This window comes from Lycorma delicatula, chromosome 4, assembly GCF_047948215.1.
Source record: "Lycorma delicatula isolate Av1 chromosome 4, ASM4794821v1, whole genome shotgun sequence".
NCBI lineage: Eukaryota > Metazoa > Arthropoda > Insecta > Hemiptera > Fulgoridae > Lycorma > Lycorma delicatula.
In genome coordinates this window covers 45,039,658-45,111,746 of record NC_134458.1, presented here as the reverse complement: position 1 = coordinate 45,111,746, position 72,089 = coordinate 45,039,658, and the positions used below count along the sequence as shown (strand labels likewise).

The 72,089-nt window shown below is 31.0% G+C and overlaps 2 protein-coding genes across 2 annotated transcripts; both read right to left on the bottom strand.

Moving 5' to 3' along the window:
• Positions 1-5,465: 5,465 nt before the first annotated feature.
• Positions 5,466-6,143, bottom strand: LOC142322603 (uncharacterized). Its single transcript, XM_075361679.1, has one exon. It carries the CDS (start codon positions 6,141-6,143, stop codon positions 5,466-5,468), a length of 678 nt encoding a protein of 225 aa, XP_075217794.1.
• Positions 6,144-30,269: 24,126 nt separating this feature from the next.
• Positions 30,270-68,561, bottom strand: Tbc1d22 (TBC1 domain family member 22). The gene is made up of 11 exons (XM_075362828.1): positions 68,341-68,561; positions 64,191-64,481; positions 60,190-60,320; positions 58,038-58,160; positions 56,741-56,854; positions 54,154-54,299; positions 50,458-50,589; positions 42,571-42,757; positions 40,974-41,156; positions 40,067-40,290; positions 30,270-31,743 (listed from the first exon to the last, which is right to left on the bottom strand). Exons 2-11 carry the CDS (start codon positions 64,271-64,273, stop codon positions 31,603-31,605), a joined length of 1,464 nt encoding a protein of 487 aa, XP_075218943.1. The 5' UTR covers positions 64,274-64,481; positions 68,341-68,561; the 3' UTR covers positions 30,270-31,602.
• Positions 68,562-72,089: the final 3,528 nt, after the last annotated feature.

The following is a 72,089-nucleotide window of genomic DNA, read 5'->3' as shown; positions in this document are numbered from 1 at the left end:
TAGAAAGAAATATTTCAGCTTCGTTGATTTTATTTCTTAGGCATTGAATTTTTATGTGGGCAATCTTAATGTTAGTTTATTTTTTAAGGGAAGAGGAATCAGAGTTAATGTTTTAAGAAAATTAGGATCAATTTGACTGCCAACATATGCATGTTATTATTATTATTATTATTATAATTTATTGTATTTTCAGGGAAAGACTTGTTAATATTAATTATTATATTTGTTGTAGTAGGAATTTTGACATGGGAGGTATATAAAGACTTTATAAGGGAATCATTTCAGGTAGGAAAAGGATCTCTTGTATTATTTATAAAAAAATCTTTTCTCAGAATTTCTGACAACCTAAAACTGCTTTGCCTCCAAATTTAAATATAACCCGTAAACACGTACATTCGGTGTATGAAATCCATGAATAGGTCACATTCGGATCCATAAAGGAACAAAGTAGGAACAGTGTGACATATCAATATTTCAAACACTGAAATGTTGAACTGATAAAGGATGTCTATGTACAACACCCTTGTATGGTTCAACCAATATTCTTTGTCGTTGGATCTGTGCCAGCAGTCTATCAATGGCATTCATACCATTGATAATGTTAACATTATAATCTCAAAAGATAACTTGAGAATCCAATATACAAGATAATAAATAATTGAACATATGACTTACAATTACAAAAACAGGTTCTGGTTTCTTATCTTTCTTGGTTCAGTGTTGACTGTCCCCTCCACCTCTGTTTAGTTATATAAATGGCTTTGCTTTCCTTTTAATCTTTAATAAATTCTTCAGTATAAAAATTTAATTTTTCATTAAACCATATGGTGTGATCTTTGAAATCTCAAAAAAGAACAGTAAAACTATTTATTTCTGTAAATAATATAAGCTCAGTTGCTAAAACAATATACACATATAGAAATATTAATAAAGTAGAGAGAAAACAAAACACATCCCCTCTCTGTGAACACTATATTGATACTCCCATTACAAAGCACTTGGTGGTACAATTTTAATTGTTTTTTTCCTTTTACTGTTTCTGAACCATGGGTTGCAGAAAAATACAGCAAAGAAAATTAACTTGAGTAACTTACCTTTTATTTGTAAAAAAAAATTATACATGTACTGTATATGCGAGAGCTGTTTTTTTATTAACCTCTGATGGGCTATAAAAAAGACACATTGACTTAAAAAAATTATTTTGTTACTAAAAGTTCAGTAGTATCTAATTTATTTTTCTACATAATTGCCAAAACAATTTAGGCATTGTCATATCGTGACACCAGCTTTCCGATGACCTCTTCAAAGAAGTTTGCCATCGGTGAGGTAGGGTACGTCTTGACGGCCTCCTGAATTTCTTTGTTGATACTGAAGTGTTGTCCGCCCAACCTTGCCTTCAATTCTTGAAAGAGGTGAAAATCGCTAGGTGCTAGGACTAGACTCTACGGTGGATGGACAAAAACTTCGCACTTGAATTGTTAGAGAAAGTCTTGCGTCAAGTTGGCACACTACAGTAGTGCATTGTCATAGATCAAAACTATGCCAGACAAGAGCATTCCTCTTTGTTCTGGATTGCTCTGTGGAGGCAATGTAAAGATTCACAATAAACTTCCTTTGTTATTGTTGTCCTCTGCTCCATAAAGTCCACCAACAAACACCTTTATGGTGCCAAAAAACTGTAGCTGTTGGGTAAAGTTAACAAAAAACACACAGCTAGTATTTGCCAAAAGAAATTGGACTTTATTGAAAGTGTAACAAATGAACTTATGTTAATCATAATCTTAAAACATAACAGGAAATTATGAAATTAACATAACTTAATAATACTTAACATATCAGCTGAATCAACAAAGGAATAATGCTGTTAACTACAAAAATACATGAATAGACCTTTTTTAAAATACACAATGTAACAGAGCCTGAAAATAAGAGAACGTAAAACACCTTAATTTCAAATTAAATACTTAAGACATAAACTCAACAGAAAGTGGAACTGGAAAACAGTTGCACTACTAACATGTACTGTACTATGAAGATTAGCAATGAACAGATTTCATTAGGTTAGGAAACATTAATTACAATAATTTCAGTATAGAAGGCGTTAAATCACAATATAATCACATTAAAATAAATAATAATATAAATAGAATTTATTCTAATAGTAAGCTTTCTTGAAAATATTAAGTTACAAAGAAGTACAAAAACATAACTTCATATCAGGAGTATTTTTCTTTAGATTAATTTAAGAGAATATGAATTCAGTGCATGAATAGATAAGAATTAATCTCGGCGATTAACAAGTTATATTAGATTAAATGATAGAGTTGATTGCAATAAACATTTCAAGTAAAAGTAATTTGCTCTGAGTAACTGACGTTTGAACATGAACTTTTGATGAACAACACGAAATATAATAATAGTTATCAATAATAATATATGAAATATATCGCACATAAGTTTTATAATTATGAAGTAGTGTTTAAATTAAAAGTAGATTTGATAAGAACGATAGTTTGCATTTAATAACCCATAAAATGGGCTACACATGAACGAGGATAACATAAACGTTTAATATGAATAATAATGAATAATTTGCACTTGCCTGTATCACACACAAATATTAGCAAGAGATGAACTCGTAAAGGCAAGTACCTATGAATACATATGTAATTCTGGGCGTAGTCCGCACTGGTGTATCAGGAATACAGAGGTGTGATGTGGTTTAGTGGTAGAATGATGCGTAGGATCTCAGATGTGTAGTGACGAGTTTTGAGATTCTGCTTGAATGAGAATATTACCACAAAGTTTGCAGGAGAGTATGGCCATAGGCGACTGCACTGGTGAGATGTTGGATCTACTCTGGCGAAAGAAAAAAGGGGGAAACCAGATCCAGGTAGTGGACAGGAGAGAGTGTGTGTAAAAGACAAGAGATGTGTGCATGTATTACTAAGGGAACGAAAGAATAACGGGTGTATGAAAAGGGTAGTCAAAAATAATTCGATAGAAGAATGGACGCGGTCACTAAGGATGACGGAGGGAGTGTCGAACACGAGAACAAATAATAAAACAGGTATAAAAGACAAGCCCAGAAATACGAAACAAAGTGAAATTTAACATTCCTGTAACAAAACAACGGGACCCACGCTAGCTTGGAATTCATTGAAAATAACGGAAACTTTACGCCAAACGGCGTAAACATACTGGGGGGCGAGCGAGCAGAATCATGAAGAGAAGACCAGAGGATGAATCTTATTTACAGGACGAGTGATGAAACCAGAAGAGAGTTTGATACGGATGACACGGCAGTTACCATCCTTACCAGGAAATGTTTCCGAGATGACACCAATGGGCCAACGCAGAGGAAGAGTATTGGAGGATTCCAACATGACGAGGTCACCAACAGCAAGGTTGAGTTGGGATTTGTTCCATTTGGAACGAGAGGTGAGCTCATGAAGGTACTCCTTGGACCATCGATTCCAGAAATGTTGAATTTTTGGCTGTAGATGAGTCCAGCGAACATGAAGAGAGGGGTTCGAATCAATGGGTTTTTCGGTAAGAAGATGCGGAGTTGAAAGAACGGATTTGAGAAGTAGTTTTCTTGGGCTTAGAAAGAGGTATGCGAAGGATAGGAACGTGGAAGGCTGGTGGATCATTCCACCAGGAATCGCAAGAAGGAAGCTGTGAGGCAGATGTTCCTTGAGACGCGAAGTCAGAAGCTTTACTTGAAGATTTTACAGAATGAGGTGAAGTAGTTTCCAAAGTTTGTTTAACACGGTTAGCCTTGTAGGTCCGTAACCTGTATGATCTGTTGCGGTTGTTAACCACGGTCGTAGCATCTGAAGCAAGAGTTGAAGCGACAGCGTATTGTTCTTCAGGACTTCGAGCGGTTTTAGAGTGAAATGGATGCTCATATCGTTGATCATCCGGATTGGGAGGCTGGGCATACATAACTTCCTCGGTTTCCCTACATTTATGAAAAGTGTCGCCAACAGAGTCTTCTTGTGAAATTACAGTGTTAAAGAAGGAAGTAGATTCTTCAGACGGCGAATCGAACAATTCGGAGGTGTTGCCGATGATTATCCATCCAAAGACAGTGTAGAGCGCGGAAGGAAATCTGGATTCTTGAATGTTGCCAGAAGGCGCCAAAACATGGCAGAACAGGTCACTACCAATAAGAAGGTCAATAGGCGAGGATGAGCAAAACGTCGGGTCAGCGAGATGGAGATGTTGAAATTTGTGGGCGACTGAAGGGGACAAGGAACGCGATGGAAGGTTACCAGAAATATTAGGAAGAACAAGTGCCTTAGATTGAAAGGTCTTTTTGAATTGAGGTAAGGAGTGAATTTTAATGTTGGCGGTGCCAAGGACAGAAGCATGGGTAGAGGAAATACCGGAAAGGCGTATTTGAGAATTTTCCAAAGGAAGAGCGAGACGGGAAAGACAATTTTTGGTAATTAAGGTGCATTGCGAACCGGAGTCCAAAACAGCACGGACCGTGTGCAGTTTACCGAAGGAGTCTTCTAAAGAGACGATGGCAGTACCAAGCAGCACAGTCGAAGACTGTTCACAAGAGGAATGACTGGAAAAACACGTGGTGGGGTTAGAGTGCGGTGAAATTGGAGTAGAACTGATATGAGCGTAATAAGTGACGGGTGAATTATTCGAGAGAAAATTAGGGGCTAGAGTGACGGAAGGTGTCGTGGGAGCGGGTGTGGTTACAGAGGGTGAGGGGCAAGCGTTATGAGCAGAATGACAACCGGATAGAGTGGGGGTATGTGGGCGTAGAGACGAGTGATGGGAAGATTGAAAATTACTGGAAGACTGAGAGGGACAATTTTGTGTAATATTTTGCCGGGAAAAAGTAGGAGATGGAGGAGTGGTACAACGACCTGAAGATGAAAAGCGTTTCAAAGTGCTGTCATTTGAAATTCCGAAGAGAGCGATGTTACTCTTTTGACACAGTAAAGTATGATGCGAAGAGTTATTACATTTTCTGCAGTTAAATTTTGACATACAAGTTTTCGGCGAATGAGAGCCCAAACAGCGGAAGCAACGATCATTTTTTCGTAACCAGGCGATTTTTTGTTCATGTGACAAAGTTTGAAATTGCTCACAGCCATAAATGCGATGAGAGTCCGCACATACCGGACAGCTGCCGGACGGAGCATGATTTTGAACAAAGAAGGATTTTATCGGTTTGGAGAATTTTGGTGTTTGAGGATTAGAGTTATTAAAGTACGTAGGATTTTTAGGTGAACTCGAGGGAAATTTTTCAGAAAAGGTGACATCGGCGTCAAGGCTTTCGGAAATTTTTTCCTCAACAGTGAGGAATTCAATCAACTCTTCGTATGTGGGTACGCTTGACGAGGCGATACGATTTTCGAAACGCGTTTGAACATTGGAGGTGAGTTTTTCTAAACCAAGCTGCAGAAGAAGAAAATTTTCTAAGTTTATGTTGAGACTTTTCAACGCATTAATAAAGAAATGTATGTTGCCTTAAAATTAGAGAGATAATTTTTACGATCATCGGACTGAAAACATTTAATACGACTGTAAAAGCTATTTAGAAGAGAATGTTTATTGTCATATCTAGAAATCAAAATGTCATAAGCGACTTGATAATTTTCCGCAGAAATGGGAAGAGATTCAATTAATAGGAGCGCATTACCAGATAAGTGTGTCCTTAGAATTTGCAGTTTTTGTTCAGAAGATAACTGTGAATTTTCATGGACGGAACCTTTGAACAGATTGTGAAAATTTATCCAGTCGTGGAAATTGCCAGAAAAAATAGGAATTTTAAATTTCGGAGTCTCTAATAATGATTGATAAACTGGTTTAATATTATGTTTGAAATCGGGAGTTTCTGGTTTGGCAAGTTTAATTGGACAGAACAATGAATTCCATTCAGTGCTGACAGAATTTATATCACAAATTTCAGACTGGTCTTTTATTTCTGAGTTATTAATAAGAATTTGGTCAATGATATCATAAAACTGTTGATGGAGAGCTTTAATAGCTTCAAATTGTTCGATAGGTACAGAAGTTCCGTGAGAACTGACTTTATAATTAATTAAACAGTAGTCATTGTTTTCCTGTTGCTCAGTATCTCTGAACTTTTTTGGCTTGTTTGGAGGAGTGTGCATCCACTGCTTAGACTGTTCTTTGGTTTTGGATTGTCATACTAGATCCAAGTCTCATTGCCAGTAACGATAGACTTTAAAAACTCTTTCCTCTCATTATTGTAATGTATGAGAAAAACATTAAGGCTGACACCATTCGCTCCATTTTGTGATTGCCACTCAACATTTTTGGCACCGAACATGCACACAGTTTCCAGTATCCTAGGTCTTTAGTCACAATTGTGTACAGAGAAGACCTTAAAATTTCTGGGATTTTTGCAGAAAGTTCAGTTATTGTAAACCTCTGTTTGTTGTGGAAAAAATCATCAACACGCTCAGCTAGGTGTACAGTAGCAACAGACTTGTGTCCTTGCCCACCTTCATCATGGATGTCCATTTGTCCTTTAAATCTCCTACACCATTCCTGTACTCTACATCACTTTTAAAGTTTTCACCATACACTAGGCTCATTCTGCGATGGATTTCAGCAGCGCTACATCCTTTTGCTTGCAGAAAACATATCACACTTGGTGGGAGCATCGATCTTAGTGGCCATGTTCAATTGCCCGTAGCTCAGCTCAGACTGATGCAATAGAGCTGACAAAGGCAGAGGTTCTGGTTGGGGTGGGGGGGGGGGTGCAATCGCTTGATGCGCAGACCTGGCTCTACCTATCTCTTGTATATTTAGATGCATGATCAGAGGTTGAAAAAACAAAACAGCCGTCATATTAAGTCAGTCATATGAAGCTTTGAACATTGTAATTCTTTTGTATTAAGTTTACAAGAAGGCTAGTCTAATCTGGAAGAGTTAAGGCAGAATATCTGAAAATAGATTCTGAATGTCTGAATTAGTTTTAAATTCTATTGTTGAATTTTAAATTAAAGCATACAGTTTTATACACTGAAAAATGAAGGGGTTTGACCCTTATAGCTATATTCAACTGACTCAGCCAATTTAATAGATTTCAGATATAAAAAACTCATTTTTGAAATAGATGGAGTTCGTTAGGTTTGATATTGAACCCCTCACTTTTTTCTTGTTTTATGTTTTGTAAGAGTTGCATAATTTATTCATATATTTTTGTGGTTTTTTCCTTAAATTTATTTAAAATATAAATTCAATTTTATTTAATAATTGTTACTTGCCTTGAAAATTAAGTTTTTATTAAGATTTTCATGATTTGACAACTGTGTTATTTTTTGGGGTATTAAAATAATAATGTTGAAAAGGATCCTATCATTTGTGATTGTTACTGCAATCTGATTAAAAAATTAGAAGACTGATTTAATAATAATTCATGTTTGCCTTATAAATAGTTCTAATTAGTGTTTGTTATGTTGTTTGAAGTTTTGTTTTATGCATTTCTTTTTTCACTGATAATGAGGTTTTTAAGTTGAAAATAGGTATTATTTATTATCTTGATTACTCTTTAATTTTTTATGTTTTATATAGTAACAGGATTATTCACTTCTTAAAGTTATGAGTACAAAAAATTGATAAAAGCTTTTATATGTATTTGTCTTTTTCCCATTAAAATTAATTTAATCTGATTTCAAAATTTAATTATATTTCTTTTAATTTAAATTGATACAAGTAGAAATATTTCTTAAAAATGATAAAGAATTAAAATTAATAAATATTTAGAGGTAAACAGTAATAATATATATATATATATATATATATATATATGATAAACAATTTAGAATCATGCCAGTTAGTATCAAGCTACTTGTGTAATAATTTAATTAAACCATTTGGGATAATTTTACAATTTTTTTTGTAAAATTCAGTGAATTATTCCAGTATTTATTGCTTCTTCAGTGATGTTAAAATGATGGAATTGTTGATATATTGATTTTTAAAATTTATATGTTTCATGCACTCTTTACACATTTTTTCAGTTTATTTTAATTTCTAATACTTATTTGATAAAACATAAAAATTATATAATGCACTAGTCTCTGAAAGCAATAAAGTTATATAGGACAATGTTACATAGGACAATAATGTGTACAACATTTTATTAAAAATAAGAATTAATTTTATTGTTTGAAAAATTCAGTCTGTCTTTGCTTATATATTTAATAATAATAATAATTGAACTGTAAATACATTACAAACAGATGTAGCAAGATGAGAGACATCTTTTGGTCATTAGATCATCCTCTGTCATTCATGGCTTTTATTATAATATACCGTGTGTCCTACGAAGAGGTATATGCTTTTGATTTCAAATAAAAACATCAATTTCAGATAGATCGTATAGACTCTGCTAGATTGTCAAATGCAAGGCCCATGCACAACATTTAACTTTTTGTTCAGTTGTAAAACCCATTTTAATAATTAAATGTTTACACAGGAAAGTGAAACAAGGTTATGACTACTTATTAACTTGTTTATTCAGTTTTAACAGTTGTTTAACAATATATCATCTGGTTTTAATGATTTTCACCAGCTATTTTGTAATGAATAAAAAGTGCGGTTATCCGAAATTGATGTTTTTTGTTTGAAAGCCACCATTTTGTTTCTTTAAATACTAGAAGGTTGAAATTTTCACAGAACATTTTTAGAATCTTCGTTAAAAGGTCTGTAGTTTCAATAGAATCGGTGGGGGAATGGGTGAGTGATACTAAATCTAAAGTGTATACCTCTTTGTGAGACATACAGTGCATTTAAATTGTTGATGTATCTACTTTATTATGGAAAAAAAATAACTTTTTTGTTAAGCCATGATCTCATTGAGTTGAAATAAATTTCAGTAAATTTTATATTTCAAATGAAATGAAATCAAATCATGATCAATTTTTATTTACAAAAGTAAATAATAATCTAAATAAATATTTATTGTAGTAATTTAAAAATTGTTATAAATAATCAAAACTGAAGATGATTTAAGAGTTAAAAGATGCCTCCAATTGGTAAGTTGAGTTTTATTAAACTATTACTTGGTGGCTCAATTATTAATATTGGTATTGAGGTCAATGAAGACCAGTTGAATAAAAAAAATGGAACATTTTATTTTTATCTTGTTATTAAGTAACATGTAATTTTTGAAAAATTTCAAAGTAACAGGAAAATTTGAAAAATTTTCATTTCTTATGAAGATATTTCCACGTTTGAAAATTAGCACAAGAACATATCCTAAAGAAAATTCATTTAATAATGATTTATAAACTGTAATTTTCTTCACCATATAAAAAATTAGTTGTTTGATATAGGCAAGAAAATCAAATTTTGTAACTCGTTATAAATATTTCATTTTTTGATACAGTTCAACTGTGTACACTATAAACCATTTCTTATTGACTAGCAGATATATTTCTTTAAAAAAATGTATTTACAAGAATATATACATATAATTAGGTAGTAGTATTTTTATTGAACTTTAACTAAACTTGTGCACCTGTGTATCTTGTTGCTGGAAAGTCAAAAAATGATATAGCAAATAATATCTCTTATTAATTTTGGCATTTATTTATAATTTAGAAAAAATTTTTGAGTAATAACACTTATGTGAGGTGAATATTTTCATATGAGCAACCTTAAATAACTCTGTATTATATCATGTAGGTAAATTATATTTAAAACAGTTAATGGTAGGGTAAATATGTTAAATTTTTTAATGGTTAATTCTAAGTATAATAAAATTTTCATTTTGATCAGCTATATAGTATTGTAATTATTTATGATCAGTAGGTAATTCTGTTATTAATCTTTTTTTATGATTCATTTAAAATATGCGCAGTAATTGGTACTGTTGTTAAATTTGTTGTAATGATGAATAATCCTCTGCATTATTTTACCTAGTTTTGTGAGATTGTATCACGCTTTAATTACAGATTTCTTTGTAATGTGTAATTTGTGTGATTTTTTTTTTGAAGTAGAATTTACTGAATGCCTTTTTGTAATGTAACTGATTAATGTAAATGTTAACTATTAATAGTGCCTTTCAAAACTCTTTTACAAAGAGAAATAAACATAATTGTTAAATGGCTAGGGAAATAGAACAGTTTTCTGTGAACAGTAATAGAGTAAAAGATTGTTAAAGTTATTCAATACCTGTACAAAAAATCAAAGCTGCCAGATTTAATAGCCTTACTTTTGAGGCATTCACTCATATTTCCATTTCCTTATTGTTACAGGATTACACCTTAGTAATAATAATTGTTGAAAAAATAATGTATTGTGCAAGATGTATGTACATTTTATTTGTATATGAAGCTAGATCATTAAATTAAAAATTTCCCATTGCTGCTGTCATGTAATTCAACATATTTTTGAAGTTAAAGATTTATGTTAATTAGGTTTCATTTTTAAGATAACCTATTGTTCATGTACTTAGCTTCTGATAAAAAAAGGATCTGAAATGTCTCATCTGAATACAATTGTGTGTAACTTACATTTAGCTTCATCTATTTTAAGTTAATCTAAGATGGCTTAGATAAATCTAGGTTTAATGTAATATAATAATCTTATTCTTTTCCTTTGTACTGGGTAATTCCTTACCTAGTAAGTGTAGTTTCAAAACATGTTTGAAGCTTTATATTAAATAAAGACTGTTATTCTTGAGTGTAACTTAGATTGTTTAACCTGTCAAGTTGTTCCAACCATGATATTTGAGCGAGAGAATTCTTAACCTCATTTCAAAAACATAAGAATCATAGTTTAATGAATAGTGGAGTAGTTCCTTTTTCTTTGCTAAAAGTATTTTAATTTATTACATATTGCACCTTAGATATACAGATTCACATGAAGAAGGAAAGGTTTTTGCAAGTATCCACGTATGATTATAATGGATGCTTTTATTACATGGTATGACATATAATACTGTTGTAAGTACGGGTATATTTTACTTGCACTGTATCACTTGTTCAATGCAGGTAATCACTGAGAATGAAAACCTGCTTTAAAACTGTGATTTACATAAATGTTAATCTATTTTTTTTTCAGAATAAAAGATTTAAGTTTTTTTTATTATTTAATTGAGCAAATAAATCTTTACATCAGTTTTGTTTAGTATTTTAGCATCTGAACGGTACCTTCAACAATTTCTTTTAGTACAGAATTTCTGTAAATGACAATAACAAAAAATCTTTAAACATTATCTACGCCACATTAAATGATTTAACATTTGGAAATTACCAATAATTCTAAAAGGATTTATTTTGGTTGTTGCCATCTCTTTGATACACTCTGTAGCACAATTTTCACATATCAGTGTAATTTTTTAAAATTTTAACCATGAAGTTAGTTCATTTGGTGAATGTATACTCACAAATGAAGTAGTGATTCACAAGCATTATGGTGTAGTGTAAATAAAATAATTTGCTTTGATGAAAAAGTTGATTTGTGGTTTTACTTTAAAGAAGTGTTTTTTAATTTATTAAATTGCATTTATTTTATTATACTTTGTTGAACTAAATTTTTAAGTATTAATATTAGTGATGTTTCTTTATACTTTTAAATGTCTGATTTTTGTTATTATCCTATTTTTTTTTAAATAAAGTAAGTAAGAAAAAAATTATTGCAATTTTCTTATGAACTGTTAAAAAACAATTTAAAATTAAATAACAAAAAAATGTTGTTTTCATAGGTACCATTTTTTAAGCATTAACAGACATTTCATTAAAAAAAATTATTAACACTAATTTGTACCTGCTTTCACACATTATGTATTTTATTCACAAAAATATTAATAGTGAAACCAAAGTATATAAATCAGTGTTTACAAATTAAACAATGGAGTGTATTATGTATTTATTATTTTGCAGCTATACTAATGCAGAAGGTTGTACAAATTTTATACACAATTAGGCAAAAATGTTACATCCCATTTTAACATTAGTTGTGTTAGACAGAGTGTAAAAATTTATTTATTTTATGGGTCAACTATTTTAATATTCAAGATGGAATTGTGCTCTCTTTAGGGGGGCAATTCAAAATTTTAATAAGCAGGTCTGAATAAAAATCAATAATATAGAGATTAGGAAATGGAAAAAATATAAAGAAATTATACAAATAAAAAAGAACACAACTACAAAAAAAAAGAAAACAAGTTATGGAAATAAAGGACTAAACATCATCACACAGTATTTAATTAAATAAAACAATATGTGACCAATTAACTTTCAAACAGTTTTAATTTGTTTAAATATATTTTTCATGTTGTTGAATTAGCAGGCACGTAAGGTTGTCTAATCATATGGTTCTCACCAAGTCTTAACATCGATAAGAAAATTTTGTCCTTTGATGAAAATTTTTAAATGCAGTCAGGTGCTCTTTAATGTAGAATAATTGCTATTCAGACCCCCCAACTGCATTCAAATATGGTTGTTGAAGACAAAATTTTCTTATCAATGTTAAAGCTGGTGAGAACAATCATTAGAAACTTTAAATCCCTGCTATTTCTACATGAAAAATATATTTAAACAAATTAGAATTGTCTAAAAGTTGATTGGTCACCCATGATTTAATTTAATTACATACTGCGTAATGCCTCCTCTATGAATCATGAGACCTTGCCATTGGTGAGGGGGCTTGAGTGCTCAGTGATCAGAGTAGCTGGACCGAAGGTGCAACCATATCGGAGAGGTATCTGTTGAGAGCCAGACTAAGGAATGATTCCTGAAAGATGGCAGCAGCTCTTTCAGTAGTTGTTAGGGGCGTGAGTCAGGACGACTTAAACGGCCATATCAACATCACTCAGTCCTCTGAGTACTGCGCAGCTGAAAGCAATGGAAAACTACAGCTGCTTTTTTTCCAAGAAAATGTGGCTCTGCATTTTAATATAGCAATGATGGAGGCGCCTTCCTTGGTAAAATATTCCGAAGGTAAACTAGTCCCCCGTTCGGATCTCCGGGTGGGGACTACTAAAGAAGGGGTCACCAGAACATTAAAAAATAACATTCTACGAGTCGAAGCGTGGAATGTTAGAAGTTTAAAAAAGGTTGGTAGGCTTCAAAATTTAAAAAGGGAAAAGGACAGGACAAATGTAGATGTAGTAGGAATTAGTGAGGTTCGGTGGAAAGAGGAAGGCGACTTTTGGTCAGGTGATTTTACATAATTAACTCAGCTTCAAATAATGGGCAGGCAGGAGTAGGTTTCATAATGAACAAGAAGATAGGCAAGAGAGTAGAGTATTTCAAAACACATAGCGATAGAATCATTGTAATAAGGATAAAATCAAAACCTTAACCGACGATTGTTAACATCTGTATGCCTACAAGCGCCCATGATGATGATGAGGTAGAGTGTGTATACGAAGAGATTGATGAAGCAATTAAACACGTAAAAGGAGATGAAAATTTAATAATAGTTGGAGATTGGAATGCAAGCATTGGAAAAGGCAAGGAAGGAAATATAGTGGGTGAATACGGGCTGGGCAAAAGGAATGAAAGAGGGGACCGACTTATAGAGTTTTGCACGAAGTATAATTTAGTAATTGCCAACACCCAATTTAAAAATCATAATAGAAGAATATACACTTTGAAAAAGCCAGGCGATACTGCAAGGTATCAGATAGATTATATCATGGTTAAGCAAAGATTTAGAAATCAACTCGTTGACTGCAAAACTTACCCTGGAGCAGACATTGATAGCGACCATAATTTGGTGATAATGAAATGTAGATTGGGGTTTAAAAACCTGAAGAAAAGGTTCAGATGAATCGGTGGAATTTAGAGAAGCTTGAGGAAGAGGAGGTAAAGAAGATTTTTGAGGAGGACATCGCAATAGGTCTGAGTAAAAAAGATAAGGTAGAAAATGTAGAAGAAGAATGGGAGAATGTTAAAAAGGAAATTCTTAAATCAGCAGAAGCAAACTTAGGCGGAATAAAGAGAACTGGTAGAAAACCTTGGGTTTCAGACGATATATTGCAGCTGATGGATGAACGTAGAAAATATAAGAATGCTAGTGATGAAGAAAGTAAAAGGAACTATCGACAATTAAGAAATACTATAAACAGGAAGCAAACTAGTGAAAGAAGAGTGGATTAAATAAAAGTGTTCAGAAGTGGAAAGAGAAATGAACATTGTTAAAATAGATGGAGCACACAGGAAAGTTAAGGAAAATTTTGGGGTACATAAATTAAAATCTAATACTGTGTTAAACAAAGATGGTACACCGATTTATAATATGAAAGGTAAAGTCGATAGGTGGGTCGAATATATTGAAGTGTTATATGGAGGAAGTGAATCAGAAAATGGTGTTATAGAGGAAGAAGAGGAAGTTGAAGAGGATGAAATGGGAGAAACAATACTGAGATCTGAATTAAGAGAGCATTAAAAGATTTGAATGGCAGAAAGGCTCCTGGAATAGACAGAATACCTGTAGAATTAGTGCGCAGTGCAGGTGAGGAAGCGATTGATAGATTATACAAACTGGTGTGTAATATTTATGAAAAAGGGGAAGTTCCATCAGACTTCAAAAAAAGTGTTATAGTCATGATACCAAAGAAAGCAGGGGCAGATAAATGTGAAGAATACAGAACAATTAGTTTAACTAGTCATGCATCAAAAATCTTAACTAGAATTCTATACAGAAGAATTGAGAGGAGAGTGGAAGAAGTGTTAGGAGAAGACCAATTTGGTTTCAGGAAAAGTATAGGAACAAGGGAAGCAATTTTAGGCCTCACATTAGTAGTAGAAAGAAGATTAAAGAAAAACAAACCAACATACTTAGCATTTATAGACCTAGAAAAGGCATTCGATAATGTAGAGTGGAATAAAATGTTCAGCATTTAAAAAAAATTAGGGTTAAAATACAGAGATAGAAGAACAATTGGTAACATGTGCAGGAACCAAACAGCAACAGTAATAATCGAAGAACAAAAGAAAGAAGCCGTAATAAGAAAGGGAGTCCGACAAGGATGTTCCCATCCCCGTTACTTTTTAATCTTTACATAGAACTAGCAGTTAATGATGTTAAAGAACAATTTAGATTCGGAGTAACAGTACAAGGTGAAAAGATAAAGATGCTACGATTTGCTGATGATATAGTAATTGTAGCCGAGAGTAAAAAGGATTTAGAAGAAACAATGAACGGCATAGATGAAGTCCTACGCAAGAACTATCGCATGAAAATAAACAAGAACAAAACAAAAGTAATGAAATGTAGTAGAAATAACAAAGATGGACCACTGAATGTGAAAATAGGAGGAGAAAAGATTATGAAGGTAGAAGAATTTTGTTATTTGGGAAGTAGAATCACTAAAGATGGACGAAGCAGGAGCGATATAAAATGCCGAATAGCACAAGCTAAACGAGCCTTCAGTAAGAAATATAATTTGTTTACATCAAAAATTAATTTAAATGTCAGGAAAAGATTTTTGAAAGTGTATGTTTGGAGTGTCGCTTTATATGGAAGTGAAACTTGCACGATTGGAGTATCTGAGAAGAAAAGATTAGAAGCTTTTGAAATGTGGTGCTATAGGAGAATGTTAAAAATCAGATGGGTGGATAAAGTGACAAATGAAGAGGTATTGCGGCAAATAGATGAAGAAAGAAGCATTTGGAAAAATATAGTTAAAAGAAGAGACAGACTAAGGCATCCTGGAATAGTCGCTTTAATATTGGAAGGACAGGTAGAAGGAAAAAATTGTGTAGGCAGGCCACGTTTGGAATATGTAAAACAAATTGTTAGGGATGTAGGATGTAGAGGGTATACTGAAATGAAACGACTAGCACTAGATAGGGAATCTTGGAGAGGTGCATCAAACCAGTCAAATGACTGAAGACAAAAAAAACTGCATAATAATGTTTATTCCTTTATTTCCATACCTTGTTTTCTTTTTTTAGTTCAGCTTATTGTCATTTTTGTAGTTAAATTTATTTTTTATTTTTTGGCAGTCATGTTTTTAATTTTTATAATTGTTTTTATTATTTAGTACTTTTTAGTGATCATCAAGAAAAATGTATGATTTGGAAACTTACGGATGTAACATATTTAATGTACCGAGCCAAATGAGGAAATTGTAAACATTTCAGTTTATTTATTTAATTGGCGTTACCAATTTAAACTTACAGATTTCTCAAGTGATCGAGTTCCTTGAGACTTTCTATCATGCGGATCATACAGCAATTTTCTGGTAACCAAATGACTAATCGCTAAACTCTCCAATTGTCTCACAAGACTCAGTGCTATGTTGGCCTGGCCCCTGGCAAAGATGCGAGTACTCAGATCTATGACAGCTCTATCTAGGATAGTCCCTTGTAGTGTATGCATCATCACAGCCCAGCACAATATTAGTGGCAGCATATACTGTTCCCATATGCCCTCTCCCTGTAAACCATCAGATTTGACAATAGTAGGCTGAATCTAATGCCAACAGCATCACCTCTAATCATACTGTCATCAAACTCTACAAAGACTGTTTGTGGGAGCTTGCTGGACTCAAGCCTGGCAAGCTCCCACAATCAATGCTTCACTGAAGTTAAATAGTGCCAACAGATTTACTTCAACCAGTAAGAGCTGTGATTGATTGAAACAGTAGGCACCACTAGCAGCTTTGAATATAGACGACAGCTGCAACAGATCACCAAACAAAATAATGTTGACGCCTCCAAAGTGAGCATCACCTATTTTGAGCTGCTGTAACCTAAGTGGATATTTCTAAGCATTATGTAGGGTACCATTGAAATCTTATCATTGTTGAGCTAATTGAAGTACTTCCACTTTAGCCCTTCCCTTTGAAGACACTCACCGATAAGTAGACGAAGAGTTGTCTTGTCCTTTTCAATAGGAAGGGCAAAAGTAGAGTGCAAGAAGCTACCTCCCATCAGTCTTGCGGCAACTCCTGTCAGTGCCATAACTGAAACAGCTCTACTCGCTGGCTTGTGAGTGGGGTGATGTATCTGTTCAAGAATAAGTTTTAAAGTGAAAGTTTTTCAGGTGCTGGCTCCTGTCATGAATACATGTAATGGTTCAATATTGTCATTACATAGTAGTTATCAGAAAACAGTTTTAGTTGCTGAATATTCATAGAATTGACAGCTGTAGCATACTGCTATCACTCATTTTGTGCATGCCAGGTTCACCAATCGCATTAGCATCATCAGTGAGAATACCCTTGTCATCATCTTCCTTGAGTAAATTTTTCCCAATAATGTCATCTATATTCATTTTGTCTGCACCAGCCAATATCCATAATGCCAATATCCAGGTTTTTTTGTGACGACACAAGCTAAAGCATGCTGGATTTCCTGCTCCCACCTAGCCATTTCTTTTGTGCTGTGTTCGCCTTGCATTGGTCTCAACAGCAAGTTTTTTTTTGTGAGAAATGCTTGTTTGGCACTGCTTTACCCTTCCAGCAATTCAGTCTCTGAATGGAAAGGAATGTGAGTAACTAAGAGAATAAAAGTAACCTTCTGGATCTGAGTTTGGCGTGTAGTACCTGGTCTGTAAGACGGCTGGCCGGTTACACTTCTTCATTCTTTGATTATCAAGTAGTGATGTATCACTGTTGCACTTCGTTCTCTGGAACTTGCTTGTAGGCTTTAGCATCCTGATCATCCTTTAAGAATTCATTGCGCATTATAGACTTGTACCAAACAGTGAACTCATGTAAACTCAATTCCTCAAGAGTATGCAGCTGGCCACTTATCTGTCAAAAATACTTCGGTACGATTCACTCATCCTATCAACTCTAAGTATCCGGTATCATAACTTAGGACACCAAGAATTAATAAAGACCACTTTTCGTGAAGAGTTTCACATTTTAATGTGGCACAAGTGCACTGCGACCTCACAAGCTAAAAACCTCTCTGTGTGTTAAAATGGCATTTTGAATTGTGAACACTTGTTTTGCTATGTTGCCTCCAGTTTCTTGAACTTTCTGAATGGCTTCCCGAATACTCCTAGAAACTTGAACAGGCTCCAATTTCGAAATATACCGTGTGCTTCAAAATTAATATCAGGGTTTTGAAGCTATGTAATATTTCTCATGTTTCAGTTACATTGATTAATTATGCATGAAATGAAAGAGCAACTAAAATAGTTTTAGCTGTATGGTTACAACTGCATCCATATCGTTTACAGCTGTTATGAACTCTAAAGTCTACAAATTATAGTTTGCATGCTAGCTTCGCAAATGAAATGATGCACCATGGCGATGAAGAAGTTCTTTATTGTGTCATATTGAGTGATAAATTAATATTTCATGTTAATGGAAAAGTAAACACTCACAATGTGCATATCTGGGGATCATAAAATCCTCACAAAATATTGAAGTGACTCCCAAAATTTACTTATCATTTACTTTATTATGAAATTACTTATGATGAAATTTACAAGATTCCTGAAAACTGAAAGTTTTTTGTGCCATATCCCAACAGCAAGTTTATAGGCTGTTCTTTTTTGCAGAAGCAAGTGTGTCTGGAATGAACTATCTTGATATGTTATAACTGCAGTTCTTTCCTCAACTGCAGCACAAACCACAGAACTTTCATCCGACAACAAGTTGGTGCACCTCCTCACTGGCATAACGCTGTACACGATTGGTTGAATTAAATTCTCTCTGACTGCTGGATCGGTCACCGGGAACCAAATGACAGGGCTTGTTTGCTGTGGCTTCCACGTTAGCCCGATCTGACCCCATGCGTTTTTTTCTTTGGGGGTTTATAAAGGATCAAGAGTATGTGCCACCATTACTGGCTGATGTACCAGACTTGAGGCACAGGATTGAAGCAGCTGTCGTATCAATTACCCTAGATTTGCTGATTAAAGTATGGAATGAACTCTCCTATCGGCTGGATGTGTACCATGTGACAAATGATGCTCACATTATACAAAAAACTGTTTAAACAGTTCTTTCATTTCGTACATAATTTATCAGTGTAAGTAAAACTTAATAAATACAATGTGATTTAAAGAAACGGTAAATTTTAAAAATTAAATAACGTTAATGAAACATTTTTTTTAGAAAATGAATTTTATTTCGTGTAATTGTACAAATATTGCCATTTTAGGATACATAAATTTTAGTTTGTATTTTAAAGATGACATCTTGCAGGTGACCTCCTCTTCTACGTAAACACTTACGAAGTCTCTTCGTTAAATTGTTCATGGTTTGACATAACATCTGAACTGGAATTTCCGCAATTGCGTCTCTGATCTTTGCCTTCAGTTCTTCCGTTATAGCAGGTCTACTGTGGAACACTTTGCTTTTAAGGTGACCCCACAAAAAGTAATCGCAAGCTGAGAGATCAGGCGATCTGGGAGGCCATCTAATGTCACCATTTTGTGAAATGACACGTCCAAACAATCGGCGTACAACTGCCATTGATATTCGTGCAGTATGCTCCGTCTTGTTAAAATCAGGCTGTGTTAAGAATCGGTGGAAATCTCTTTTGTTGTTCCACAACAAAGGTTTCAAGCACGGCTACGTAACAAGCCGACGTCACTGTAATCGCAAGATCGTTGTCATCCTCAAAAAAATAAGGGCCTATAACTCCGTAAGATGACATAGCACACCACACAGTCACTTTCTGGCTGTGCAACGGACGCTGGTGTAGCTGCGTAGGATTTTCTTGTGCCCAGTATCTGAAATTTTGCTTGTTAACAAATCTACTGAGGTGGAAATGTGCTTCGTCTGACATCCACAGTTTGTGAACATCCACTCTTCATTATCATTTATCTTCTGAAGCATTACATTACAGAATTGTGCTCGCACAACTGCATCGTTCGGTTTCAGTTCCTGGACGATCTGCAACTTGTATGGATGGTATTGCAAGTCCTTCACTAACATTCTTCAAACACTTGAACTATGCAATTGTAAAGATGCTGAGAAACAACGGATTGACTGATGTGGACTTCGTGTGACAGCATCTTGTAAAGCTTGAAAATTCTGTGGTGTACGGACGGTTCGCTCACGGCCTGGAGGTTCTTTTTCATTGCCGAACCAGTTTCCTCAAAATTAGATATCCATGTTTTATTTGCATGTGCTGATGGAACACGGTCGTGCCGTCCCAGATTAAAATGAAATTATCTACGCGCTCCCTTCACACTGTCATTGTTTTTGTAATACGCTTTGATAGCAAATGCACGTTGCGTACCACTCCAAGGATACATGACAACTAAATGGCAGGTTATGTTAGAGAGGCTGGCGCCACTTATCAAGTGGTACCAATCGCCCACGGCTACCAACACAACTTTCAGAATTTCCCGTTTCTTTTAATCACCCTGTATTAACAACTATCATCCAATCTTTCTGATCTATAGTGTATTAAAGTATTTTTAATTAGTCTCAAAAGTAGATGATTAGCTTTCTTTGAAGAACACAAAGTTTTGAACAATATTTAATTTTAGATCAAAAAGATCCACAATTGATTCATTGGTCAGCTTAACAATATCATGGTCATGAAGTCTACAGCTGTAGGAGATCTATCCCCTCCTCACTGTCGAACGGCGGCATATCTGTGCTTCACACCATGTGTACATGAGGCTAGAATTCAGTTCGACACCGAACGTCGACAACATGCTTGCCCAGTAGAGGGTCATTTTGTTACTTAAGATGTGTGAGAAACATATTCAGTCGTAACATGAACTGTCTACATCACACACAATAAGACTCGCGTCGCAATTTTTCTGGGAAAGACAGCTCTGATACCAGAAAATCTGATCGACTGTCAGCTACTAACAGCACTTGTAGGATTTCCGGCCAGTGCAGATCATTACACGACAATGTAATGTAGAAGTGTATAATCCCTAAATATCAGACCATTGTCATTATATCCATGAAGGCTTTATGCCAATATGACTGAATCCCTCAACTATTACGCATCACAAGGTGAATGTATTGAACATTATTAGGCTAGACTCAATTTTGTCGTAAGCAACCCCCAAATAGAACATTTTGTTGAGTTTTATGTAACTCTACAGTAACAGATACTTGGTTTGAAATCTCTTTTTGTTACTTATTATCCTTGATTGGAAGTAGTCGAGTGGAGTTATTGTACCTGTCCAGTATTCTCTGAACCCATTCCTACCGTCTGGAAATAGTTTGACCCATGCCAATTCCTCTGCCATTTGTTCTTTCATAATGCTGAGTGGAGGGGAGCTGTTTTACTCTTCAACTGATAAATAGACATCGGACGGTCATCTGTAACATCAGGTAAAATAGAGTTCATATTTAGTATATCGCTGTCAATTGGCATTATACTGGTGGTAATGATTTCACCGTCGTAGATATTATAAAGTTTGATTGCCACATTCATTCTCATAATCCTCATTTTGCAACAACTTGCGCTTCTATTTCATGAGCAGTAGAGAGATAGGACTGTTTGCAGTTACTAATGAAGCAATTTCACTAATGGAAAATTGCAGATCTCTTGAATTCTACACTTCTAAAACAACCAACAGATGTCTGCATAGCGACAGATTTGTTGCGAAATGCATCAGTATTGATGTTCCTTTTTCATCTGCTACAAATCCTTATGATCCCCTCGAATGGGAGTCAAAGATATATATGTGAGCTTATACTTAAATATAGCGACTGAGTACTGGTTTTGACAGGTCACGATCCCATGCTCATGGCTCTGGAGGAAATTCTGGATGCCCAATTCTATATTGGTTAAGTAGCCCTCTGGTAATTCTTCAGGTTCAGTTTGCTTGACAAGACCATCAACTACATATGGTTGAACTTGCATGTTCACTGACAGTCACACAGGGCAACAACTCTTCTGTATTCAAGTAACCTGGCCTATCTACCAAGTGCATCATGCATTGCAAGAAGTAACTATCACCAGTTAGCAAAACTGTCTAATTCTGATGACAAATTGTTTTTTTTATATTTTGGTGAATATGCAGTGGCGGTCGCAGTTTTGCTGTACAATGGTGACCACGTGATTCTACTCCAGAATCACTACCTTGGTTAAAATGTCCACGTACTATAAACTTCCCATTGCCTGTATCTTGGAAATTACATTTTTTGTTTCGTTTAACGTATTGATTTTGCTGTATGCTGACTGATTGCAAGATTGCTTCATTTATTTCATTACTATTCATTTTAAAATCAATTTGCAAATTAGCAGACAAGTGATTGATTGTTATGCAAGAGCCATTCAAGCCCCTTTTTTTTTTTTATTTGCATCAACGCAATACCTCCGGCTGCTTAAGAGGTTTTGCAGCAACTGCAACAATGGTGAGTTCCGCATTGGTGGCAGATGTTAGAAGTTGCTCTGATACCTTCTCTACCTGCTGCACAAACAGAATAGCCTGCTCTTTGAAGTCTTGTTGGCCAAACCTTCCACCTGAATGGATCACTTTAATGAAAGGCCTTGCACGATAAATTAGTCTAACCTCCATCTCATTTAGAAACTGCAACTCAAGAGGGATGCGCATGGGAGGGGAACTCATGTTACAGAACGCTGTGGGTGGAATTTTGTTCTTTGAGATTATTAGCGCATCTGTTACAATACACAATTATGTCGGGATGGCCTTGTGACAATAGTTATATTGTTAAGGACAATAACCCGATGTACCTTCTTTGATACAGCATTTTGTTACAGGAGTATTGCACTATTTCGGCCACTTGTGATATTTGTACCTTGAAATTTTCATTTGTTCTTAATAGAGCTGCCTTTTGCAGACTATCTGCCTCCGCATATCAGCGAGTCTCGTTTGACGCGAAATGGCGACTAGTTACAACGCATCATCGTAACGTGCCGTCTCATTTTTTTGAGCTTTAGAGAACGAGTATGTGAAGTTTGTTCAGAACGATACTGAGACATGCTACTAGTTTTTAATCGCTCATTTCGCGAGCACGGATACTTTTTTCCTACTATCTACATCCGTCATTCATTCACTCAGTATCGTAGCAGATCTTGAAACAACTATTTTCAATACAAATAAATTGATACTAAAAATACTATCAATTATCGATTTAGTATCGTACATATGATTTTTTGTGGCCTTTTAGTTCCAAGTAAACATATATATATTTATATAGCCTATGACACTTCCAATAACCTAGGGATTCCAACGCGGGGTCATACATCTAAATTGGTACGGCCATTGAGCTGCTACGATTGAACAAACATACATACTCTACACTACATTTCTTTTTATGTAGTCATGTAAAAATTGTGTTAATCCAATATGGTGAGGGCTACTCAGATGTGATTTTCAAAATGTTGAAATACTCAATAGCATATTCGTTCAATAGGAAAATCTGTAACACGGAATGCTTTGTTCTAAAATTCTATATTGATACAAAAAATAATAATTTGTAGGGTTTTATCTTTTATAGAAATGCATACTGATAACAAAATTGTTTTAAACAACTGTGAAGAAATTAGTTTTGTTTACCTTCTGCGCCAATTACATTATTAAATTAAATGAGTTGTTATTTAACCTATTAACGCCTGAATTAATTTTTTGTAGCACTTTTATTTTTTAACTATAAATATCCTTTCATTATGTTATTTTTACTACAAAAATGGTCTTTATATTATTTATTGAAGGCGTATGTAAAAATTAGTGCGAAAATTCAGCGGGTGCCGCTTGGCACTTATACGTCTTGCTGGGCACGACCGCAATTATCGTTATGACACCGCTAGGCGTTCTCATTGTCTTTGTTTAGAATTGAGTATACAATTTTCATGTTGAATTTTTATTCATTATTTTCATTTTTTTTTTATAAAATTTTTTGCAAACCGCTTTTTTAAAAGAGAGTGAAATTCCTCATTTCCAACAGTCTTCGTCATTTACAGAGTGAATATGCCGATTTATTGATAGAAACCGATAACTTCTCATCGACCCGTACACAAGTTCATTTCTCACATCAGAATACGTTTCCCAGTATCGACATTTTCGTGGCAATATATTACAGCCATACATAATTAGTATACCAAAAAAATACTTTTAATTTCTTCCTTAGTGATGAAAAGATTCAGCTTATTTGTGAAAAGGGCATAATGGTTAGTCTCAGTTACCAATACATTTAGCACCTCATCAAAAAATAATTTGAAAATATCAGAAACATTTCACGATATTTCATATAATTACTTACGAGAAAACTATGTTGTACCTCAGTATGGCATTGTTTGTCCACATTTTTGAAACAATTTTTTGTTTTTTACGTTGTGGTACTTTAGACCTACTAGAAAGGCAGGACGTTAAAGTAATACTTCCATCATTATTATGACTTGAACAAGAAGGGTTATCTGAATCATTACTGTTGACTAATGCTTATGTTTTCAATTACAAGGCCAATAGACTCATCGGCTCCAATTCTTCATGAATCAGAAAAAATTACTTCAGCTCCAGTGAGTAGCTGATGTTTTCTTAAGTTATTAATCATTCCCTTCATCTGAATGTACAGCAGGATCAGGTGGTTCAATAAATATAGATTCAACAGGAGGAATAAAAATTTTATCTTCTTTTAGTATAATCAATATTTCATTCATGTTTAGAGGCCTAAAAACCACCATTGCGAATTGGTTTCACACATACTATTTTGTAACAAAATTAATAATAAAAAAGTAATTTTGTGAATAATCTAGGAAAGATTTTTCCAGGTACATTTTTTAAATGGTGATGTTATGGTATAAATATTTGAAAATTCACTATACAAGGTGTATTGCTGTAGTATATTTCTTTGTGTTATTAGACATAATAGCAATGATAATCATATCTAATTATCATTCTTACCTATGACAATTGAAATACATAAAAGAGCTTTTGAAATAAATGTTTAAAAATAGTAATAAAAAATGAAAACACTAATACAACTAACAAAATCAACATTGGCTAAATTAGCAGTGTAGGTGCTTAGCGGTGCTGCTTGGTACCTGTGTTGTGTTTAGTTACAGTTAATAAAATAACTATCAGGATTATTGCAAAACTTAACTGTCATGATTCTTAGGAACATTAACTAAGGTAATAAGACATTTGGCAGAAACAATTATAAGTGACAAAGAAATTTCATTACTTCCCTTGATGGATTTTCCATTGTAATGAGTACAACACGAAGTTATCAAAACAAAACATGGTCACACTAACTGGAATATTCAAAAGAGTAATAATTGTTCCCTCTGTTAGTAACCTTACAAAGCATTAAAATTGTATTTTACTAACAGCACCTCTGAAATTACGGCTCATAGAGAACAAAGAATTGTGGGTGCCGTTTGGCACTGCTAGGCATTAATGGGTTAACCCACCGGGTTGGTCTAGTGGTTAACGCGTCTTCCCAAATCAGCTGATTTGGAAGTCGAGAGTTACAGCGTTCAAGTCCTAGTAAAGCCAGTTATTTTTACACGGATTTGAATACTAGATCGTGGATACCGGTGTTCTTTGGTGGTTGGGTTTCAATTAACCACACATCTGAGAAATGGTCGAACTGAGAATGTACAAGACTACACTTCATTTACACTCGTACATATCATCCTCGTTCATCCTCTGAAGAATTATCTAAACGGTAGTTACTGGAGGCTAAACAGGGAAAAAGAGAGAGGCATTAATGGGTTAAATATAAGAAACTAAATTTAAACAATGTTACAACTCCATGTTTGGATATATAACAAGTACTGAGAAATGGTAATTATCAGCAGTAGGCAAATACAAAAAACTAGATGTTCTAAAAATTTAAAGTCATAACCTGTGAAATACTAAAATAATAAATTAGAATAAGTACCTAAACAAAAATGGTCTCAATTGAAGAATAAGAAATATGAAAACTTGGGAGCCTGGTTAAACTAGAAACAATAAAACACTAGTTTCGGCAGACCAATCTTACTTCGCACAAAACAGTTTCTAAAATGAAGATCTGCTCAGCAAATGGATTAAACAGCTTAATATACCACAGTATCTTCAAGTACATTATCTGATATTGATAAATATCCAAAGCTGATGATAAGGTAGCAACAGCCAAATTTATTGATGATAATATCATAAAAGGATCACAAAAGGCTCACGATAACAAAAACAGTAAATAAACTGAGCCAGATATTCTACCACTAATCTCTGAACAAGGTATGGATGTATTTTAGATGCCAATGTACGAGTTCTGTTCAGAAAATAACCAAAGATTTTTAATTACGGGCCTATGGAGATATTTAGTGAGGTGCAATTGGCAGCATTGTGTTCCACATAATTTCCTCTGTAACCACATGTTCTTGGATTGTTGATATCTCATCTAATTTTTGTGTTATTGTTGAGTGTAATGTATTTAAGAGTTACCAGCGATTTTTGTAATGTGCAATTTTTGGGAGCAATGAAACAAAATAAAATTTTGCATTAAACTGGGGAAAACTTTCACAGAAACGTTTCAATTTTTGGAACAAGCTTACAGACATGATGCTCAGGGTTGTACACAATGTTATGAATGGTTTTCACAATTTAAAAGTGGTCGTCAGTCAATTGAAGATGACCCTTGACCAGGAAGGCCTTCGACTTCAACTGATGTCACCCACGTTCAGAAAATCAATGAGCTGGTGCATGCAAATTGCAACCGACTGTCAGAAAACTTGCAGAAGAAGTTAGTGTCGCGAATGGATCATGCCATGACATTTTGATTGAAAAATTGAACATGCATCGAGTTGAATTTGATGACTGAACAGTAGAAAGAACATTGAATGGGGCGTTTGTCAGCAACTTCTTGAACAAGCCAATGATGATAGAAACATTCATGCAAAGGATCAAAACAGGAGACGAAAGCTGGGTTTACAGCTACAACAGCGAGACAAAAGTTCAATAATCACAATGGACTGGCAAAGGATCCCTACACCCCAAGAAAGTACATGTCTTGTAATCATTATAAATTCTGACCTAAATTTAAAATTAAATTAAATTGAGTTATGTAAAATTGTTAATTCATTTGTATTTTATTTTATAGTAAATTATTTTGTTATATGGATTTTTTATACGTCGACGGACGATATATTTTTTAAAACATAAAAGTTAAATTAATAGCAGCATGATTCATTTGTTATTAAATTCTTTCTTAAAATAGAATTTTAAGAAACATGAGATCATGCTGAAAAATGTACTAACATTCTCTATACAAAGAGAGTTACGTTTATGAATACACATACGCAGACTTGGACAATTCAGAGAAATAGTGGTGGGGTTAGACCTGTGACACCATCAGAAAGCGTCAGTAATATGCATGATTTTGTCTTGGCAAGTTGTGTGTAGCGAGTATATAAAAAAAAAACTGATCATGAAATTTTACAAATCATGAATTATAAGAAACACAGGTATGAGAATTTTAAATAAAAGGCCACTTCATAAGAAATATTCTTGGATCTACTAAAAGATTTCTTACACGTAGATAAATTTTTTAAAGAAAATAACTTTAAAAATATTATTATTAAAATTGTAACGTGTTAAAATGGCAAAAATATGAATAAAAATTATAATTAAAACTAATCTTGGAATTGCCAATTCTTTAGTATCATAGGTATTAGTAAGATATTTTGTTAATTTTTGATGTGTACAAATAGTTATGCAATAGTGGTTCTATGAACGAACCTAAGTAGACAAGTTATGGGACTTTAAGTCAAATGTGTTTATCATTTTCTTTATTTTTATAAATAATATGTATCATTCATCGCTGTAATATTTTTTCATGTAATGAGTTTTTGTAAAATTTGTGAGAACATATGCAGCATAGTCCTAGTAAGTACATAATTTCGCAAATCCCAACTAAAGTACATTTTTTGTTTTTTTTTTTAATTTAATTTTTATAAAATTATAAATTAAAATTTTTTCAGTTATAAATTTGATTTTTTTTAAAAAGGTTTACAATTTGGTATAAGATAACGGACCAGAAGCTTACAGTCTCTCGATCCAATGTCAAAGTGATGCTCTCTGTTTTTTTTTATTTTAATGGAATTGCATTTTGGATTCTTGCCTCAAGGTGAAACAGTGAACTGTGCGTACTATCAAGATGTTTTACAATGGTTATGAGAAGAAATCTTCTAAAAGAGACCAGAGTTGTGGTGAGACAACTCACGATTCCTTCACCACAATGTGCCCCGCACACTTAGCAATATATCAGATTTGTGCCAAAAATCAGATGTCTGTCTTCCATCACCCTCCCTACTCACCAAATCTGGCTCCTTGCAATTTTTTCTTATTTCTGAAATCAAAATTGGTGATGAAAAGACATTATTGTGAGACTATTGATAACATTAAAGCAAATTCATCATGGACCTTAAAGGCCATTTCAAATGAAGCTCCCAGGACTGCTTCATGAAGTGGAAACACTTCTGGGAAAAGTGTGTGAATAGGGGAGGGGTGTTCTTTGAAGGGGAGAAAGACCAATAATCTGTAAAATTAATAATAAAGATTAAAAAAATAAAGTTCGGTTATTTTCTGAACAGACTTCGTATTGACACTTGTTTTCAACAGCAAGTACTAAATATAAAAAAATGTGATTCAAGATCAGATCAAAAGTTTTTTTGATTACCAATCAAAAACTAAGCAATCAAAAGACAAGTTACTTCAGTTCATTCAAAACTATCATGATTTGGAACAACTATAATAAATAACTGACAACAATTTAGAGTTGTTTTTTATTTAATTAGTTATTAAATAATATATGTTATAAATTATAAATAATATTAAATTTGAAGTGGTTTTTAAATGTTGTATGTAAATGAATCATTTTTAAATCCATAGTGTTTACTATTTAATATCTGCTTGAATAATGGTTCACTACAAATACCCGGTTAAGTAAATTCCTGTATTTTTTCATTTAGACTATTTTATTTTTAGACATTAGAATAGTTTTCAAAAGCAAATAGTAAGATACAAAAATTATTTTTTAATTGAGAAATATGTTTTAAAATACATGGCTCCTTTAATGTAATTTCTCTAAAATGAAGAAATATCATGGGCCCATCAAATTCTTTACAGAGAAAGTATTTTGTAAGCATAATGGATGGAAATGTGTTTTAATAAAAAGCCAATTTTTATCCTTTCTTTGTTAATATATTCTGATGCAGAAGGGTGTGCTGCTTTTATATATAAAGCATTTATTTTTTGTTCACTTTGCATAGATATATTTATTTCATTTCACGCAAAGGAAATTATGAAAAAGGAAACTAATAAGGAGTAATGAATAAATTACAATCATGCCTGATAATGCTAATCATTACAAAAACTGCTACTTTGATTTGGCTGCTACTTGCTGTATAAGAAATATTATCTAATAAACTCCACCAATGATCTGAATTTCTGCTAAAATAGTAAAAATATACATATATATATATATATATATACATTTTTTAAAGCTGACTTTTAACCATTACATATTCTAAAGTGTGGTGAATTATGATTATATACAGTTTATTCTTGTTTTACTCTGAAGACTGAGATAATTTAATTATCAAAGGATAATGATAAGATACAATTATTGACCAGTAGAATAGACTAATATCTGTTACACGTGAACTACCCATGTTAAACAATAGCACCTATTTCTGAATTTCAATCAAATGAGACAAAAAGTAATTGAAAATAAACATTATGGTTTCAAAAAACTTAACTGTTACATTCAATACAGTCTTAATACAGATATGTGGTCCAGTTCTATAGACACTACACCTATTAAGTTAATTGATTCAGACAGTAGATAGAAAGTAAAAAAAGTCAGTTAAACTGAGAGTTATTTTCCTCTAGATAATTGCTACAAAAAGTAGTTTTAGATGATATATTAAAATGATAAATATGGTTTAAGGTACTATTTTACATAATAACACTTACAAAGATTATTGTTAAATTTTCTAAAGCTACCAATAAATAACTTTTTCATGAAATTCAACAGAATGGTTATAATATAAAGAAAAACTACAAAAAAAACTTTTTAATGATGAAAAGTCCCAAAAAAAGGAGACCAATTTGTATACCCATCCTTCAAGAAACTTAATAGCTATGTCCTCCTACTGACCTGGATCATAACAGAACCACAGTCTCTGAAATTCATCATTTTCAGTAACTGATATGGGGAAACAAATCTTAAAAAGGTAAGTAATTACTTTGATGGTTATAAAGAAAATTACACTGAATAAATTAATCCTGAAATAATTACAAAATAAAAAAAAAATTAAAGATACTGGAAAGGTAGGGGGGGGGGGAGAAACAGAGTAAAAGGAATTTTCATCTAAGATAAACTTATTTTAAAATAATTTAAATACATTTCATGAACTTCATGCAGAAAAAAATAAACATTTTTTTATTCATATAACTGTTAAAACATAAAAAATAAAATGTGCTAAAAATTACTTCAGAAAAATAAACTGATTGAAGAAATTAAAAACCATCCATCATATGATGTATTATACAGGCTTTGAAAGAACCTACAGCAGTAGATAAAGAATCTAACAGTGCACTACCTTGACCCCACCATTTGTATCAAAAGCCATATTTGCTCCATCATGCATGATCCATAAAAGAAGGCAGTATAACAATAACATGAATAAATATGAATTTGTTAATTAATATTACACTTTAACCATTAACAGATATCAGATAAAATTATACCTAAAATTTTAGCCAATTAATAAATATGAAAGAATTAGTTTTTCTTTATATTTCTTGAGACTTTCACATTTAAAAATAAAGAGCTAGAGTTTCCATTTAATTAATTTTTGCAATGTGGTATTTAGCTTAGCTTTAAACAACTAAAATAATTAGTACATATTACAAATTAATTCTACTTATTTTGTTAAATTTTTAAGTAAATCTATGACCTTTGTTTTGTCACTGAAATTCTTTACTTTGATCCAACGGCTTGCTCTTTTTTTTAGTTGTAGTACACTGTTACGTGTTCTATATAACACACCACATTCTTAAGATTCTTTTCTGCTTCTTTCTATATGCTGTATTTTAGTTTTCACTTCTGCTCATTAATATTCTTTTTTCCCTCTCAATTAATCTGATTTGTATTTGTCAATGAGATTTGTTTACAAATACCAAATTCTGCTTAATTGAAATACTCTCTTTATGCTTTAAATTTCAGGCAAATCACTAAAAAAAAGTTACCATGTTTTATTCTAATGTAGAAGAAGGGTGGGGCTGAATATACTTTGCATTTAATGCAAATATATTAAAACTTACTACTTTCTTTAAAATACACTTTTAATAACAATTTATATATAATTCAAATTTATAATACATTTCAAGTTATATTACTTTTCTCACTTTAAAATTTTAAGGTACAAAAAGCATAAATTATTTATTGTCCTTGAACAAATTATATATATAAATATATATATATATATATACACACACACACACACACACACTCAAAAGTATGTATTATGTAAATATTTTACACATTTATGACAAAAATTTTGAACATCTCGCATAACTTCTTCACTTCATCAGAATAATCACACTATCTTTATGCTACACTGGTACCAAAGTACAAATAAATTTGACTGATACATTTTCCAAAAATGTTGCCTTACAATCAGAGATTTCTTTTCAATGCTGCATTCAGTGTCAAGACAGAATGACTCCTTATTCTTGATCTACGATTGGTCAACTGTTATGACTACTCTGCAAATGATTGGGAGCATCGGCAAATGTATACTTCAATCTATAAGCTTCTGCAACTAGCATACCAATTTCTGCATCAGTCCAATTTTGAGTTGGAAGATTCTGGAGCATCAACATCAATCCCTGAAATAAAAAAAAAGACTATACAAAGGTTTTAGCATTCTCTACATATTTATTTTCAACACAAAAACCAAAAAACGGGATGAATTTAAAAAAATGATGAAATAGCAGGGATGCAACAAGATTAATGAGTAAACGGAAAGAGATTTTATTGGCAGCCAACTTCTCACAATGCACGAGGAAAAGAAATCCATTAAGTGGCAGACAACAAATACAGTATGCTATTACACATTCTAGGTTTGTTATATATCAATATACATTCATTCTACATACATAAACTAGAATAAACTTAAGAATGTACTATGGAACATATATTTCAGGTGGCCAAGTATGAGATAAACCTATACCAGACAAGGGTGTTTAACATTTCTTTAATTTACATCATATTAACTAATTTTTAAACATACTTTTAACCATTTTTTTGATTTTAATAACAAAATAACATTTACATAGCAACATTGTATCATAAATTATGTTTCCATAGAAATGTTAGCTCTTAACTAACCTTTTACAACTAACCAGAACTGTTTAAGAAGCGGCTGAAAATTATTATTTTTTAAAAATAAAAATCTTAATTTTCTGGAAGTAATTTAGAAAACAATCGGTCAACTGAAAAAATTTAATAATTCAAGGCATTAAAAAACATTTTATTTTAACAAATTAAATGCAAATTTTTATTCTTCATAAAAAAAGGTTTGCTCTCAAAAATAAAAAAAACCACATCAGTAACATAGTTGTCTTTCACAACTCATTACATAAACTTGTGAGTCAGTGTTCTATGCTTGTAAAAATTCACTGAAGTTAATTAAACAAAAGATATTTCCTGACTTTCAAGCTTCCCACCTCAGCAAGAAGTCACAAATACAGGTTACAAAAAAGAATATTGGGGTCTTAAAGCCATCTAATCTATTAACTCTGACTTACAGTAATGAATCAAAAATAAAATAAAGGGTAACACTTAATTTTTTTCTTCAAGTGTTCAATATAAGCCCTTTTATCATACAGCACTCATTCAATCAATAGAGGAGTTTGTTCTATACTTAAGCAGCATGTCTGAAATGGAAGCAGCAGGCAGGTGCTTCAATCTTGTGCCTCAAATCAAAGAGATCAGTAGATATCAAAAACGCACACACAATATCCTTCGTAGAACTCCAAAGAAAAAATCACATGGGGGTCAAATATGGTGACCTTGAAAGTATCGCAAACAAGCTCTCAGGGGGAAACAGTAGGGGAAAACATCATTCAATCAATCCCATACAGAGTTATGCTAGTGAGGAGGTACACCATCTTGTTGCCAAATAAAATTCTCTGATCCTTCTTGCAGTTAAGGAAAGAACTACATATGTAACATATTCAAATCAGCAACTCTTGTTATGCTTGCTTCAGTGAAAAAGAACAGCTGGTAAACTTGCTGTCAGGATACTGCTCAAACATTTAATTTTGGGGAACCCCTTTTGCATTGTAATAGTTCATGGAGATTTTCTGACCCCCAGATATAGAGATTATGTGAGTTAACTCTTCCACTAAGATGAAATGTTGACTCCTCAAACACATTAAGATCAAGAAAGTTGTCATTTTCAAGCTTTAACATTTTGATAGTGAACTCTGTAGGCTTCAAAGCCAGTAACAGCTGTAAACAGTATAGATACAAATGTAAGCATTTCCTTAAATATTCTAAACTGTCATCAACAGTATTGCTAATTTGTGGCTAGCCTTTCTAACAGGATTTTTAGCATTTTGCAGGAAAGACTCTCTGACATGTTCAACATTTTCTTAAGACAACCTTGGTTGTTCTGTACTCTTCTAGCAGATGAGGCCTACAGCGAAGGCAAAAGATGAGTTAATAAATCACTGATGTAAATGTCTACCAAGGCATTTACATCGGTGGCATACCAATGAGGTCAGGCTTATTATTAGATGTAAAAAGTCAGAGGGCAATAGACGACTCCTGTTAAAGCCCAAGAGGGCTAGGAATGGGGGGGGGAGTGGCAACCAGAATGTCACCAGGCAGGTGTCTTCCCCTACAGGGTTGAGATGTACTCTTCTACCCCTTGAGTGTGTCCAGAGGGCTGTGCGTTTAGTCCACTTTCATTGATTTTCGGGCTGACTGGTTGAGTGTGTACCCTTCAGCAATATTGGGCTTTCTTGGATTTAGGCTGTTAGCATGGTTAGCACAATTGGAATTTGGATTTGTCATTTTCAATTTTAGCGGAAGTAAAAGGGTGTCAATTTCTGTGACGTGTATCCGCCTCATCGCGGCTGAAAGGTGGCAACGACTCCTGGTCGTAAGACCCTGTAACAAGCAAAGGAATACTCCCTAGTCCTGCTTGCATTCTTTTTAGGATGAGGGCCATAATCCATGGTTTGCCTGTAACCGATCCAGTAGCGGCCAAGAGGTGCAAAGAGTGGCAGGGGAATACAGAAGGTTCCCAGCTGTCCGTGGCTCGCTGCGGACAGCAGTCACATTCGTGAGCTTGTCCAGAGTTCTTTAATAGGAGGAAGACAGCGAGAATATCAAGACCCCCTTTAGTGAGGCTAGAGTAACTCTGGCCATGCTAGAGGACCAGCTATTAGTTAGGCCTAGACGGAAGAGGAGAGCAGATATTTCTCCATTCCCCTCATGTTCAGATAGTGAAGGCTCCAAGATGGATGAAGGGACTCCCACCTGGGAAATTAGAGGTGACCCATTAGTCGAGGAATTCAAGGCGGCACAAGGCAGGCCTGCAGTTCTGTTGCGTTGTAGGCTGCAGCACAGCAAAGTTTAGACAATCTGGATTTTGTCAAAAGGAGTAGGATATTGCCACATTTACGACATTTAGGGGCGTTCTATCTGCTTTGGCAGATGGCTATGAAAAGTTGGCCTCCAAGCCCATGGAAGTCAAGGTAGATCAGGTTCTGACGCCTGCTCCGAGATAGCAGAAGCATTACCCTGACATTGTCAAGAGCATAAGTTTAAATATTGGTTGCGATCAACCTAGTGCAAAATCCAAGCAGTCCTCAAAGTTGGAGCAGCAGTGAGAGACTAGAAGTTATACTCAGCTCCCAAACGGACCAGACCTGAGGTTTTGCCATCGTGGCAATTTATATTTGGCTGAATTGATATGCTGTACTCTTCTACCTTGAGGTGTAGTTGTTTTGACGAAGGCAGGTTTAGAATGAGTAAGCATTGCTGTAGGCGGGATGGTGACTGCACTGCCGAGGGCATGGATTCCCATGCAGCTGAGGTGTAGTGGCATCTCGACGATGGTAGTAAATGAAAGTAAATGTCACATGGGACTCTGCGATGATACTGAGTGGGAGTAGGAGGTCTGTCCGCCTCTCCCTTGTAGATCAGACTGGAGTCCATTAAAGAAGCCAAGTCACAGGTATGAACTAAAGTCTGAATTCACTAAGGGAACTAGGAATAAATTTTGTTGTTGCGAACATTTTTGGTGGTATGTTATTTATTCAATTGCCTCGAATATTATGAAACATTTACGCACAATTGGCTCTGTAAAGTGTAGAACTTGGTGCAGGGTTTGTGCTTCCACAAACTCAGTTTGCTAGTTCAGAGGGCAATAATGTAGGACAGAAGAGAGATGATGTTCGAAAGAAGCCTACAGCGAAGGCAAAGGCTGAGTTAAAATTCACTGATGTAAATCTCTTCTGAGGCATTTACATTGGTGGTATCCCAACTGAGGCCTGGCTGATGACTGTGAGATGTAATCAGTTAGAGGGTCTAAAAGACAACCTCCATTAAAGCCCATCAGGGCTAGGAACAGAGGGAGTGGTGTGGCGACCAGAATCATCACAAGGTGGTGTCTTCCCCTGTGCGGGTTGGGATGTACTCTTTCCATAACACAAATATCTAGTTGTTTCAAAGTGATTATACCATCGATGAATTTATTGTCATTTGGAAGATCACAATTAAAAGGGTTACATGGGTTTTAGAAAACCCACGTTAAACTAACTACAGATTCACATTTAACAAACTGCAAAAAAGAGGGCTTTCTGTTCAGGAGTCACCATCTTTGCTAGGTGCACTGTTAAACAGAAAGATATGGAATCAATCTATGGCCAAGCACGCGACTAAAACTGTCCATTTTGTTCTTTGATTCTAGCCTTAAATCAACACTGTACATATCATCTAAGAGACATTAAAACAAATTAAAACTAATATTCTTTTTTTTATACCTTATACTGGATTTGTATTTCATTTGAATTGTATTTTAAAGCTTGTTTGTTCTTTTCTTAATCAATTAATTTGCAATAACAATAATGAAAATATTCAGGCTGATTTCAGTCACTAATAGAAGAAATACCAAATTTTTACTAAATCTGTTGCATGTCTTTGAGATCACATAGCTCACAACATAAAAAACTTTTAGAAGAAAGATTACTTAAAATATTGCCATATTACAGTTAAAATTTACTTAAAACATTGTTACATTATGGTTAAAATTTCAAAGGAAGATGAATAGAATAATGTTATCTGATAATAATGGCTCAAGAGTTCTGACCAATTTATATCTGGATGAGAATTAGGTACATAAAAATCATACAAACATTACTACTCTTTAGTATAATACTAAGGAAAATGATGGAATACAACTAAACATGGGTAAAGAAGACGGTTTACTAACTGTTTACCTTATAGGTTTGGCCAAAAAGGATTTTATTAGTGTACATGAGTTTTTCACAGTAAATATAAAATAAACCCCACTCTCATCATGCTGGATGAATAGTGACAATTTGAAAAAGTCATTCATTGAATTTCTTAATTCATTAGAAACAGCTAGTGTATTAGTTTAGACAATGACAACTATCGCTCAAAGGTACTAAATAAGCTACCAACAATGGGATGGTAAAAGAAAGACTGGCTACAAGAAATAAAAACTGCATTCATAAGGAAAGAAACAGAATCAAGATAAATACTTGGCTTCTTACTGCCTAAATATAACACACCGAGATTAATCTTGGCGCTGTTAAAGAAAATGGTTGTAGACAGAAATGTTGCTTTTAAATTTTAGTGCATTTTTAAAATGTAATAATGCTTTCAAAAAATAATTTTGTTAATAATTTAAAAATTTAATTTCATTATTTAGGATCCTTCAATTTAATGAAAGGATACTGTAACAATCACAGATTTAGGTAAATTTAAATTACATGTACTGATAATCTTTTTTTAGAAAATAAAAGATTATATTTTATTTAAATTCTTAAAAAAGCAGGATCAACTCAATTTTGAATATTAAAATAAAATCAAGTTGAAAAAAGGGTTATTGGATTAAATGTGTGTTAATGCACACAATGTTCATCACCAAGTTTGAAGGGCAATAAACACTTCAAATTTGACTGTACTGTATGGCTGTATCCTCTGTACAGTTATTTTTATAGTACTAAATTTTTTTCTCTACTTTTTGATTGTTTTATTCACTCATTTACAGAAAAATCAATATCCAAAAAAAAAATACAATGAAATTGTAAACCATAAAGTAAGAGTCTTGCAGATATCATTTCTTTTGCTGAAAAAAACATAGATTTCTGTAATATAAATAACTGTTTTTAACAAAATGAAATGATATTAAAAAAAGGTAAGACACTACAATCTGTTATTAATCTAGAATATTGTTAAAAAAAAACATTTTAAATATATGTAACAGAATAGATATACAACAATAATAAACAATGTTTAAGCATTCCATATAATAAGCAAAAAATAGAAAAATTTGTTACAAAACTCTTACTGGCCTGATTTTATTTATTAAACAACAAATAATAAGAAATGTATTATTTCTGTAAATGTGATATGGATTACATATAAATTAAATTGGGCCGGTAAGAGTTTTGTAACAAATTTTTCTGTTTCTTGCTTATTATATGAAACGCTTAAACATTGTTTATTATCTATTATTGTATATCTATTGTCTATTACATATATTTCACATTTATTTTTTTTAAACAAAATTGTAAATTAATAACATATTTTAATAATAAAGATGTAGCGTCTTACCTTTTTTGATACCAGTCATTTTTGTTAAAAACAGTTTTATTTTGCAGAAATTTTTGGTTTTTCAGCAGAAGAAATGATATCTGCAAGAGTCTTACTGAAATTTACAATTTCATTGTATTTTTTTTTGGATATCACTACATATTATTGCTAGATTATTCTTTTATTTTTTTTATGAATTACTGATTGTTATTTTATTGATTTAATATTAAAATTTATTGCCTTTCTAGAACAAACAAAAATACATTTTTTGAATTTCACGACCAATTTTTTTTTTGATAGTCATATCGTTCACTTCATTACCATATTTTTTCTTTTTTAATAAAACTAGTATAATGACTTCATGAATCGAAGATCTGTGATGTAATATTGCACTTATTACTTTGTAAGAGTAACCCTGATTTTTATCATATCCATGGACACACTTTTTATATGCTTCGCTATTGCTAGATTTGAGTGTATATATATATATATATATATATAGATTAAATGAACACAAATGAAAATTTGATAAAACATTAAAAAACTGAAAATTACAGAACATCACAAAATTTAAGCATTCCCTTTTCCCCTCTTTTTCCTTCTCACCTTCCCATCATCATGTCTTCACCTCTTTCCCTTCTTACCTTTTTAGCAAAAATATTTCTTTTCCCATAATTAATTTATATTCTGAATACGAGCCAATTTGGACCATAAATACATTTTCAAAATATATCGATCCCAGCACCACCTAGAAGTTCCAATTTTTGCAAAAATATTTCTTTCCCAATAACTAATACATATTCTGAATGAGCCAAATCAGACCATAATACAATTTTTCAAAATATCTTGACCCCAGTACCACCTAGTGGGTCCACTTTTTGCAAAAATATTTCTTTTCATGTAACTAATATATATTCTGAATATGAGCCAAATTGGACCACAAATACAATTTTTCTAAATATCTCGACATCAGCGCCCCTAGCGAGTCCATTTATTGCACAAAAATACTTATTTTCACATAATTAGTATATGTTCTGAATATGAGAAAAATCGGACCATAAATACAATTTTTCAAAATATCTCGACCCCAGAGCCACCTAGCGGGTCCATTTTTGCAAAAATATTTCTTTTCTCATAACTTATATATATTCTGAATATGGGCCAAATCAGACCATAAATATAATTTTTCAAAATATCTCCACCCCAGCGCCACCTAGCGGGTACAAACTAATTCAGAATCCTTCACGGACATGCACACAACTCATGAAAGTTTCATTGCAATCGGATGGATGGTATAGGAACACATACGGGACAAACAAACAAACATTCATTTTTATATATACATAAGATTAAATGAACCTTTTATTTCTCTATCAATTAGTTCAAATAGTTCTAATTGTAAAATAAAAAATTTACCAATCTATTTGTTTTATTTATTCCTTTTTTAATCAAACTAGGATAATCTCTTGTAAACTAATACTTTTATTTTTTTTAATGAAGTGATGGGAATTAAAAAAAATTTCATCTTCAGTACTTTCAGTTACATAAGAGCATTTACTTTTGAAACAATCTGTTTTGAAATCAAGTGTTTGTATGCTACCTAGTACTATCAAGTACTGCTACCTAGCGACACAACTTCGTAGTCACCTTAAAAAAATGAAAAAAATAACATATTTGAGTCCTGCGGTTCATCAAATGGAAATAAAAATGTTGTCTAACAAAATTCGAGGTATTTTTTTAAAGTAGTTTATTACAAATCTAACTGAACAGAAATATAATGTTTTTATGCTTATTTTTTAATTTTTTTTCTCATTTTCATTTCACTTTTAAGGTAGGTCATGTTTCGCTGACTTCACTGTTGATACAGTTCTGCGGACTCTTACTGGAAGTTCTAACAAACTTTGTGATTTGAACTATTTGCTATACACCTTAAAAACAAAAAAAAAAACAAAGCTTTTTAACTATGTAACTGCTTCCACAAAGAACTGAAGCTTTACTAACAGGTAAGAACTGTTGAGAAGGAAAAAATTTTCATCATAAATTGCATTAAATACATGATTATATTTATAAGTTACAAATAAAACGTAGTAATAATCCTATTCATTTTTTTTATTAGTAACTGGAAAATGGCCTTATCATTTCTTTTATGGATATTGGAAATTAATTAATCAATTAAAAAAAGAACAAGATTTAAAACAGGTTACAAATCCAATTTTTGTAACTGCTCACTGATGAAATACACGGCTAGAAGTTTGGTTTCATCATTTGTTTTATGCAGCACTTCAGTATAAATATTTATTCATTATCGTGTAAAAAACAAAAAACCATAAATATAACAAATAGAAGTAGCCATACTTGGAAGTCTTTTTCAAGGAGCAACTGTTGCCTCCAATGGCGTAAAAATGCAGCACAAACATATTTATGAAGTGATGCAAATGAATCTGCTTCTGCAAGATAAGTATCCCACAGGCGAATTGAACATCTCAGTGGGAGTTCACGAGTTAAGAGGTTGTTCATCCACCGAAATGAAAACTGTAGGTAATCGATCCCATGTTTCTGGAGATGTTTATGCAATGTACCTAAAATGAAAGATAAATAAAAATTAAATCGAATAGTAATGAATAAATTGTAAAAAATCCCTACTTCTAAAGCAATATGTAGATCAAGCAATACACACACCACTAAAATTTTGAAATAATCTGTGACAAACCTTTTTACAAAAGTTGACAAAACTTCTATCGATATAATAAAAATTAGTTTTTATTTCTGTATGATTCTCAAAGTAAATTATACTCATATAATTAGGATTGCTAAAACAATGCAATGAATACAAAAAACTTGAAACTATAAAAATTGGGCAGTTACATTTAAATGGAAAGAAGTACTTCTTTTACATGGGAACAGTACTTAAATGCATTAGAAAAAGCTGAGGTGGTACTCAGAATATAAAATTCATGCTCTAATCAAAGTAGCACTAACATTTTGCTAATATGGAGACCAATACATACATACAGATGATCAAAAGATTATTCATATGTTACAATACACCGATCTCTATGGTGGAGGGGTAGCGTCTTGGCCTTTCATCCAAAGGTCCTGGGTTTGAGTTCAATCAGGCATGGCATTTTTCATACACTACAAATTTCCAGTTTCATATTACCAGGTACAAGTTTCTTTGTAAGCTTCTGTAGTGAATTAATTTATCAGTATAAAAAAACACAAGCCTACTTAAAACATATTACTATACAAAATCATCCATTACCATCTATTCTCTGAATAAGTTCTTTAAGTTGGTTGACTTTTTGTTGTATGCCAAGCTGGGCAAATATATAATTATCTTGAATACCATCAAGAAACTTGGAAAGGCACCAAAATGAATCTGCTTCAATAGTATCTTGTTTATGTTTCGGCAATGAACTCACTTCCAGTGAATCTAAATCTTCACCTGTTAAAAAAAAAGAAAAATAAGAAAACATCATCTGTCTCATTAACAGTAATCTACGTGAACTGTTTAACTGAATCCTGAAGATGAAATTTCAATTTTAACATCTGTTTATGTCAATTGAATCATTTCCATTTATTTTTTTAATCAATGTATTATTTTTAAATGTCTGTTGGATCAGAATAATTTATATTGTATTTAAAAATTAAACTGACAATGTAACAATAACAAAAGAGCTAGGTGAGCATCATCATTCTGCTGTTTATGTGGTTGAGAAAATTAATATTTAATACATTATATCGATAGAAACAAAGGATTCGATATGTATGAAATATGTACACATATAATTTAACTGAAAGGCACACATGGCTGAATAGAATGGTGTATATGAAATGTTTCTTACATGTACAAAAAGACGTCTATACATCTAAACTGCAACCATTTGCTGCATTACTTACAAACATCATTATAAAGATATATTGGATGGTGGTGCTTCTACAAAAAAAATAAAAAAGTTATAGTATTAAAAGTAACAGCCTGGTATAAGTACCAATTTGCAACTACTACTGGGTACATCAGATTTCGAAAATAAGAATTCATTTCTAATTTGTCATCATCTTATTCCGGTAATTATAAGTAATTCCATGTGTAAGTTAAAATGAAATGAAATGGGCTACTGCTGCCGGGCACATGAATAAGGTCCTGTAGAACTTTAAGTATTGAAGTACTGTAGACCTTTTAGTTTGTCCGTCCATCAAAACATACACTGATTATAAAATAATAATAAATAATTTCACTGCAATCATTAGACTAACATGATGATTTATTAAGGTATTATTTACATGCCAAGCATTGAAACTTACTACTATGAAATGACCATGAATCGTTATTTAAAATTAGAATGATGGCATCTTGGCATTTCTATCAAAATTTCTATTTCTGCGATTGGCACAAAAATACAATAATAGTTCTTCAAAATGAAAACAGATATATATTAAATCACTGAGAACAAAAAATAACATTTTCATAAAGTAACTATCATTATATAATGGTGTACTCAAAAGAAAAGATAAAAAAGCAACAATACGTGTTCATATAATATTAAGTGTGAGGCTAAATGTTAATGGCAAATGACCACCATTAATGAAAGTAATAAAACATAAATGTGATAAAACAGAAGTATAAGCCCATACCATTGGTAATACTTGAATATCAAGGATGATGAATGCCAAAACTGAACAGTTAATGTGTAAAATGCCAATAAAAATACTGGCAGCAAATTAGTAATGACTTTCTTTTTGTACACCTACCATTTGCTCTTACTGATTTCTGATTTTAAATACTGCAATCAATGTTGAATTGCTCTAGGCCATAAATAAATTTACTTTACACCAGACATTGACGTACATAAACTTACCAGATTTTAAAACTTCTTGTAAGAATACAACAAAAAAAGGAGTAACAAGATCATTGATCCCTTGAACATAACCAGATGCTGGATGACGTATAGCCCAAATGAATAGTATTCTCTCAAACATTTCTTGTACCGTCTTTTGTTGAAATAGGGCAATTAGTGGGCTCATTCGTGGAATATCAATGTGGATCTACAGCAAAATAAATAAATAAAACAAATTAAGATAACAAAATAAAAAAAACACTTCTCAAATAAGTAAAGATGATTCTCAGCATCTGACTTCGAATGATTTATTAATAGTAATTCAAGCAACAGAGTTTCAACTGCTGCTCTGAGATACAGAATGTGACCCTACAGTGCTAAGCATCATTCATATCATATAAACATACAGAGTGACTGTACCCCTAAAGTTAACGAAAAATATTAGTTAGGATATGTGTTTAGAACATATGGTATTTTTGTTGGCATCAGTTTTTTACATCACACACTCTGAGTAAAAGACAGTTGTGCTAAACTGGCTGACATGAGTACTTACAGCGTCGAGGAGCGGTTAGTGACAAATGCATGGGTTCATGAATAACAACATACGAAGCTAATTAGTGATATGTTTCGGTAACGCATTAATAAACCACCACCACAAAAAGCAACAATGTTGGCTGGGGAAAAATGTACAGATAGGCTGCGGAGTGAATGAAAATTAACGCGGTTAGAAACATGTGTTATTACAGTTTCCATTGAACAATCCCCAATGAAATCAACTCGTAAACTGTCAGCTGAACTTCGTATACCACAGATGACAATGCAAGACCATATGAAAAAGGACTTGAAAGTTAGGCCATTTTGCCTGATGTTCATAAACAAAATGTCAGATGCAAACATGGGACGTCGCACTCCATCCTGCCAGGCTATATTAGAAAAATTCCTCGCTGCAGTGCACCATGGAAAGGTGCTTTTGACTGACGAATGTGCAATCTATTACAGTTTACATGCCAGAAATGTTTTATTTTGGACAAAGAAAATCCTTATACATGACAGGTTGAAAGTAATCCACCACATGTCGACATGGGCTGGAATCACACCTCGTCATTTGTAACCTATTTAGAAGTGTTGGAGGTACGATTAATACCACACCTTAAAGAGAAGGATCTCATGGAACAATTATGGTTGCAGCATGTTGGAGCACCTGCACATTTTGCTCTATCAATCTGCATGTTTCTGAATAAAAAATTTCCAGGACGCTGGTTTGGCAGTGGTACTCCAGCGTCACCAGCTCCATTATCATTGCTACCACTAAGTTCTGATCTCACTACACTAGACAATACATTGTGGGGAATTATAAAGGCACATATATGTGCAGGTCACTAAACCACAAACATAGTACTGTGAGGGACACCTTCCATAATGTAACAGCAGAAATGCTCAGTCACATGTCATAGAGGATGTGGCAACATATAGAGGATGTGGCAACATATAGAATTGTGCTTGCAACATGAGGGCAAACACACAAACCTACTGGTGGACCATTAAAATAATACTATGTATCAAGTGAGTAAAAAAATAATTCATTATATCAAATTTTTCATTTATAACTCATTACAGATTTTTAGTTCTAACTTTAGGAGGCACAGTGACTTCCCAGCCACCCTGTACATACTACTTGCATTATTATGAAATTCATTTTAGGGATATTTCTGCTTAATTTATTGCACTTCTTTTAATGAGGGATAAAGGATGTGATACTAAACTTTGAAGAAGTTTTCAGTAATTTTTTTTTTTTTTTTTATTTACTTAGTATGTTAAATTTACTGTAATATCTGCAATCTTTAGTTTGTAATAGTAAATACATAACATAAAAAATGAAAGGTTTTTGAAGTATGGTGTTATAGGATGTTTAACATTAGTTGGCATCAAAATGGGGAAAAAATTAGATCGATGGTGATATATATTAAACATATATGTAAAAACATAAGATATATTAAAAGGGGGAACCTAAAGTTAGTTAATTTTTAAAAACAAAAGGAAAAGATAAAAACTAAAGAAATCAATTTGAATAACATAAATTACAACTAAAGATGTAGATCAAACATATGAGAAAGGATTTATATTAATTAGAAAGAAATGAATCACTACATTCAAGTGACAGAGAAAAATCTTTTAAATTTAAATATAAAAATGTAATATTACATTATTTGTTTCTATTGCTGACTAATATTACATCAACATTTTCATTATAGTGACAAATGTTTAGCATTCTCTGGAACCAGTTAGTAATATAATTGTATTTATTACATTGCTATGAACAAATGTTTTTTTTTTTTTTTTTTTTTTTTTTTTTTAACTGAAGTTACCTTGCAATATTTTAAAAAAAATTCTGAACTGTTTAGAATTTTAGGCAGGAAACAGGAGATGTCAGCATAACATAGATGAGAACAATCACATTGAAAATTTTTTTATCACGTGTAATTATAAAAGTGCAGAGGTTTATTATAAACCCATCGGGTTGGTCTAGTGGTGAACGCGTCTTCCCAAATCAGCTGATTTGGAAGTCGAGAGTTCCAGCGTTCAAGTCCTAGTAAAGCCAGCTATTTTTACACGGACTTGAATACTAGATCGTGGATACCGGTGTTCTTTGGTGGTTGGGTTTCAATTAACCACACATCTCAGGTATGGTCGAACTGAGAATGTACAAGACTTCATCACACTCATACATATCATCCTCATTCATCCTCTGAAGTATTATCTAAACGGTAGTTACCGGAGGCTAAACAGAAAAAAGAAAGAGGTTTATTATAAGTTATATTATGAGGATCATTCAGTAAGTAACAAGACAAATGGCTGCTGTTTTAATTTATTCAATAGATTTAACAACTTACCAGTTTTTCTATTCCAACATCAAAGAATCCTTTGTCTTTAAAGCTCAATAAATTTTATACATTGTTTTTACTTATTATAAAATTTTACTCCACATAATGAATTCACGAAGGGCCCAAACCAAAAAAAAGTCTGATGGAATGAGATCTGGATTATAACAAAAACTTACCATGCTTTGTCACTTGGATTTCAGGTCATAATGACAGCACACGTCTCATCATAAATCACTCACTACTCCTAAAAATAAAATTCTTCAATAAAGTAGTAGCATTGTTTGAGTTCTCTACAAATGAAGGGCCTGGTTTTTCACACTTTTTATTTTTTATACTTTTACATTTTTCACAGTAATTCTGTTTGTAATGAATAATTGAGCAAACTGTATACACTGTTGTATAACAATTTCTATTCAACCACTTTTTAATTACTCAACCCAATTGTAAAATTTGTATATTTATACAACTTTTATACATGATATTTTTAAGCATGGTTTTATCATTTCTGAAACCTAACATCTTGTCACTGATCACTGTTCTTCAAAAGTCCATTTTTCAAGAGGAATGTAATTATTAAACAATTGATGATAATTATGTATATAAAATAAACGTTGATAAGTAAATTTCAATTAATAACAGTTTTTCCAATTTATGATATATTAAAAGCAGCATAATTCTTATTTAGGTAGGTTTTTAAACTACTAGTGCTTTGTCTCTTAATCTATTGAATGAGCTTCATACAGTAAAATTTAACTTATATAATCTCCATCAATAAGAATAACTTGTTTGTATAATGAACTTTTTTTTCAGTTTTAACAATTTTCCTATAACATTTTTTCAAACTCATTATAAAACTTAAATTATTAAAAGTTTACCCACTAACATGATGATTTCCATTTACCCTCTTGGATAAAGTAAGAATCTAATTAGAATCTTGTTAAAGAATTTTTCAATTGTTTTTTAAGTTATCAAATATTAAACAGACATACAGAGGCAAATATGTCATTCCAGTATATAGATTTACAGTAACGTGTGGAGACAATTACTTAACCATCACATATAGAAATTTAAAATATAAAATTTCTAAAATCCTTTAGACATGTGAATCAATGCCAATTTTTCAAGGAAGAATAGAATGCCATTTATGCACAAATTTTACTAATCTTTGGGTACTGTATATTTCCCATAGAAAAACTCTCACTTGTTACAGAATTAAGGATACTTCTACTAGTCTCACGCTACAGTTCCACACAACTAGCGTACTTGTAAAATGAGAAGTAATTATGTGCAGTACTGCTAGTAAACCCACAAAAACTTGTCAGTATTTAAAAGAAACTTTTGAAATTATTACTTCTATTATTTACAAATCAGCTTACATAAGATGTCTGTATAAGGAAAGTCAGACACTCTAGTGTTTGTGAATAAAAATCTAAACAAAACAAAGGAGTAAATTTATGAAATACTCAATAAAACTGCTGCCCCTTTTAATAAATGGGCCAAACATATAATTGATATGCGTTGCATAAAAAAAAAAAGAAGGCAATATGATCGAAACAAATTTGATTAATTCTACTGAACTAGTGCTCAGATATCTGCTACTGGGGAAAGGTTTAATAAACATATAGAAATACTTATAGCATCAAATGGCTGACTGCTAAAGTTTTGAAATGAAAAGAAGCCATGGATTATGCCTATGTATATATAGCAAGAGCACAACCATAAAAATTGTATTAATGAAAATATAATTTGCAATACAGGATATTTATTTTTATTATATTGTATTCCATGATAAAAGATTACTCACTATACTTATTTAAAATTTATTTTTTCCATTAAAAAAAGAAAGTAAATGGTATCAGCTTCTGTCGCCATTAAAAATTAATAATTTTATTTATTTATTTACGTTAATTACACTAGAACTCAACATTTTTTATGAAAATTTAGAAAAGTAAAAGTATCAATATTATCAGAAAAAATTTACATGTTAGAAATGTAAAAATCAGGTTTTTTCTTGGTTTTAAACGTAATAGAAACTAATCTTGCCACCGTTTCACACTTTCCTTGCCTTCCAGGTGGCAGAATATGAAAACAGAATGATCCAATTGCTTGCATTTGATCTATACTGTTTTCACTACTGTCCATGTGAGTTCTCTTTACAGTGCAAAAAATGTACATACTTACAAAATTTTAATTTATATTTTATAATATAAATATAAATTATATTTTAATTTATAGTTTTAATCATGATATAATTTAGTTAATTATAGTATAGTGTAAGTTCAACAGAACACAAAGAATAATTTTAGTCAGCAAATTATCAATTTATTTTTATCAGATTTATATTACATTATCTTCATCCAATAGTTTAGTGAGGTAATTTGTTATTACATGAGGTTACAACTGCCTGGAAGAAAGCCTCTGATTAAAATAAAACTGCCAGTTGAAACACATTATGAATTCTTGCTTTTTCTGCTATGATGGCATAAATCTTATAAGTAATGATCAATGAATTAATTCTGAAGTTGAACCAAATAATCAATGTCTCTTACAACAAAAATGTTAATTTGCATCTAAATATTGCTTATGAGTGACAATCTGTATATAGTTGCTAAGCACTGTCAGCTGATTCTTTTAAATTTGTTATGCAAAACCTACCTAATTAAAAAAAATTGTTTTTAACTCTTTTATAAACTTGTTTGCGAGTGATGTTGTTCATGACATCAAGTACAACATTTTTTTCTTGCATACTGATGTTCATAAAATACATCAATCATTGTAAAAATACATTAAGGAAAAATACTCAATCACTGAAATCATTTGTTGTAGTTTACATCTCATTTCTCAATAAAAAAAAAGTAATTACTAATTTTAAAAATATTTAACTGAAAAATGCACATGATTTGACTTTCTATGAAACTGTTGTAATATGGTGATAATGGCTGTCCCTAAACGCTCATTTTTAACTGTGAAGGCAGATGAAATCAAAAGAGATCACTACAAGTGAATTATCAAACCAAATTATCTGCACACTTTAACAGAATAAAAGATGATCTATGAATACAATTTTTTTCCCCAGTTAAAACTTTTTTATATCCAGAAGAATCAATTATAGGAAGATGATTCATAAATAAAATTTTATATTACTTTGAATGATTCTACTGATGAAATCTAGGACCATCCTTAATGTTCTAAAGCATAAAGCACGTTACCCTTACTTTATCTGTCAAACTGTGATGTATAAAAAATTAACTTGCCAAATATTTTTAAAATATTACGGGTTAGTACTGATAAGAGATTGAATAAACGAAATGTTCTATGATGTAGTTCTATGATTTATATATTATTATTATCTTTATGTTTGTAATTGTGTTTCTTTGTAAAGAGGTTATTTGGTAATATACAACATTTAACAGAAGATTTATTTTTCTGAATATTGATATTCATCATAATTGTAGGTTAAATCTATAATTTTGAAAATCATAAATATCAACACAAAAAAATGTTTGTACATGTTTCTCTTGCTGCAAAATGATGCCAGTGTTTAACAAGTACGTGTGCATTTTCACTATGCATAATAAGCATTACTCATACAGCAAGTGCCCTGGGCAATGACGATTACTGACATTAGTTGACTGAGTAATTAATGTTACACAGGAATAAATGTGAAACATGAACAACAAAAAACGTCAAGATTACTACGCGTGCAGCATATACCTTTGTCAAGCCAGAGATACATCAAGCATTAGTACTGCTGCCAATTGCTGAAAATCTTGTACTAGTGTTTTTTGCTACTCTTCCCTTTTAGTTCTCACTTTTTTCCTGGAAACAAAAAATTTCTTGGTCAACAAGAAATGTTGAAAAATAAGTGTTTCGTCTTTTCACCACTGGATTAAAAATGACATGTGAGAAACGATATAATTATTTTATTTTTTCTACAGGCTTTTGGTGGGAAATGAAAAAGTATTGTTACAATGAATAATAAATAATACAAACTGGTAATGAAAAAAAAAAAAAATTTGCCATATTTACCGAAAACTCAACTGAATTTTTTTATAGTTTTATTAATATTATATATAAGGTTATTAATATTTATGATTCGTTGATAATCTTATCTATATTTACAAATTTTCCATACCATAATCTCATACATAAGCTTCAAGTTCATATGGTGAATTAATCATCTAAAAAAAAAAAAAAAGATAAAAAAATTCTATTCTCTGGCTAATTGTTAAAAATGAAACCACAGTATTCTTTTTTTTACAGAGTACAATTATCAAATAATAGATTTAATTTAATTTTAAGAATAAGACAAATAAGTAATTAATATTTACTATTAAAAATAATACATATTTAAGTGAATGATAGTAAATGATTAGTTCTCAATTTGATCCATAAATTTTAATATTAAAAGCAGCAGAATAACCAGTGCATCAGTTTTAAATGATGTTAACACAAAGTAGATAAACAACTCAGTTTTAAAAGATATATCACTTTTATATGACAAGTTTTTTATTTAATATTATGTATTCAATCATTGTCCAAGAAAACAGTGATCAAGATAATAAGGAATAATAAAACAGTAAAATAGTCAATGTACTGATATATAATTAAAATACAAATTTAACAAATTTGGCAATAGTAGCAGATTATTAAGTATAGAACACAGTAGCCAAAGAATTTATAGTCGCATCCTAAAATAGTCGATTAAGTAAAGAATCTGGTAAATGCATTTTAATGGGTTTGAACTAAACATCCAAAAAAAAAGTATTATTGAATAAAAACAGTCAGTAAAATGGCTTTATTCATAGAACTAATTATTAAATTTCAAGTGATGGTTCTAATGTGCCTAAAAACTAGATTTTCTACATGCTAGGTAAGAGATATGGATCCTCTGTTCATGCACGAGGGCTTTGATTTGGAACTGGTGTAAATAATTTTATCAGATGCCAGTGTATCAGTAAGTGGAAATAGTTATCATCCTGACTGAAAACAGATTCCCTGAGATATCACTCAGAATTTCACTCACTTGTCTGTAAGTATCTTGGTAAGTCTCATCCCTCTCTTTAGTATCATAATACTGTTTAACAAGGTTCCAGTAATCCAGTCTTTTTCTTTCTAATGCTTGCTGTCGTCTTTCTAGACTGGCCGGCAAATATCCCTAAAAAATATAAACAAAAATCAACAGCTGTATTAAATTTCTTAGTACTTATTGAAAAAATAAAAAAAAACCTTAGAAAATATATAAAATAAATAAATAAAAATAAAAAAATATATATAGAAGAAATAATACACGCGCTCACACACACACAACACAAACATCTTATATATAAATGCAAAAGTTTGTGGATCTGTCAGTCTGTTTGTTTGTTTGCAACAACATCACGCTAGAACCAACCAACCAATGCTTTCAAATTTTCAGGATACATTCGTGTTATCCCTGGGAAGGTTTTAAGTCATAGATTGAGGCTCTACCCCCTTGGGGTTTAAGATATTAGATACTCATTAAAAAAAACAAAAATTAATCCTTCCTTTAACTTCACTATATTTCTGTCACTATAGCAACAGAAATGAAGTAAAAGACTAATTTATTTTTCTTTAATGAAGAATATCTGTCAAATATTTAATATTCTCAAAACCATGAGGATAATGAATGCGTCAAGGGGCCAAGGGTCAGAACCCTGATTGGCTAGTGTTATATATATATATATATATAAACAGGTATCTGAAAAATAACTCCAGGATTTCAGCAACGAATATAGTTTTTATTTTGCAGCACTCAATACTATTTTATACGCAATCTTGAAGCAACAACAATTAAGTTTTAGGTTACACATTCTGTTGGACAACAGCTGTGTTAGGCTGTTGCACAATGAAGCTGTTATGAGCACGAGCTTCAAAAAACTATTAAAAAACTAAAATGGCATCGCCACAAAAAAAAACAAAGTGTGTGTATGGTTTGCAGAAACAAGATCAGTGACTGTCGTACAAAGAAATTACACGCCATCATCGTAGAAATTGTATGAGTGACAAAAGCATACATCGTAAGTGGAGTGATAGTTTTCAGAAACCAGAAACGTTTTGAAAGACACTCACTAGGTAGTCCTAAAACAAGTGCCAAAAACACAGAAAGAATTCAACTGTCTTTCCAACAAAGTCCAAAACGTTCAGTTTGTACTGTAAGTCACAAACTTAAAATTCCTAAAAGATCTGTCCATGATATTCTTCACAAGCGATTGAAATTTCATGTTTATAAACTGGTAACTCCATGAAATTAAACTTAATAATCAGCACAAAAGAGTTCAATTTGTAATGATCATATTAGACTAATTTTTGCTGATGAAAACTACCAGCAATACATTTTACTTTCTGATGTAACAACATTTCATGTTCAGATTGTCATGACTTGTCATAATTAATTAACAATTGTCATAATAAATATAGAACTCAAAAAATCCACACAAGTTGGTAGAATTTGTCCACAACTGTCTGAAAGTACATGCCTGGTGTAGTATCATGCATTATCGAATTACTGGGCCATTTTTTCCCATGAGCAGACTATCTCAGGCATAATGAACTTGAACAAGTTAAAGAACTTTGTATTTCTGCACAGAATGAAAATATGGAGGACCTAAGTTTCTAACAGAATGGAGCCCTTCCACATCATGTAGATGTGCAGACTGCGCTCATCCAGAGGTTCCCAGAAGGCTGGACAGGCAGAGAAGCTCTCACTGCTTGGCCACCATGAAGTCCTGATTTGATGCTGATGGATTTCTTATTTTGGGGCTACATAAAAGGCATCATACACCACGAAAAAATCCAGTTACTTGACCACCTACACCAAAGAATAACAGCACAGTCATGGAAGTGATTCTTGCAGATATGCTTGATAGAGTGTGGATTGAGGTGGATTATTTTTGGTTTGACATCTGCAAATGGTGCTCATATTGAGTTACATTAAGAAGTAAAAAAATGTTAGACTGCACATACATACATCTGTAACTCTAAATGTAAAAAAGTAAATTTCATTTAAAACCACAGAGTTCTTTGTTTTGGGCACTGTATATAGAAAAAGAAAAAAATTTGGTCAATCTTATTAATTTATTTATCAAACACATAATTTTAATCATAATTAATAATTTCATTTTTTTTTTTGTCCATGACAGTTGGCAATAAAAATAATTTATAATTATCAACTTTTTAAATGACAAACTCAAAAAATCTGTAAAGTACAGGATTTTTCAAACTTACATCAGAATAATTTCAGTCAGGATGCCAGAATGAGAACAGCAGCACTAGTCACTGAAAATGGCTACAAGAGTGATTGAAAACATTATGATTTAAGTTTTTAAAAACTTTGTATTTATTAATTCCAGTTTAGTTTAATAGTTTATATTTTGTATTTATTAATTCTGGTTCAGTTAATAGTTTATATTTTTAAATAATAATAAGCAACACCTAGCATTTAAAGAAGAAAATTCATGGTCACATTCCAAAGGACAATAATTGGACCAACTGACAGCCTGCAACTGAATGTTACATAACTTAATAACTGAATGTTATTGTAAACTGCTATTGTTCATGTTTTCTATATACTAAATAACTAATGTGTTACACTTTTTACGATTTCAAAATAAATTACAATAAGAGGAAGATACTCTATTACAATGCGATTAGCTATTTAACTTGACTGTAAAATTTTATATTAGTCTAAAAAACAATAAATTTGATTATTTATGTTGTGTTCATAGTAATAATTCTATGAGCAACAATGCTGTGAAACTTGGCCCTCAATATTTTATTTGGAGAACTCAGAAAAATTCAAACAGCCCTACCAAACCAAAATATGACAGTTAATGTTTTAGATTAATTCTGCTCATTCATAAAAACTGGGACTACAATAATATAAGTCTAACATGAAAGATTGAAGAAACTTTGGAGATAAATAAAAAAAAATAATAGAAGATGCTCATAAAGAAATTGTTCTACTGCATAAAGATGCACAACTTCATTCCACAGGTAACATTAAAGCTTTACTTGAGAGGTTCAGAATACTTTTTACCATTCTTTCACAACCTTGACTTTATATGACTTCAACGAGAAGAAGGTTTGTTTGGCTATCTGTCTATTTGAAATCAATAAGAAGCTCAATAGATTGAGTTATTCAGGAGCTGGGTAACCTAATCATAAAGTTCCTAATTAGGAGGCCTTAAACAATGTAACCTAAATGTGAGTGGTAACTATGGAGTAATGGTGTAATTAGATAACTAATGAATATAAAAAATTCCACCTGATCTTTCTTATTTTTTTAAACCAAATGATTATTAATTAATATAATCTGAATCAATAGAAACTTAATATTTAGTAAATGTTTAGTTTTATGTATGCACAGTCACTTTAAGTCATATGCAGCATAGTAACGGTAAACTGCAGTTGCACTTTACAAGGAAATATGTTCATTATTTATCACCTTTAATGCAATATATCATCTCTGCTTGAATAAAATAAAATGCAGTTAAATATTGAATCATGAAGAAAATGTTTTAGAGAAACTTGATTATTAAAATCAACAATAAAAAGCATATTTTATAAAAATTAACATATATTATAGATACTAATCCTATAAGGGTTAAAAGTAAAACTTGCTCATCATAATAAAGAAAATCTCTCAAATAGCAAGCTTATATTAATGTAATACTAGACAATATTAAAATAAAATATTTACAGCTAGCAGACGCCATGTATTTGGACGAATTTCTGTAGGTATACCCGACCAACTGAGTTGCCGTAATTCATTCAAATTTAATAGTGCTGTATCCAACAATGCTTGGAATTTTGCCATCTTCCCTGTATCACTTTCAGAACTCAGACCTGAAAATACATTAAAAAAAAGTGTTCTGATGCACAGTTTGTGGTACCATCAGCTGATGGCAATATCTATTTATTCAAATTACAAACTTTGATCACTTGTGAGGAAGAACAAATGAAGAATGTCAGAATAAAAAAATTATAATGTATTTCAGTGTGTGAGTATGTGTGTACATACACAATTTAATGAATTATAATATTGAAACCACAATATAAGAGCCAATTAAAAGTAAGAACACTACCTACTGGAGTGCTTTCAAAGTTTTCAATTCATCAGCAGTTTGAAATTACAAATTACTCATCTATTACATAAGCTTATCATGCTTTGTCATTTTAAATTAAAACCTCCTTTGTATACCATGTTATGATAGTGAGTCATGAATCACTGTCATATCATATTATCATATAATTTGTAATTTTAAGCTGCTGATGACAAAATAAAAGCTTCTAATGTGGGGTAGGTAAGTGTTATTATTTTTAATTGACTATCTGGTGGTTTCAGTATTATAATTAATAAAATGATATTAGTTGATACAGTGGTTGATAAAATGTTTGAAAAAATAAATATATATACTTATTCAGATTGATAAGAAGTTTAGTGAACTCGCATCTGTTTCACAAAAAAAAAAAAAAACTAATAATATTTATAAAACATTATAGATATCATTAATGATATGTATAAAAAAATTTCAAATCAATAAAACCAACAAAATTAAACAAATACATAAAAATACAAATGTTTTTTGCCTCATTTCTGCAAAAGAAAACTATAAAAAAATGAATTAAATCTGTAAATGCTTTTCAATTTTTTAAGATCAGTTTTTAAATCATTATAGATAAAAACGATTGAAATTAAATATATTAAAAATACAGTAACCCTTTTTAAAAAAATCCAAAAATGTAGCAATCAAATAAACAATAATAATAATGATAATAAAACAGTTTTTATACTTCCAACAAAAGGAAACGATTAAGTATATAAAGTATATTAAGTCTAAAAACCAGTTTATTAAGATAAAAAGCCAATTTTTATTATTTTTTTTAATCACTAAAAATAAATACAAATAAACAATAAAAATCTGAAAAAAAAATCTGTTTTCAAAAATCACTTTCAAATAAAAAAGCCAGCATAAAAAAGTTTTATCAAATACAGTTCTTCAATACCTAAAGATCATTTATTAAAAAATTATACCTAAAAAAAAATATTTTCCACAAAACTTTCTATAATTCAAATCTGCAACTGCCAAATATTTACAAAATACAATACGGTTACAATACTTAAGATATGTATCAGATCTTCATTTTCTACAGGAACTTCATAAATTTTGTTTTTGTTTTGCAATCCTAAATTTGTTAGCCAAAGTCAGTTCTGATGTCCTTTTCCACCCAAATAAGTCGCTTACTACTCCCTGTTTATCCCATTTGTTCTAGTATATAATTTGTATAAAATAATATTTCCACTTACCAACAATTTTTAATGTAAATATACGAGTGCTTTCGGAGTCACTTCACCATCATCAGGAATTATTTGAAGTTATTAATTTAATATTCATGTATATAACTTTTTTGACTAATTAAATTGAAGTTAAAATTGTTACGTTCATTATAGTCGATTGCCAATTAATAAAATAAGTTATACGTTAATAAAAATGTAACGTCATATCTGTAAGATGTTTACAGCTATTATCTAAGTATATCTGGTATATAAGTTAATTAAGAATAATATAAATAATTAATATATTTTCAAACTTAACACTTACTAAAACAAAGTACAAAAAAACTACTTTAAACCACAAACAAATTAAGTAAAACCACAGATTAGATTTTATAAGGAAGTAAAGCCCTGATTTTACTTCAGATGTTTGGCTTTTTTTATGCAATACCAAGATAGTGAACATAGTCCTTCCACAGTTCCAAAGGCACAGAGTGTTGTTATCTCACATACCCCAACATAAAAGTGGCTGAACCAATCTCCATTACTTGGTGAATATATACATCATTACTTTAGAAATTACAAACTTAGTTACCCACAGGTTCCGACTGAATAAATCAACACTAGTTATCTTCCAGATTTTCATTTGATAAAACCTTTTATTTATCTTTAAACTGTAACCAACTCTCAATATTTAAGTTATTACAGAAACAACTGTACCACTGTAGTGCTGAGTTACAAGCAGTAAAAAAATTAAGAATTAAGAACATTTATTCATTTGACAAGAAAACTGCATGTATATCATTTTTTTTCCAAATTAAAATTATATTTTCTTTGTTATATTAAAAACATTTTTAATCATGTATACCGATTAAAAAATAAAACAATAGTGTACAACTGCTAAAACATATTAAAATAAACCAGGAATTAATAAAAAAGCAGGATATAAAGATGATCTAAATTTTATAATGAACAAATATTTCCTTCAGATTTCAACAAAAATGTATCTTACCGGCTGAAGGAACATTTATAACAGCATTTGGCTTATGATGAATTAGTGGCTCAGCTCTTAAATTTTTAGCCAGCTGGGTGGTTTTCTTCAAAGGAAACGTAACATCACTTGCATCTAGAACAAATAAAATCAACTTTCAAGACAGCATTCAAACAGCACCATTTTTTCTTAGCAATCACTTTTAAGTTTTTAAAATAACTTCTAGTAAAAATTACTCTTGCAAACTATGTACAAAATTTTGATACTGTAGTTAGGAAAAACTTATACAGAGGTGCTCTTATAAAAGAAAATTCAACATCAAGCAACTGAAATAAAAAGAAATAAAAACCTGAAAGAAGAGTGATGCTTTCTAAATACTTTTCTTTTAAAATTAAAGATTAGTGATTTTTTAACATATACTCATATTAAATAGTGATCATTACAAAAGTGATGATGATGTATCAAAATTTAAAGACAGTAAGCTACTATAAAAATAATCTTAAAAGAAAAAGGCAGAAATAATAATTAAAACACATGCTTTACTCAAATTTAGCCAGAAAATGGGCACAGAAGTATATGCTTATAATGGCTCATAAAAGAAGCACAATTAAAAAAAAAAATTAATAATAAAACAGCGCTCAATAGGGCTTAAAATCTATCCTAATAAAAAGTACTTTTGATATTTACGTCTGTTATGGTGTGCGAAAGATAAGATAACTCATTCAAAGCAACACTAAACAAAGTAATGCTGTACTAGCACATGCCTGCTGGCTTTTACTCCCATATCAATAAAGATGTCTTAAAACTAGAGGGCTTGGTTGGAAATCACCCAAAAAATTAAACATTATAACTGTTCATCCAGTTTAAAACTTGCACCACATTGATTTGAAAGTAAACTTTTTCCTCTGATCTATTATCACCTTCAGGTTATTTATTCATAAAGAGATTAAACATAGTTTTATACATAAAATACTGCTAACAAACATTAGATCAAATAATAAATAGCTGATGACATATTTCAAAATTTAATATTATCACAGTATTATGTACAAGCATTAAAAGTGTTATATCACAAGTGCTAATGATTAGGATCAGCTCAAATTGAGGTTTCTTTAATAAAGATAATTACAGCAGCTAATTATAGTAATACTATTTGGTTTTTTAATATTCATAAAATTATTATAACAGATATTAATCTTTAAAGGATTTTTATTTTGCAAATCTTTCTTGAATGAACTTAATTATCAAGAATTAAAACAAAAGAAAATGAATAGTTAATAAAAATGCTGATAAATTATAATAAATAACACTAAGTTACCTCTTTTACAGGAAAGTCTGTCACTTGTAACATTAAGCGGTACATCATTGATCCCTTTGTTTCTATGGCTATTTAATACACTCAAGGCGGCCGATTGTGCAACTTGCTTTGATATTTTTACATCTGCAATTTCAAAGAATAAAACTGGGCATGGCATTTTTTTCAAATTAACAAGCAAAATTTAATAAACATTTAGACATCAATATCCAAAATTTAGAGAAAGTAGACATTTATCTGAAGTATACAACCTGTTTATAAACATTTCAATAATTTCTTGAATGCTATAAAATAATCACCCATATAAATGGTTTAAAGGGTTAAAGATTACAGGATAAACTAGTATCATGCTGGGGAAAACCATAAACTCATAGACTTTTTTAAATTTTATTCTGAAACGAATAAAATGATCAAAGTATATAGTCCACCCAAATATAATATACAAGAATACATAGGAATCTCCACAGTCTGGTTCACTTGTCTCTTTCTTATTTGTGTTGTTAATAATAAATGATTATGTCTCATATTTTCTTATGTTTTAGGGAAAAATCCAGAAACTTGACAGCTGGTGGCTAATTCATATGACCACTCCAAGCCACATCTTAGCTGGTGGTCAAGCAAACCAAGCGATATATGAGAGCAATTGTTCTCTTACTGAATTGAACATTATGGTCATTATTCTCCACAAAACACTAATCAACCATCAAATGAAAGGAAAGGTACTCACAGACACTCTATTTTTGTGACCTAAGGTTTAATAGCTTTGAGAGTTGGCCATTCTATTCTACCACTCTATTTTTCAGCAGCATTGGGTCTAAGAATCCACAAATCTATTACAGTTTTATTTATTTTTTTAAGCTTTTTCATAACATTTTTTTTGTCACTTGACTGGCCTGATGGATTCACCCATTATTCTCTATTTTGACCCAATTTCTTAAATCAAAACATACATCACCCACTCTAAATTATCTCTTTTATATATTACAATATTTCTCTTCATAGAGTTTTTACATTCTGCACTTCCATCTACAACCAAATTCCTAACTCTGGACAGTCCACTAATCTTTTCATTTTATGAAATTCTACAAAAACTATAACTCTCCATAAAGTCTTATTCAAAACTTCATCACTTCATACTCTCTCACAAAGGAGACAAAAATGATAAGTCTCCTGAAACTACAAAAGCCTCTATCCTTGTTCCTACTGACCATATTTTGTTGCCATAAAACACTACACTTTATACCAACATTCTCAAAAACTACTTTGTAATTTTCTAATACCTAAATCTGCATTCTATATCAGTAAATGAGTTTTTTTCCATAAACCCTTTTCACTTGTGCAAATCTAGTTGAGTTGAGCTGTACTAATTTTGCAATCAAGAGAAAAAAACCACGTATTTATAACATTAAAGAACTTATTAAAACAGCAAAAACTGTTATTTATATTTTCAGAACAATGTACTTTTTTTGAATATAGAAAACATAGTTTTTAGGAAACTTTTGTTTGCAACTTCTGAGATTTATAATTTAGACAATACAATCCTGCAAAATATATAATTAATATGTTAAAGTAAAGACTTTTATCTTTCCCCTAATCAAATTTCAAACAATTAAAAAATAATTCTATTTAACAAGAACTACACAAGAAAGTAATTTATTCATTTTATTAACTATTTTGATTATTTCTTAACTGATTACTAAAGGATTTTAATGCCTGATTTTAGGCATTTGGGTTCAAATTCTATTGTTTTTTAATAAATTTCTTGGGACTTCTGCAACATAATCATTAAAAACATCAGTATACTAAGGATAAAATTACAAATTTACAAACTGTTCTAATTTAACTGTTTTTACTTCTACTCCCAACACCTTTATTCTTTACTTTGAAATTATAAAAATAACAATTTTTCTTATACATGCCACAGAAATAAAAACAAACACCCATTATGGAGTTTTTCTACAAAAATCGCAATGAATAAAGAAAATAAAAGTATATATTCAAGATCCTCACTGAGGAATAAATACAAAAACAGATGGTCAGAAGCTAGAATTCTGGGCACAGCTTTTACATTAAAAATAAAAAATATGTTCCTTTTGCTTTAACACAACGGAAATCAACATTTAGTAAAAAACACAGAGAACTAATAAAATTTTACCTGATATGTTACAAAACTCATCATCACCAATATCCCATGCATCACTCACACTTTCCTGAAAATCTTGAAATGAACTAGCTGATGTAGCATTGTGTTGAGTTATCCTTCTAACCTCTTTACGTGGACTTGGTCTGCAAATAAAATTAATCTTTTTGTATTCATACGCAAAAAAAATGCTAATTGTTGATAAAATTTTAATAGCGTATTGGAAATAAGTCCATATGATGTGTAAGTGGTAATCTGTTAAAGCCGGATATTTTTATTTCTACCACTTCAAATGGAAAAATATATATTCATTTTCTGTGACTGGAACTTGTTTATATGTTAACCTTATATAAACATGCCAACAACAGAACGTATAAGCTAAATATTTAAATAGAAATTTATTTTCGTTTTTGCAATCATTGCATGAACTTCAATATTTTAGTAACCTGCTACAAATTATAGTAGTTAACATCATAATTCATGTACTGACAATCATAAAAACAGCTAGCCAAGTGTAAAATTCAACTTCATAAGATTTACATACCACAATTTCACTCAATGTGTTATCTTGGTTAATATTACGAAAAACATGTTTTAAGGAATTAAAAATGTCACCACATAACGAGATTAAAATAAAAGTATAAAATTCACTACTTTAACTAACACTTCAGATGAGATGTCGCAGGTGATTTGAATCATGTTAAAATACCTTGTGCCTTTCCTCAAGGTAGCTTCAAGCAAGTAATATTCAGATTTTGTGACGCTTCATCAAGGGGATATGCCGCAGTTTTGTATCTACACACGTCTACTCCACAAAAGTTTTTCTCTTCAGCTTGTTGCCACCAAATAACGTGTAGCCCCCTCAAGAAAATCACCATTCCTCGACTTGAGCTTAACTGTGCTGTTCTTCTCGCTGTGTTATTAAAACATTTTCTTTCCTTGTTCAACCAAAATCATATCTCCGACTACTATTTATTCTCCGATTCCGAAAATAGCTTTATCATGGATTTCAACTCCTACATACAAGTTACAGCCCTACGAGGCTAACCGTGTCTGTCAAATTTTGGAAATTACTTCACCCCATTCTTGGCATCATGTAAAATCTTCAAGTAATGTTTCTGACATTGCGTCTCGAGGAACATCTGCCTCACAGCTTCCTTCTTGCGATTCCTGGTGGAATGGTCCATCAGCCTTCCACGTTCCTATCCTTCACATACCTTTTTCCAAGCTTAAGAAAACTATTTCTCAGATCTGTTCCTTCGACTCTGCATCTTCATCCCTGGAAAATTCTCTTTTCACATAAATCACTCTTCTCCCATCTCCTTATTGTCCAGTTCTCCTCCTGCTGAATCGAAATACATGTTTTCTCTTGTTGTTGATAAATTTTCATCCTTACCTCATCTGTTAAATGTCATTATTCATATTTTCAAATTCCTTTCCAAAATTTACAAAAAGACCTTTCCCCATCCTATCGTTCCTCAACTTTTGAACTCGCTTCAGAATTTATGCCACGCATCACCTTCTGCAGAAACGCTTAATTTTGCTCTTCTTTTTTGTGTGCACGTAGTTCAGCAAGAACATTTCTCTACGCAAATTCAAGATCTTGACAAGAAAAGCATGCCTTCTTCTCTTGGAACTCTTTCGCCTTCTTTCTCGACAACAATCGCCTAATTCGCGTTGGTGGACTGTATATCCATAGGTTGCTGGTTTAAATCCGGCCCGGAGGACAAAAACAACAAGCCATGTTGGGGAAAGTTACAAAAATAAAATTACACATAGCTTGTTTTTGCCAAAAGAAAATTGGACTTTATTTTTAACAGAATGAAAATCAGAATTATATAACCATATTCATAAAAACAAAAAAAATACATAAATACATTATTACATATTATTGTTTAGTTAAGACAAATGCTTTGCACAAAATCTCCTTGTGCGATATTTATATACAACAATCCTTAAGTAAAGTATAGGTAAACTTATTACCTTAAATATTTCTTTTACATACACACAGTATATAATAACAATACAGAGTATAATAATAATAATATCTTATTATTTAACAGAGGATTACCTTAATATTTAGTAGACGATTACTGTTTTTTGTTAATGAAAAACAATATCTTGATACTTACTGGCACAGAATGTAATCTGGACTATCATAATAGAAAGTTTAACAGACGATTATTGTAGAATAAAAAACATTAATATCTTGATATTCACTTACGCAGGATGTAATCTGGATTACCATAACAGAGAGTTTAACAGACGATTACGGTAGAATGAAAAACATTGACATCTTAATATTCACTTGCACAAAAAATAATCTCACAATCGTGGATTTTATATATGTCTACATAAATTCCTTTAAGTTTAATATTTTATCATACAATTATACAGAAGAAAAAACACAAACATAATGTTTAAAGGATTTTTGACATACAAAAAAGATTCATTGTTGAAGAATAAGTGAAATTTAGTTGTTAACTGCATTAAGTGTAAATTTTGACTAGACAATATTAGAATTGTAAGACACACTAATGATTCTTCGAATGATGGTCAGAGAGAGAGAGGGAGAGAGAGAGAGAGACTGACTGACTCTAGTGGGGAGCCAGCTTATATAGTGTAGATGGAGCCGAGTGAACCACCAGGAGCCGAGTGAATCATCAGGAGCCGAGTTCACGCAACATGTTTATGTTTTTTTTTTAAACATTATAATCATGAAATAATACAGAGTTAAATCTTAATAAATAATCAATACAAAAGACATAAATAAAAATCAGCTGAGCATATATTTATATGTATGTTGAATGGAATGCATAAATTTCAGTCTATGAAAAATTTATTATTTATAATTGAAATATTCATTACATCGAAATATTGTTAAATTTTAGATGAAAATAAGTCAAATACCAAACAAGTTGAATTAACTTATAACTGCTTTATGCATTGGCGTAAACATCTTGGTTAATATTACAAAAAACATGTTTTAAGGAATAAAAAATGTCACCACATAATGAGATTAAAATAAAAGTATAAAATTCACCACTTTAACTAACACTTCAAACCAACTTACAACTGTAAGATTCACCAGGTAAAAAATTATTACTAGATTTTGATTCAGATCAGCAAAATATGATTTAATAAGCTAGCTTACTAGACTGGTTACCAAGGATGTAGACACCAGACCAGCTTGTCCTCGCATTTTCATATTATTGGGACATTTTCTATTATTTAATAGTTCTGAAATAATTTTTACAGAGCGCATCATGGTTTAATATGTTTTTCTTTGGAGGATTTACCTATTTATAATTAATAGATATGTAAACAAATAAGGTGGTAATAACTTAACTGGTTTTGAGTTTTTACAGTACATGTTTGTATTTTAACAACAATTATTTTTTTTACTATGTACTTATTATTATATAATAAGAGATACATTAAGTTTATATGAATTAGAAACAATTCAAAATAATTCTGACTTAGAAATCAACAATGATTCTGATGATGATACTGAATTTGTGTTGAATGCTTTGTTGCACTCAACAAAAAATATATATGCATGGTGCACGCACGTGTGTGCATGTGCGTGTATATGATTAATATGTAAAAATTCAATTTGAAAAGATAAAATCAGAAAAAATTAGAATAGTTACCGTTAACAAAAATTTTACCAGATTTTTTTTTATGTACAGTTTTATATTAAATTAAAATAAGAAATTTTCTCTATAATATTACTTTAATGGTATAATATTTCTCTATAATATTACTTTAATGGTATGTAAAATAGTTTGTTGGCATAAATTTTCAAGTATTACTAAAATTGCTTAGGGTAAATGCTAAAAAATCAATAACTCTCATCAACTGTGCTAATTTTTTAAACCCAAAGCCATAATAAGCAACAAAAACTACTAAGACAAAAAAAATCTGGATTTACACTGGGTAAAATCATGTTTTATCCACTATATTAAGCTCATTAGAGAAAAAAGAAAATCTGCCGTAACAAAAAGCTGACTAACCTTCCAGGCACTGCTTTAGTATGTTTTCTCCAAAATGTTCCAGTTTTGAGATCATGATCAAGATTTCCATCGCTGTCATTCATGGTGCTATTTACATCAATGCATTATACATAACTTCTAAGATTAAAAGAGATTATTTCATTGTAATTGAGTAAAATCTAGGCCAATATATGAAACAAATTCTCACAAGATATTTTTCAATTAAGTCTTGTTCTTAGTTCTTCAAAATGTATGAAAGATATATAAGGATCATACAAGTCAGCAATGTTGTATTACAACTTCAACATAAATCTGAAACCATATTTATAAATTTTGATATTAAAATATAAAATACAACATTTAATTTAAGGAAGAACCCATAGAATTAGTGTATTGTGCAAATGTGGCCTCATTTTTCATCCTAACCCTGCCAAAAATACTATATCAACATTTAATAACTATAATAGAAATAAGTACATCACAACTAATTCATGTAATAATATGTTCACTTATAAGTTTTGCTATGGTCTTTAATTACTAAATTTTCTGTATTATCAAGCAAATATTTGAAAGAAAGTAATAAAATAAGAATATTATTATTATTATAATTATTTTTACTGCTTTTTTTAATAGAAAAATAAGCAGTTGTAAATGTGTTTATAATATTAACATCAATAATTAATTGCTTTACATTTTAATTATTATTTTACAACACATGAAATTAAGAAGTAATTGGTAATTACATTTTTTTCCTCAGTCAAGCATATTAAATTTTATATATAGTTCTTTTTGTATAATATTTTGTAATAAAATATACATTGTGGGCACAAACAAAAAATTGTTCACATCTTATAATCTACAAAAAGGTAGATGTTTAAGTAAGCATCCTTCATTTCGATCATTTGCATAAATGTTCAAAAGTATTGTTGTGCTTAATGAAATAGTTAATTTAACTCTCTTTTTCTTTTAGTTAATTTTTATTTTTTTAAACTCATGATTAAATGGTAGTGTTGAATCAATTGAGTGACTTCATGAAGAAATCAACACAAATAATTTTATCAATTTTTGCATCCAATGCAAATCTGTAACCAACAAGTTCTTACTGGTATTATTGATCAAATGAAATTGCTTAATAAGGTAGAACTAGTGCTCTAACACTGTAATTTACCCTAAATACTACTAATTTATACAGGCTACATCACATTTTGAATTCAGAATATAGTTATTTTAAATTAGATGGAGAACTAAATTTATAAAAAAAAAATCTTGACATTTACGATAATATTTTAGTAGCTGCATATTTCTTTAACTAAAGAATGCAAGCTTTAATAAAGAAATCTTTTAAAACCATTTTAATTTTAAAACAATTTGTGCAATACTGTTTTAACATAGAGAAAGTCATTATAATGATGGTGAATTTTATTTTGAAGATATCCATAATTTAGAAATTAAGTCTAACAGATCATGAAAGAATTAATGATCCTTTCATGATCAAAACTTTTAATAATTTGCTTAATGATTTTAATTTTTAATAATTCCAACATTTTCATCAAATTATTTTAATTTTGCTTCCAAATCCACAAAAGATCAGGTACATCCTTCTAGATCCATTATCCTGATTTCGTTTGCTATCATTTAATGAATGTAGTTCATATACATAAATATGTAAATTACTACTGTCGATGTAGATAGTAATGTATTTACAGTATTATAATAAAATAATATTAACATTATTTAATGTGTTTTTTAACTCATAACTGTATAAAAATGTTCTATTTCAGTTTAACTTGGCTTTTCCTATATTGAAGCAAGTAAAATTATAAATAATTAAAATAATGAGACACTAGGAAAGGTTAGTATTGTTTCATAAATTTTATGAAAATGCTTCCCCTATGATCAATTCATGAGTTGCCACCAGTGAAAGATAGTAAAGAGATATGTTAAGAAGCGAGTGATTTGTAAATACAGCAATGAGGTAACAGAAATAGGATTTACTATAGATTGTAGACAACATAATATGTAGCTTTAATATAAAACCCTACTTATAGTCAACAAAAACTGCATTGGGGACTAGGTTGGAACCAATCAAAACCCAGCTAAATAATGTATTTCACTACAATAATCACATTTGTAAGACAAAAACTTAGAATTATTGTCGTCAATAATGCCAACAAATGTTTCATTATTGATCTCTCCATTTTACTGCCCACACATGTTATCTCAATGACTTGACCACACAATATGCTACCCACTCTTCTTTCTCTGTAATTCTTTACTAAAAACAAACTAATCAGAAAAAAGCTTCTTCTGGGAAAAGTTTACAAACATAGGAGAAAAGTCTCTTGTTTCTGGGCAAAACAGTTTTTCCCTATCACTGAACAACAGACAACCTAATTTTTTGAAAACAGTATCATAGTATACAGACTCACAGGTTTACAAAAGTGATCAACTAACCAGTTCAGCAACCAAGAGAGTTAATGTCACCTTTATAGTAAGTTTTATAAGAGTCAAGTTTGTGACTACTACTTCACTAAAACGTATCACTCAAATGGCAATACTGCTATATACTTTATATCAAATCTAACAAAAGATAGTGGCAGAGCTTAATTTTAGCACAGTTGACAGCATCATCTGATACTGCCTAGTTTCCTGAAGGTTACATGATGCATTGGCTACTGCCCAGTATTATTTACCTTTTTCAAAATGCTACAAATTGATATATTACTTATTAGTAATTACAATAAAATGTAATTACAAGTGCAAATGTTATGAGGGGCCTGGTTCAAATCTTGAGTCTTTAGTAGAATTTTAAAAGTTATAAATTTTTGCTTATTCTTATGGATTTTTAAAAAATATACTTAACATTATCTATAAAAACAGCTCATCTTAATTATTAATAGTTTTATTTTTCTTAATTCTACTGTTTTCATTATGATTGGTTTTTTTTAGCACCTAATGTCATAAAAATTGCACATTATTAAGAATAACACATAATTATTATTATTATCCATATTAATGACATTAAAACAAAAAAATAAATATATACAACAGTAATTGATCTAAGTAACAACAAACAAGTCTTTTGTTATTTATTTTGTTACAAATAAAAAACTGTATTTATAACTTGTTATAAATAAATGGGAAAAATCAAAACTGTGAAACTTAATAGTTTTCTTTTACCTGTAATTTCAAGTGAATTACGTATGCAGGTTTACTTCTCTTTCTTAATTAAGATACTACAGTATAAAGTACAATATAAATAATATAATTGCATAAGAGAAAATTAACATTTTTTAATATATACTTCATAACTCCTCCATATTCATTAGATAAAACATTATGTTAGCAGTTGATAAATTCAGTAGCAATATTATTACTAACACAAATTTGTTTTAATTCACTTTATTATTTATGAAATATTCTATTAATTCCTTTTGGATCATGTTGGTAAAAGTATTCTCATAAAAGTTAATGGGTTGGTTTTTTCAATAAAAAGTCATAACATGATTAGTAAGTACACATTAATATGATTTGTACATATGGTTTATGTGCAGTTTTTGTGATTAATCAACAATGTATGACTTCACCAAATACAAGAAAAGATCTTTATTAATACCAATAGTATTATGCAAAGTACTGTGCAACATGGTATTTATTTTAACTATTTTTAAAACAGTAAAAAGCAAATAGATTGAAATTATTTACATTGTTCATCAGACAAAAGGCTATCAGAAAATTCATCTTTCTTATAATTAGGCAAATTATAATAATAATGACAACCAATAAGAAGAGCCAAAATTAATAACAGATTTACCACACGGCAGCAAAAAAATCACGTATGATATCGACGAGTTGAACAATTTTTATATACATATAAAATAAATAAACAAAATACATTCATAATATAAACTAATATTTAGTCTGTTTGAAGAAAGAATAATAACTTTCTGAATAACCTTCCATAAAGAGATTAATCCAAATATTTTTAACGATTTTGACAAATAAATTTCGAGGTTATTTCAAGAAGATTTTTATACGCAATTTAAACATTCAATTAGAATTTGTGTTTTAAAACCAAACTTAATATTCAAATCACGAAAAAACCCATACGACTAAAAATTCATATTTTCTCTACTTTGAAAAATCGGTGGAAAGAGTAATTAGAACTTACTTGGAAGGGCTATCCTATTCACAATTTCATCAAGAACATCGACAAACACAAACATGAATGTTTATGTATCAAAATCATTGATTACTTATATATTACACAAAAAAATAATAACTAAACAGAATAAAACTGTTTTCACAAAAAATAATTTATTATAAATTATATCAACAATCTAATAAACATAATACTCGCTGACAAGTAACTGACGTCCACTATTTGGTGCCCAGCTTAATCAGTGAAACCAACCTATGCGGAATTCAAACATAAGCAGATCAGAACATCAGTCGATTTGGAATAGCATAAATGTCAGTTTATTTGAATTAATAATATTGCGTGAACAATAATCTAATAACATGATATATATAATGAGTTATATGCAGTTAGTATAAAGGTTAGTTTCAACAACACAACTTATTTTCATAATTTAAACTGGAATCTATAATTATGACCCATTTTGTAATATAAAAAACGTCATTTCATTTTACTTTTTTACCAACTCATTTACATGCATATATAGCGTACAAATATTTAAGTGTGATGGTTGGTTGTAATCTATCAGCTAGATGATAATCACTTCGGAATCATATCAACAGTCAGCTGTAGTTCAGCTGCGCAAAATTTACTTGTGTTTGGAGAAGAAAATGACCGGAGGTACTCTCTTTTACCTAATATGAAGATTCGAAGCTTTATCCAGTTGTATTTTTTTCTGTAATCCGATTATTTTCAATTACATAATCTTTTTCATTTATCTTTAAACGGTTATTGTTTTTACTGTTCATAAAATAAATTGCCTGTTTATTTTTCCCATGAATCTTTCTAATGCCAAATCAGTCGCCGATGTTTCTGAATATTTGTAATAAATGTTTATTCTTTACTTATAATATTTTGAAGTGTATAAGATATGTATTAAAGTGTACACCTTATAATAATTAAATAGTATTATTTTTTAATATATTGAGTTTTTACAATAAATTAGTTGATGTTACTCATGCCAGAGAACTGGTTTAAGACGCAAGCATTTTATTAATATCCTGGCGACTCAGAAGTACTGAGTATAGGCAAATCAAAAGTTTAATTATACAATTCTAAAACTGCAAATACCAATTTATTTATGATTGGGGAGTCTGAGGAATTCTTTAGAGTAAAAATATTTTTTCATTTAAAATTTGCTTAATCGCTTTCATAAAAAAAGTTTCTGTCGCTGCAGATACTGCTTTCATGTGGTAATCTGTTTATGAACTTTAAAACTTAATAACATCCTAGTTCCCAGATAAATGGATTTATCCCAAAACAAAGTAAACTCAGAACCTAGTCAACAATAAGGTTTCTTTTTCAGAGTAGTGTGGTTTATTAATTTGTAACTTATAATTTTATGCTTTAGAAAAACTGTTAACAACTTTACTTATAAATACATTATGATAGTATGCTAACTTATAATGTAAAATCTCTTCATCTTTTAAATCATGTTGTGTAAAAACTGTAATATATCTGTTTAACTTGCTTAATGAAGCCTTAATTTGTTCTAATTAATGTCATTTTAATTGGTATTAATTTGTTCTAATACCTGACAAATAATGAATGCTTTAGTTTTTTCCTATTATACAAACCATTTCCTTACATGAAACTGACTGCGGTGATACTCAGTTTTGAAAATTTCCTTCTCTAGTGTACTTCAAATTATTTATGTTACAGAAGTATACATTAATTTTTCTTCATCCTTTTTCCGGAAACTGATACACAGATTTTTTTTAAGTCACAGATGTGTAAAATTTTAATCTTACAAGAACTTTTCTCAGTTAATGTTTAAAGAAATAGAAAATATTTCTTTGTTCCAAAATCTGAGTGATACAATTTGAAATCAGTACAATTGTTAATAAAATAACCAAGCTGTCTTGGAATTAAATAACAAAACCAATTAGAAAAATTTAAATATTTTTTCACTAAGTTATATATACACACACAAAATCAACTTCTCATTTATAAATTAACCATTATAAATCCTAGCTTAAAATCTTTCATTTGCTACAAATATCTCATTCTACATACTTATTGTAATTCATATTATTGAATCTTCTGTTTAAAATTACTTTAATCATAAAACATTAATAGTTCATCTACTTATAATGTACAAGCACACTCACTCAATTTCAGTTAATATTTTTAACTTCTGGCATAAAATTCACAAGTTTTTTGCAATGTTGTTTCTTCACTTTTTATCATGATATCAGACTTCTGTTAAGGAAGTAACTGCACTTTCTTTTGATGTATAGTCTAGTCTAACCTTCTGAATTTTCATTAAAGTTGGGCCATAGGTTTTTTATAGCATTCTTACCAGGTAAATTTCCTGATCATTCCAATGAAGTTAAAATTAAAGGCTTCAAAACTTTTCTCATTTTTTTATGTATAACATAGTGCTAGTTCTTTATGGAACACACTTGATTGAAGATGTATCAACTGTAAAATCACTCAGAAATTTATCAAGTTTTTTCTATTCATTATTCTTCCAACTGGAATGTGATCCTAGTCCACTGAAGAAGAAACCCATCAAAGATTTTTGATGTTTACCAGTTTGTGAAATTTTTTCACCATCAGTTCAGCTGACATGTTGAACTTGGAACCTTCAGTCAGAAAAATAGTTCTCATCTGTGAATGTAACTTATTTCCTGCCAGAAGAAATGATCCAGTTTCAGTTTTAAGTCTAATAGTTTTAAACACAATGCTTTGAGAAACTATACTTAGTAGCAATTTGTCTTTGTAATATTCTCGCTTAATATTGCAATAGCTTGCCTTTGTCATGATGTTATATCCATTATGCAGTATCTAAAATATTGTTAGGGAAATAGCTTTAATATTAGTAATAAACAATAAAGGTTAACTAAACAAAAATCCCAATAAATGGATAGTGAACAGAAAAAACCTTCAATCACAAAATAAGGTTAACTTTAGAAAAAATAGTCAGAAGAAATATCAGCTGAGGTAAGCAAGATAACCTTTGAACAGTGGGATCAACAAATTCCCTTTTTTGATTCCATAAATTTATTTAAGAGTGTAGACTATTACACATAAACTTAAATTTTACTTGATGAATTACACAGTTGTTTAATATAACTAATATAATCAGTAATAGCAGTAAAATATAAAAAATTGGAGAGAAGGGGGATATTTACCTAGAAAACTAAAAGTTAAACTAACTCATTGATTTTTTTATCTCTACTCACAGCAGCTTAGTTCTTACTATTTAGCATCCATGCTCCAATGCATCAATTTAGATAAGCATTATGACATACAGAAATTGCCTGCATTTTAAAGGCATTTCCCAGTCCATATATTATCTATGACAAACAAGAAAAAAATTGGTTCTTAAAAACACTGTTGTACTAAATTATAGTATATATACAACGTTACATTTTGCCCTGATGTTCAGCAAAATCAAAGCAAAATGCATTCATAAAAACACGGTTACAACACTAAATGCTCTTATTAATTCAATTATATCATATTGCGACTCATTAATGTGTAGATAAAATACATTTTGCACAGGATGATTACTGTGGCAGTTACAATATGCAATATTTATTATAAGTATTATAACTTGTTACATTGTAAATTTCTTGGTTAAATTAATTTCTTGATTAATTAATTCTTAATAATTTCTTGGTTAAGTGTAGCTTTTTTCTGAACTGAAGATGATGACAGCATGACATCTAAAAAGCAGGGTTAGAAAGGCTGAAAAATTAAATTTTTACATAATT

What these genes read in the sequence shown, in the direction of transcription:
- LOC142322603 (XM_075361679.1), bottom strand. Translation starts at nt 6,143, where the DNA reads ATGCACACTCCTCCAAACAAGCCAAAAAAGTTCAGAGATACTGAGCAA.
- Tbc1d22 (XM_075362828.1), bottom strand. Translation starts at nt 64,273, where the DNA reads ATGAATGACAGCGATGGAAATCTTGATCATGATCTCAAAACTGGAACA. An exon ending in ATACATGGCGTCTGCTAGCT is followed by an intron (nt 50,590 to 54,153) that starts GTAAATATTTTA and finishes TATATTTTTTAG; the next exon opens with GGATATTTGCCGGCCAGTCT. An exon ending in ACCAAGATACTTACAGACAA is followed by an intron (nt 42,758 to 50,457) that starts GTGAGTGAAATT and finishes ATTTTGCTGTAG; the next exon opens with ATCCACATTGATATTCCACG.